Source organism: Urocitellus parryii, chromosome 15 (genome assembly GCF_045843805.1).
Source record: "Urocitellus parryii isolate mUroPar1 chromosome 15, mUroPar1.hap1, whole genome shotgun sequence".
NCBI lineage: Eukaryota > Metazoa > Chordata > Mammalia > Rodentia > Sciuridae > Urocitellus > Urocitellus parryii.
Window position 1 is genome coordinate 10,454,004 of NC_135545.1, and position 72,089 is coordinate 10,526,092.

General features: G+C 39.9%; 2 protein-coding genes across 4 annotated transcripts in view; both read left to right on the forward strand.

Moving 5' to 3' along the window:
• The first annotated feature begins 3,126 nt into the window (after positions 1-3,126).
• Positions 3,127-38,713, forward strand: Znf180 (zinc finger protein 180). Of its 2 annotated transcripts, XM_077792999.1 has the most exons (6): positions 3,127-3,365; positions 5,682-5,762; positions 14,276-14,350; positions 18,943-19,069; positions 29,743-29,823; positions 38,573-38,713. In XM_077792999.1, exons 2-5 carry the CDS (start codon positions 5,712-5,714, stop codon positions 29,778-29,780), a joined length of 291 nt encoding a protein of 96 aa, XP_077649125.1. In that variant the 5' UTR covers positions 3,127-3,365; positions 5,682-5,711; the 3' UTR covers positions 29,781-29,823; positions 38,573-38,713. The 2 variants fall into 2 exon arrangements, with proteins under 2 accessions (XP_077649125.1, XP_026259520.2); XM_026403735.2 differs by lacking the exons at positions 29,743-29,823; positions 38,573-38,713 and adding an exon at positions 20,655-24,323.
• Positions 38,714-49,896: 11,183 nt separating this feature from the next.
• The window catches only part of Znf112 (zinc finger protein 112), a 28,118-nt gene continuing 5,925 nt past the window's right edge, over positions 49,897-72,089 (forward strand). The window contains exons 1-9 of one of the 2 annotated variants that reach the window (XM_077793205.1): positions 49,897-49,937; positions 50,387-50,619; positions 52,755-52,823; positions 55,315-55,366; positions 55,793-55,887; positions 57,419-57,549; positions 62,383-62,430; positions 64,324-64,450; positions 67,525-67,620. In XM_077793205.1, coding sequence (XP_077649331.1) covers positions 62,416-62,430; positions 64,324-64,450; positions 67,525-67,620 — 238 coding nt within the window. In that variant the 5' untranslated portion in view covers positions 49,897-49,937; positions 50,387-50,619; positions 52,755-52,823; ... (2 more) ...; positions 57,419-57,549; positions 62,383-62,415. The remainder of the gene's footprint in view (positions 49,938-50,386; positions 50,620-52,754; positions 52,824-55,314; positions 55,367-55,792; positions 55,888-57,418; positions 57,550-62,382; positions 62,431-64,323; positions 64,451-67,524; positions 67,621-72,089) is intronic. The other variant, XM_026403727.2, reaches the window with a different exon arrangement.

Here is a 72,089-nt window from a genome sequence, read left to right on the forward strand (position 1 = left end):
TTTTCTTGATGTTTCTTTTAGTTAATTCTCTTGGGTCTTTGGGTACTAACATTTGCTAGCAATAGTAATTTCATATCCTCTGAACCCAATGGTTATGACATATATTTATTTTGTATTGAAGTTTTATTAAAAACAACAACTCTCTTTAGACATATACTGAATATTGAGGGCCAAAATGAAATGATGATCTAGGGTTTGCTTCAAAATCACTGTGGGATGAGGAGAGAGGAGGCTATGGTCTGAATTAATCAATACAAGTAATAAATTATAGGATATAGATTAAAAATATGGATAGTGAGTATAGCCATCACCATGGCTACTACTCCATCTTCATGGTTCCCATGGGAAACTCTTATATAAGCTATTTTTTTAAAAAAGAACTTAAAATTTGTTTTTCTGTGCCTCATGCATCTGTAATGGACTTGAACCCAGGATGTGGCCCCACAGCTGTGCTCGAACCCGGGACGCAGCTGTCTGCTCTGCTCACTGCTTTTCTCGGCCCCTGGACCCTGTTGCTTGCAATTCCCAGGTTCCTCAGGATGTGGTCTTCTTCCCTAAAGACTGGAACCACAGACAGCCTGGTGCGCTTCTATCAAGGCCTTTTGGGATGGCAGAAGCGTCCCTGGCCAGGAAAATATAGATAAAATAAAATTCTTTGATTTGTTCCAAATTCGGGCTTAGTGTGTTTTGGGAGCGGTCGCCTCATAACATGGAGACCACAGCCCAGGCGGGGCCCAGAGGAAGCGAGATTGAGTGGCAAATTATTTAAGCTGGATGACAGGCTGTGGGGTTTGTTAGACTCATCTCTACAGTTTTGTCTTGAAATCTGCAAGATAAAAAAGTTAAAAAACAGGCGCTGTTGTTTGGGTCTTAAGTATCCCTGGAAGGTTAAAGGCTCGGTCCCCGGAGTGGCAGTGGAGGGGTGCAGCGTTTCAGGGGTGTCCCGTGGGAGGTGGTGGTTTTTTTGATACTGACAGTGCAACCCAGGGGTGCTCTGCCACCAAGCCACATCCCCAGCCCTTTTTATTTTTTATTGTGAGACAGGGTCATGCTAAGTGGCTGAGGCTGTTTCAAACATGCGATCCTTCTGCCTCGGCCTCCAGAGCAGCTGGGATCACAGGCCTGAGCCGTGGTGCCTGGCCCTACTGGAGGTCTTCAGTATGTCGCTGGGAGTGAGCCGAAGGGGGATCATGGGATCTAGCCCTTTCCTCCTTTTCTCTTTTGCACCTGGGCCATGAGGTGAGCAGTTTTACTCTTACGTGCTCCTGCCAGGTTGTGGAGCTTTGCCACGGGCCCCCAAGCAAAGAAGCCGATTGATATGGATGAACCCTCCAAAGCTGCGATCCCCAAACAACCCTCTTCTCTGTATCAATCTCAGGTGTTTGTTCAAGTGATGGGACGCTAACACGGTAAGTGACTTACTTCAAGGCAAGAACCAACATCACGTTTAGCGGCCAACATTAGCAACCCTCCTGTTAAAAGGAGAACACATCTGAAAATAGCAGCCAACGCCATCCAACAAGAAAGAGAATATCCAGGTAAAAATACTGCTCAGGAAAAGAGAGACTCATTGCCTGCAGTTGCTTGTTTCACTTGAAAAGCCAAGAGAATCAACTGGAATTCCATAAGAATTAAGACATGCCAGGAGCCCGGGGTTGTGACTTAGTAGCAGAGTACGTGCCTAGAACATGTGAGGCACTGGTTTGATCCTCAGCACCACATAAAAATAAAATAAAATAAAGGTATTATGCCCATCTACAACTAAAAAGTAAAAAAATAAAAATAAAAATCCTAACAGTTTAACCAGACACAAAACAAATATATATGTATATATGTACACATGTATTTTTAAATAATCAATCACAATGACCAATATGAAGCTCTGCGTATCAGAGAATACATTTAAAATAGCCATAATTTTTTTGTTGTTAAATGTCAGAATTTAGGTGAAGTAAAATGCAGGAATGCTTTGAAAAGCATTTTAAAAACAAAACAAAATGGCATATCTTTATACAGGAGAGGTCCAGTTTTCACCTTTCTCCCCGTGGGCTGGAAGTGAGCACCACAGCGACCTCACAGGGTGAGGAGGTTGGTGAGATGTTACAGTGTGCAACACTGAGCCAGGGACCCTCATTCACTCAACAAATGTTTAATGATCATCTGTTACATGCCAGGTACCTTTTGTTGTTGTTTTTGATTTTTTGGGAATAGAGCAATGACATAGACCCAAATTTTTTTTTCCCAGAATTTTATTTTATTTATTTACTTTGCAAACACTCTACCACTGACTCCAGCCCAGATCCAAATCTTTTTCTTTAGAAAATTGACATTCCAGACAGATAAACAAAAGACCAAATAAATTCCTGAAATGTAGTGTTGGATAGTGAAAAGTTCTCTAGAGAAAAAAGAATAATAATAATAAAGATGAGGGAGAAAGCAGGAGCGTGAGGGACCCGAAGGATTTGATTGAAAATTTATAACGGGGGTCAGGCAATGCCTCCTAAGAGAAAGACTAGCACCTGAACACCAGGGTCGGAACCACGTGATCTCCGACAGAAACTGCCTGTCAGGCAGCAGCAATCTGTGCAAGGGCCCTGTGGTGGGAGTCTTCCTAAACTAATTGGAGAAGAAAGCGGCTTGGAAAACAGACTGGAGCCGAGGAATAGAGGAAAGTAGGGGGGGGGGAGAGGAAAGGGGAAACAAATCCTTAGGGTCTACAGCTAGAGAAAGACCTCAATTTAAGATACAATAAAAGGATTTTTATTTTACGAAGTACAAAAACATCACATTCTTGAAGGGTCCTCGACGGTTAAGTCTCCCAGCAGGGGCCCAGGAGGGTCCCCGCTGACGCCATCGGATGGGCGACTCCGCCGAGCGTTTAAGCCCGGCCCGTCAGCCACTAACCGCACGCCACTGCCCTGGCTCGGCCTCCGGGTCGGGTCCTCTCCGAGCCCCGCAAACGTTGCGGTTGGTGCAGACCCTGAACCCCTGCGCCGCGCTCCGGTTCCGCCAGGCCCCGCCCGCGTTCAGAGGAGCGGGAGCCCCGCCCGCCCGCCTGCCGCTGAGGCTTCTGGGACTTGTAGTTCCCGCTCTCCGCGGCGGTGCACTTCCGGGTTCGGCCAGAGCGCAGCCATTGTCCCGCGCGCGGACGCCTGTTTAAGGCCCCGCACTACAGCCCTTAGGAGTTAACTCGGAGCGGCCTTGTGGATGCTGACTAGGGGAGGGACCAGATTAGTTCAACCCGTCTCAGACGTGACACAGGACCGAGGCAGGGGGCTGCTTAACCCGAGAGCGTCCAGTCACAGAGCCGTGCGGGGCACTGAGACGGAGACTGGCCGGACCCGAGCAGCCGGCCCGGACCCCAGGTCGGTGGGGCGGGGGCGGGGCAGTGCTTGTCTGATACGCGCATGCGCAGGGCTTCGGCGGGAAACTGGAAGAAGTGATGAGTGAGGGTGGGCGTCTCCTAGTGGGTGGTGGTTTAGCCTCGTTCGCGGAGGTTGGTAGAGACTTTGAGGCTGATGCGACTGGAGTCAGCGCGCATGCGCAGATTAATCAGGCGGGGTTTTTATTTGGGTAGGTGGATTCCCAGGTGGGTGAGGACCAGGCAGGGATACGGGGGGATCTTGAGAAATCCAGCCATCCAATGCTATGCCTGTTTAGTGGCTGGCTTCCCGGTGCCCAGGTTGTTGAAGTACTGAATCGCAGATTCGGGTTCCTGGAGGGAGGGGCTGTGCCACTGTCCTTACACCCCTGAGCAGGGGATTCTGGGCAGGTAGCTCTGGGACCCTGGGCAGACACTGTTCTCGCAGGCTTGGGGACACCCGTGCTTGGTGGAGAGACCTTGTTGGAGTTGCGGGTTCTTCCCCAGGAGAAGCAACATTGTTCAAGGAGCTCTAATAGGCAGCAGAGTTCCAGGTTGAGGATACCAGGGGCAGGCTTTGGACAGAATGTTCCTGCACACACTGGGGTTATCTAATGGGAAGCAGGAATTGGACTGATGATCCTGGACCCGTATAGGATAGAGCAGAATTCTAGGACATTCAAGTTCTTGGAGATGCTTGGTTGTCGGTACAAAATCAGCCCAGGAAGGACTGAGCTGCAGCAGCTGCCATCAGATGGACAGCTGTGTGGGGAGAAAGCAGGATGCTACTAGTATGAAGTCGTTGTTGGCTTTGTTTGGGCCACTCTGCTTTCAGGCATGGAGAACGCCTAGGTTGGTAGAGGGACAGAGTCTAGTCTGCAGACATGGGTCTGGAAGGGACTGACTGCATGACAGTCAGGCTGTCATGTTTGGGCAGGAGGAGATGAAAGGATCCGGTTTCCATAAGAACATCTCTAGTTGGGCTTGAGAATCCCCAGGTGGCAAATGCCCAAGTCCTGGGACTGATTCTGGGGAGCAGTGCTCAAGCTACTGCTTAGATGTTCTAGTGTTTTGACTGCAGACAGGCAGTGGAGCAGGTGACCCCAGAACCTGTGGGGAGGCTGGTGAGTGTCTGAGGTATCCCAGGTACTTTGAGATGTAGAGTGAAGGATGCATGTTCTCAGCTCAGGAGCATGGACTTCACAAGACCCCACACTGGCAAAGGGCCTGGGTCTGGGTGAGAACCTGCACCATATACGTGTTGGTGTGCCATGGAAGCAAGGAGCCTAGGGGGTGGCCTCTGTGCAGTGGCTGCTGGGGTGGAGGCCTTGAGCGAGAATCTGGAGAGGTGAAGTGGTGTGTAAGGAGAGACGGAGCACGGGGGGATGGGGTACATTATGTGGGATTTGCCAGGGGCTCTCTAGTCTCAGATGCAAAGACATCCGATTGATACAAAGACAACTGAGTTACTGAGGTGCACTTTCTGGGCCTGGGAAGTGCTGCCCTTGACTGGCATGTGCTGGCATCTGCCAGAGGTTCCCAGTCCTAAGCAGACTCAGTTGCAGTTTCAGGCCCAAGAACACCCAAGTTGGCAGAGGAACCAGGTCAGAACTACAAATTCAGAGCCCAACAGGGTGTTGGGTGAGCAGCTGTGTAATGGATACTCTGGTAGACAATGGTGGGACCCTGACCTGGCTGCAGTTTGGACTCTGAACATATGCTTTGACATTTGAGCAGAAAAGGGAGGCCGTCTTCAAAGAGTTGCTGGAAGGCCAGGCCCGGCTGCTGGAAGGGTAGGCTAGGTGTTTGTTACTGAATCAATACCTGGGAGTGGTGGCGCTGTGTCACAAACTTCATGCATGTAGTCAGTGGGTGTGATTCTGGGACAGGAGAGCCAGAGCCCTGCTGCTGGTCCAAGACAGAGGACCTGGTTTGAGATTGCAGATTCAGGTCCGGAGGGCAGAAGGGTATGTACTTGGGGGTTCTCCAAGTGGTAGGTGTTGCCAGAACCCAGTGGAACAGGGGAGGAACTGATCTATGATGCAGATTTTGGTGGTAGGCAGGAAACCTGTTTGGGCATGAGGTGGGCTTACAGGTAGGTGGTAGTGGAGGAGCTGGGTTGGAGCCGCAGAGGCTTGGCCTGCAGGAGGACTGAGGGACTCTTGGGAGGAAACCTCTAGGAGCACATTTGACACGGGGAATGCATCCAGGGATTGGTGGCTAATCCAGGGGCCAGGTTGGTGTTGGGGACAGCAATGCCAGCAGATGTGCATGGGCATGCTGTATGATGCTGTACTCAGGCCTTGTCCTCTCAATGCAGTTCAGTACCCGGCCGTGCCTGGAGGACAGTATGGAAGGACAGGATGAGAAGCCCCCAGGACCCCTTAAGGCCTGCACACAGGTGAGTGGAGCCACTGTTCCCCCAAGAGTTCCAGAGCTTGCTCCTCCTCGGGCCCCACAGGCTCACCCTCTGGGTACTCCTTGTAGCATTTTAGGGGCTTTGGTGGCCAGGAAGCTTTTTTTTTTTTTTTTTAATTTAAATTTGTTTTAATTAGTTACATGACAGTAGGATGCGTTTATTTATGCACTTTGATATACATAGATGGGATATAATTTCTCATTTTTCTGAGTGTACATGTTGCAGAATCACTGGTCATGTAGTCACATATATACATGCATTAGTAATGTCTGTTTCATTCTACTATTTTTCCTATCCTCACATCCCCTCCCTTCCCCTCCTATCACTTCCCTCTACCTAGTGCCCCCTGCCTTATTGTGAATTAGCATCCACATATTAAAGAAAACATTCGGCCTTTGGTTTTGTGGGATTGGCTTATTTCGCTTAGCACGATATTCTCCAACTCCAACAATTTACTGGCAAATGTCATAATTTCACTCTGCTTTAAAGCTGAGTAATATTCCATTGAGTATATATACCACATTTTCTTTATCCATTCATCTCTTGAGGGACACCTAGGTAGATTCCATAGTCCAGCTATTGTGAATCAAGCTGCTATAAACATTGATGTGTCTGTGTCACTATAGAATGCTGATTTTAAGTCCTTTGGGTATAAGCCAAGGAGTGGGATAGCTGGATTAAATGGTGGTCCCATTCCCAGTTTTCTGAGGAATCTCCATACTGTTTTCCATAGTGGTTGCACCACTATGCGGTCCCACCAGTAGTGTATGAGTGTACCTTTTTTCACCACATCCTTCCCAACATTTATTGTTGTCTGTATTCTTGATGATTGCCATTCTGACAGGAGTGAGGTGTAGAGTAGTTTTGATTTGCATTTCTCTAATTGCTAGAGATGTTGAACACTTTTTCATACATTTGTTGATCAGTTGTATTTCTTCTTCTGTGAAGTGTCTGTTCAGTTCCTTAGCCCATTTATTGATTGGGTTATTTGTTTTTTTGGTGTTAAGTTTTTTGAGTTCTTTATATATCCTAGAGATTAATGCTTTCTCGGAGGTACATGTGGTAAAGATTTTTTCCCAATCTGTAGGCTTTCTCCTCATGTTAATAATTGTTTCTTTTGCTGAGAAGAAGCTTTTTGATTTGAATCCTTTCCATTTATTGATTCTTGATTTTATTTCTTGCGCTTTAGGAGTCTTGTTTAGGAAGTCAGATTCTAGGCTGACATGGTGAATATTTGGGCCTATTTTTCCTTCTTTTAGGCACAAGGTCTCTGTTCTAGTGCCTGAGTCTTTGATCCACTTTGAGTTGATTTTTGTGCAGAGAGATAGAGGTTTAATTTCATTTTGCTACATATTGATTTCCAGTTTTGCTAGCACCATTTGTTGAATAGATTATCTTTTCTCCAGTGAATGTTTTTTAGCATCCTTGTCTAGTATGAAAGAACCATATTTATGTGGTTTTATCTCTGTGTCCTCTATTCTGTACCATTGGTCTACAAGTCTATTTTGGTGCCAATACCATGCCACTTTTGTTACTATGTAGCTCTGTAGTATAGTTTAAGGTCTTGTATTGTGATGCCTCCTGCTTCAGTTTTCTTGCTAAGAATTGCTTTAGCTAATCTGGTTCTTTTATTTTTCCAAATAAATTTCATGATTGCTTTTTCTATTTCTATGGAGAATGCCATTGAGATTTTAATAGGAATTGCCTTAAATCTGTATAAAGCTGTGGTAGTATGGCTATTTTGACAGTATTAATTCTGCCTATCCAGGAGCATGGGAAATCTTTCCATTTTCTGAGGTTTTCTTCAATTTCTTTCTTTAGTGTTCTGTAGTTTTCATTGTAGAGGTCTTTCACTTCTTTTGTTAGATTGATTCCCAGGTATTTTATTTTTTTTTGAGGCTATTGTGAATGGAGTAGTTTTCCTAATTTCTCTTTCAGTGGATTTATCGCTGATGTATAGGAATGCATTTGATTTATTGGTGTTGATTTTATATCCTGCTACTTTGCTGAATTCGTTTATTAGTTCTAGACGTTTTCTGGTGGAATTTTTTGGATCTTTTAGATATAGAAACATGTCATCAGCAAAGAGTGATAGTTTGAGTTCTTCTTTACCCATTAGTATCCCTTTAATTTCTTTCTGTTGTCTAATGCTCTGGCTAAAGTTTCAAGGATGATGTTAAATAGAAGTGGTGAAAGAGGGACATCCTTGTTTTGTTCCAGTTTTTCGCGAGAATACTTTCAATTTTTCTCATTTAGAATGATTCTGGCCTTGGGTTTAGCATAGATAGCTTTTTCAATGTTGAGGTATATTCCTACTATCCCTAGTTTTTCTAGTGTTTTGAACATGAAGGTGTGCTGTATTTTGTCAAATGCTTTTTCTCCATCTATTGAGATGATCATATATTTGTTGATCAGTCTATTAATATGATGAATTACGTTTATTGATTTCTGTACGTTGAACCAACCCTGCATCCCTGGGATGAATCCCACTTGATTGTGGTGCACTTTCTTTTTAGTATGTTTTTGTATACAATTTGCCAGAATTTTATTGAGAATTTTTGCATCTATGTTCATCAGGGATATTGGTCTGAAGTTTTCTTTCCTTTGTGTGTCTTTGTCTGGCTTTGGCATCAGGGTGATACTAGCCTCATAGAATGAATTTAGAAAGGTTCTCTCCTTTTCTATTTCATGGAATACTTTGAGGAGTATTAGTGTTAATTCTTCTTTGAAAATATTGTAAACTTGGCTGATAATCCATCTGGTCCTGGGCTTTTCTTGGTTGGTAGGCTTTAGATGGTGTTTTCTGTTTCATTACTTGAAATTGATTTGTTTGAGTCATGCATGACCTCCTCATTCAGTTTGGGTAGGTGATATGTATCTAGAAATTTGTCGATGTCTTTGGTATTTTTTATTTTATTAGACTATAAATTTTCAAAATAGTTTCTAATTATCTTCTGTATTTCAGACATGTTTGTTGTGATATTTCCTTCTTCATCTTATATTTTAGTAATTTGAGTTTTTTCTCTTTTTCTCTTCACTAGCATGGCCAGGGGTTTATCTTTTTAATTTATTTTTTCAAAGAACCAACTTTTTGTTTTGTCAGTTTTTTCAGTTGTTTCTTTTGTTTTGATTCATTAATTTCAGCCCTGATTTTAATTATTTCCTATCTTCTACTGCTTTTGGTGTTGATTTGTTCTTCTTTTTCTAGGGCTTTGAGATGTAGTGTTAGGTGATTTATTTGTTGACTTTTTAATTCCTTTAATGAATGCACTCAAAGTAATAATCTTTCCTCTTAGTACCGCCTTCATAGTGTCCCAGAGATTTTGATATGTTGTATCAGTGTTCTCATTTACCTCTAAGAATTTTTTTCTTCATCCTTGATTTCTTCTACTATCCAGTTATCATTCAGTTGTGTATTATTTAGTCTCCGTTTGATACAGTGGCTCCTGTTTTTTATTTTATCATTGATTTCTAATTATTTCATTTCATTGTAGTCTGATAGAATGCAGGGTATTATCTCTGTTTTTTTGTATTTACTAATTTGCTAGAAAAGGAGCCATGTGCTGCTGAGAAGAAAGTATATTTGCTCGTTGATGGATGAAGTATCCTATATATGTCTGTTAAGTATAAATCATTGATTGTATTATTTAGTTCTGTAGTTTCCTTATTTAGTTTTTGTTTGGAAGATCTGTCCAGTAGTGTGAGAGGTATGTTAAAGTCACCCAGTATTATTGTACTGTGGTCTGTTTGACTCTTGACATTGAGAAGGGTTTGTTTGATGTACATAGATGCTCCATTGTTTGGGGCATAAATATTTATAATTGTTACATAACAATTATACACACACACACACACACACATATATATACATTGCTTATATATACTTCCCTTAGAAGTATGAAATGTCCTTCTTTGTCTCTTCTAATTAACTTTGGTTTGAAGTCTACTTTATCTGAGATGAGAATGGAAACCCCTGCTTGTTTATGTAATCCATATGCATGATAAATTTTTTCCCATCCTTTCACCTTCAGCCTGTGGATGTCTTTGCCATGAGGTGAGTCTCTTGAAGACAAGCATATTGTTGGGTCTTGTTTTTTAATTCAGTCTGCCAGTCTGTATCTTTTGATTGATGAGTTTAGACTGTTAACAAGGTTATTATTGAGATATGATTTGCATGACACACACACACACACACACACATTGGAAGTCAACCAGTACGCCCACAAAGAATGAGGTCGACCAGTTGTCCTAATTTCCTGTCATTTTGATTTATTTCTGGTTTTTGATTTGTCTTGGTTTCTCATTTGCTTAGAATGTCTCTTTAGTGTAGATCCTCCTTTTGCTGGTTTTCTCGTTTTTCTCTTGCCCCCCTTTTTGGGGACTTGAGGCCGGGAGCTGGGGAAGCCACCCGATGTCCAGAAAAAGGTATTCCATATCTGTGTGGTTATTTTGTGTCACTCCAAATTTACCTGAGTGACCTCGGTTCAGTAGCCCTTGCTGGCCAGGGCTGCAGTCGTCAGTCTCATTTATTTTCCCATTCTGTAAAGTATGCAAAGAAAAAGTGCCCTTTTATGACAGAAAGAGGTGATTGTTGAACAGAGAGGATCATTTTTAAATACTCTAGAGACACAGAAAGTGGGCTAAAGGCTTCTCATTCTGATTAGACTCTAATCCTATCAAGAATTCAGAGAACTTTTTTTGTGCTCTTCAAAAATATACAGTTCTTAGTATAAAATTCTTAGTATAAAATTCACAATCCATAGAGATATGGAAGTAATACCAGGGGACAACTTTACTGGTTCAGAAAGGGTCCAATCAAAACAGGAAAACATGAAGGGAAGAAGAGCTGAGCTCTGTGCTATCTGGGAACACTTCATGGAGGAGGTGGTGTTTGATCTGGGTTTTCAGTGAAGTTAGACTTTGAAGTGGGGCAGTGGAAAGGGGAGGGGTTGTATCACGCCATCAGCGGACCTAAATGAGTTTGCTAAACTCTTTTACCATTAATTTTTGCACTGGAAAAATAGACACATCACTCCTTCAGAAAAGTTTGGATGATTTTGTGGAAACTGGGATGTAAATGCAGGAGGCATTCCTAAAACACTCAGTAATTCAAAGTGGACAGAACCTAAGGGAAAGGTTGGTGATGAGTGTGTGTGTGTGTGTGTGTGTGTGTGCATGCACACTTATGTGACAAGCTGGCTTTGAGCATTGAGTTGGTTGTGAGGAGGTTCTGGAAGCTGATACATTGAATTTTCTGGGGAGAAAGGCACCAACAGAGGTTTCCTCTACTCAGGAGGGACTCGAGCTTAGCAGTAAGCTGGTACCTTCAGGGACCATGGAGACAAATGTGAAGGCTCAGGTAGCATTTCATGTCCTTTCTCTTGTACTCATTCTATAGCCAACACATTTACACCCAGCTCCTTTGCATCTACTATTAATTAAAACACACGAAACCAGGATGAACAGGACAGAGAACGTCTCAGCTCTCAGGAACTAGAGGAAGAGTTGGGTAAAAATAACTGGAAGAATATGTGTGATGCAAAGGGTCTTTGTTCCTGCCAAGTATCTGCTGAGCAGGAAACATTGTTTCTCAGTTATGTTTCTGAACATAACTGTGTGTGTTAACATAACTTTAGCTGTTCCTAAATACACACACACACACACACACACACACACACACAATTAACTGAAAGAGTGTGTAATGATTTAAAATACAAGCTAGTGTTTATAATTTTTCTTTTTTGAGTAACTTTTCTCATTTCCCAGGTAGAGTTAATTATCATGTGGCCACAAAATTGTTAGAATTCAACTTCAGCCACTTCGATAGCAAGAAAACACATGTTTGTTGTCGTCGCACTTTAGAAATGTTGATTTTCATGGAGGCCGTTTCCATGATGGATAGGGCAGGTCCAATAGCAGTTTGGGGTCAAAGCCTGTGGCTCTCTTAGATTATCTGTGGCTTTGTTGTGGTTTTGGCATTGTGAATTGTGTTCAGTTTTGCTCTTTGGTGTTTTAAGCCATTTTGTAATGGCCGTGTAACAACTTGAAGCAGTTCAGCCTCTCTGTCGGCTTGTGCTGTGGTGGTGTAAGTGGCTGGCTTAGCGCTCTTGGCACTGGGCCTTCTTCCTATTGCAGCAGCTCCTGCTCTTTGAATACTCATAGTTAACCTCAGGACCTGCCCAGGAAATAGACAGGGGCGTGTTTAGATTTGGAGAAATCCTTTCCTGCCTCTACGCACTAATACTAGCCATTTTATGTAATCCTCCCCACTGTATTAGTGAAACTATTTCTAGATGGTTAGGGTATTATGGTTTGGGTATAAGGTGTTATCCACCCAAACTCCTGTGTGAATACAGGAATATTCAACAGTGAAATGATTAGATTATGGGAGCTGTAACCTAATCAGTCCATCCTAGTTTGAATGGGCTGACTGGGTGGTAACTGGGCAGTTGGGGCATGGTTGGAGGAGGTGGGTCACTGGGGTGGTTTTCCCTGAGAGATGCATCTTTTCTGTGGCTGCTTGCCCTCTGCTTCCTGGCTGTTATGAGTTGAGCAGTGCTCCTCCATCCCCTGCTTCCACCATGATGCTGCACCTCAGGCCCAGAGCAATGGAATCAGCTGACCATTGACTGAACCTCTGAACCATGGGCCCACAAACGCTTCCTCCTTTAAGTTTTTTTTCTCAGATACTTTGGTCACCAGGTACTGAAAAGCTGACTAACACAAGGGGAAATAACAGGCACACCTCTGGGAAAATACAGCAGTTTGTTTCCTTTCAGTTTCTAATTCAAGAATCAATAGCACTTGCTTCCAGTGTCAGAAGATTTGAGAAAGAGAAAATATACATGAATGGACTGCCACTTGACAGGTCCAGCTATTGCACCCTATAGAGAGAAACTTGAGGAAGCTACAAAGGAATGGTCTTGTTTCAAGGTGATTTTTCAAGAGAGAAACACTTTTGCTGTTTTCTGGGTATTTAATGAAAGAATAAATGCTTTTGAAAAACAATGATACAGTTTGAAATGCACAGTGGCCCTCTCCTCTGTATGACTCCTTCAAATAATAGCTACTTTAAAAAAATTTAGTTGTAGATGGACACAATACTTATTTAGTTATTTATTTTTAATGTGGTGTTGAGGATCGAACCCAGTGCCTCACACATGCTAGGCAAGTGTTCTACCACTGAGCTGCAACTCTAGCCCAAATAGCTGATTTTAATGCTTTGAAGAATGTTCTTTTTGATAATTGCTCAAAAAGTTTCCTCACTGCAATAATGAAATTATTTACCCAGAAATAATTTCACTATTGCAGTGGGAAGGAAGTGAAAGTAGCTAGCATAATGTACATAAAGGCGGGAAAGGATTCTCCACATCTAAACACACCTCTGAATATCTACTGCACTTACTGAAGTTAACAATGAATATTCAAAGAGCAGCATATTTATATTTTATAAAATTCTATTTATCTTATATATATTGTTAACTTTTCACTCAGTGCTATATTATAGACATCTTTCTTTTTTTTTAAAGAGAGAGAATTTTTTAATATTTATTTTTCAGTTTTTCCGTGGACACAACATCTTTATTTTATTTTTTTATGTGGTGCTGAGGATCGAACCCAGTGCCCCGCACATGCCAGGCAAGCACGCTACCGCTTGAGCCACATCTCAGTCCTGTAGACATCTTTCTATCATTTATTACATGTAAACATGTTGGATGCTAAATAGCATTTGGTTATCTGGATGAGCATAATTTATTTACTAGCTATATACTAATGGATATTTAATCCTCTCCCATTTTTGCTATGATAATGTATACCCTTTAGTGAGCACTCTCATACTGCATCTGAATATGTTTTCTGTTATTTCCCAAGAATACTTACAACTAGATTTAAAGATATTGATATAGTTAAGCATATGTATAATATATATGTGTATAAAACAAAATGTATAAGCGTATGTAAGCAATATACGTGTGTGTGTGTGTGTGTGTGTGTAATTTTTTCACCAGATAATTTTATTTCTTCTTGGTTGAATTGCAAGCATGTTTTCTTTTGTCCATTTTCCTAATGAGGCTACCATTTTCTTAATATTTTGAAGAAATATACACATACATACATACACATACAAATATACACACATATATTCTGTAGTCCATTTTATTTCTTTATAATTTCATGATGCAGGAATTCAGGCAGGGCTCAGCTGGAAGTGCTTTTGTTCTGAGTAGTACCTGGGGTCACTTCTGCATTTAACCGCCAGCAGGGCTAGCCTGGAAGACGCACAGAGATCTCATGCTCACTGGGGTCTCAGTGTTCCTCCAGGTATCCCTTCTCTCCACAGGTTAGCTTGAGAGTACCTGTGGGAGGGAGCAGACATTGGTAGGTGGGACATGTTGAGACACACGGTATGTCAAGTCCTAGTGACTCAGAGTGGGAGCTCTAAACTGTGACTCAGTTCTCTGTTTTCCTTTTTCTTATTTGTTTTGACTTCTCAGGACTCTCTCCTTCCTCAAGAGATTATCATCAAGGTTGAGGGAGAAGATGCTGGGTCACTGGCCATCCCATCCCAGGTGAGGTAACAAAGGCCTTTCTTTACACTGAGAAAGGTAACTGGTGGGTGGTCAAGGCCAAACTGAAGCAGGCTGGGAAGTGAGTGGAACGAAGTGGAGACAAGAATGGGCATCCTTTCCAAGAAATTTGGTTGTTTTCTGAAAGTAAAAGCTGCACAAATACTTGAGATTGAAAGATTTTGTTTATTTTTGAAGGATTGAAATGATTTGGCTCTACTTAAATGGTTACAGTGGAGAAAAAGAAATGTAACAATCAGGAGACAGGAGATGAACTATAATGCAGAGTCTTTGGGCAGTGCTAGAGGAATGAATTTGGTAAATCTGAGTAAATTGGCCCCATATAGGGAGAAGGATTTACACAGGAGGAATGAGGTTGGGGGATTCTCTAAGGCTCATATTTTTCTCTGTGAGAGATCAGATGAGCATGGGGACAGGAATTGGAGTGGAGAGATGTCTGACAAGCATGGCAAAGTCTTAAAATAGTAATTTTGGATTATGACAGAAAAGGGGGCCCTAGTAGGTCTAATAGAATTTCTGCTCAATGGGAAAGGATTGCACAGAGGCAGTGACTATTGTGATACTCTAGCCAGCTGCTTTGGTGGCTTTTTCCTCTGGTATTTTAAACCTCCTTTCTCTAGATCGGAGATTGACATTCAGATTCATTGTTTGTAACTAAATTCAGTGGACCATTTAGTGAAAACTCCACAGGTCAAGGGAACATTTGAAAGAGAATTAAAAAAAATATATCAAAGAGAAAGATTAAAATGACTCTAAAGGGAATAATTAAGATGGAAAAGATAAAGAGGGCCCTGGTTAGAGAGGAACAGAATAAGGACTGGCAGGTGCCATAGCAGACATTTCAGTGGAGGAATTGGTCTCACATCATCAAATAACAAGATTAAAGGGGGAAATGGAGCCAGTAGAGAGGAGCAGTCTGCTGTATTGCATGGCTGCAGTAGGTGTTGTTGGAAAACCCTCAGACCTGGTGTATCAGCTTAGGAGTGAGCTACTGAAAAGCAGTTCCAGGATCAGAGAGCTGGGCTAACCATAGGAACTGATGACTGACGTGACAGTCCCTGTGTCATGCCAGCTTGAGGTTGCATCCCAGCTACCAACCTTAGGCACAAATATGCATGTCTCTTAACTTTCTTGATCTTCATATGAAAAATGGTGCTGCTAATGGTATTTTCTCACAGGAGCCTAGTGAGAATTAAATGTGACCTGTTAAGACACCACCTGACACCACATCTGGGGGGGGGTTCACGAGGTTGCTAGGACAAAGCTCCAGGGAGTGAGGTAAATGGCATGATTTCCCCTGTAACCAGGAAGACACATCCTCCTCTTTGTGCCTACATTCCTGGGAGCAGGACCATCTCTGCTGCTCGACCAGCATGCTAGCTTCATACTAGAGGTTCTAAACATAGAAGTTAACTAGTGAGATCAAAATAAAGACACATAAACTCAATTTACCTTTTTCTTTCCCAGCTAAGAGATGGCCCTTCCCAGCTCCTGCCTCGAGCCACCTGGCGATAGCAAGGTTTACACAAGAGACCAGCAAGAGAGAGGAAGGAGCACGCCAGAGAGTGGGCTTTTATTGGGAAACAAAAAATTCAGGGGAAAATTCCATCCAATGAAGGTCGAGGGGGACAGCATTCTAAGGTCAGGGTCAGTGTTTGTTTTTAGGGTCAATGGTCAGTCACACCCCCACATGGACAGGCTCTCAGACCTAAAAAGGGTGGGGATAAGCTCTGACACAGTTGGCCTGAGCGTCTCACACCCTGTCAGGGAGGTACCCAATCACATGTGAGAACGGCTTCCCACAACCATCCTTAGTTTTTGAGGCCTCTGGAGGAGGGGATGGATGGGGAATTATTGGTAAAGAGATTGCAGCTGCAGGAGTTTATTGTTACAGAATTCTGAGGGCACAGTTGAAGAGTGGGAGAAGTTTTGAGGAGCAGGAAGTTTGGGTAGGTGAAACAGTTAAGTGGAAGCCAGGTGTGGTGGTGTGCACCTGTAATCCCAGCAGCTTAGGAGGCCAAGGCAGGAGCAAAAGCCTCAGCTAAGCAACTCAGTGAGACCTTATCTCTAAATAAATACAAAAAATAGGCCAGGGATGTGGCTCAGTGGTTGAGTGCCTCTGAATTCAAACCTTAGTCACCCCCCATACACACACACACACACACAAAAGAATTAAGTGGAGTGGCAGTATAGAAAAGCCATATTTAATATTGATGGACTTGTTCAGATGGGTATGTGATACATCTTCTGTGATTCAGGTGAGAAACGAGGACTTAAATCAGAATTTGGGTGAGAGTTATTCGGAGATATTAGAAAACATTTTATACCATTGATTTATTGCAATAACTTAGTACATTAGATTTAGTATATTTAATATCTACTGTACATTAACACTATTGTTAATCACTGGAATCACATTTGCAAACTGTAAGTACCTTCTTCTTGTCTTCATGGATCATGGCCTAGTGACATAAATGTCTGTTTTGCAAATGATGAGAAATTGTGGTGGGTCTTAAAGGTGGAAGTCCATAGACCTTTGAGAATGGATAGCTAGTATGTAGAGAGAGGGGTACTAATTCAGTCTACTTTTATTTATTTAATACTTGAAAAATCTTAATACAAATGGTACATATGCTAAACTGCAAAGGGGAATGTTAGTTAAAAGGAAGCATGGATTGATTGATTGTGAAACAGGAACTTAAAAGATCAATTTTGTTGACTTTTGTGTCCTGTAAGGAAAATCAAAGGAGACACAGAGACAAGACGCAGAGGCAGGAAAGGGAAAGAAAGAGTGGCTCCCCTCCAAGCAGCTGGGTTTATTTGTATCAAAAGTAACCCAGCTTGTTAGTGCCATGACTACATTATTATTTAGTATTCCTTTAATCCCAGGTGCTGGATACCCGAGGTCAAAGTCCAGGCTAATTACAACACAGAGCCCTTTTCTCCAAGGATATTACCTTAGAAATTAGAAATTAGAAAGAGTTATCTTACTAGCTTCAAGGAGAAATTGTGGGGCATTCCATGCATGGGAAACAGAGTGCCAGTTCTCCCCCCCACTCCAGAGTTGCTCACCAGAGGAACCTTCCCTGTACATTCCATGGTCAGAATACCTACAGTGGGCCCTGACTTAGAAAAATGCTTATACAGCAGCATTTTGCATATAGTTTCATGGTATTCAGGACCATGTATCTTATTCATGAACCACAGCTTAAGAACACAGTGGTTAGTCAAATGTCCTTGGGTAAGGACAGGTCACCCTCAGCACTTTTTTTTGGATCAAAATTTCTGCCCAGTAGTCTTGGAAACAGGCTCTTTCTTGCTTAGAAGAGGCAGCCCAAGAGACTCCATTTATATGACAGTAATACAGTGACATCTCCTAACTGAAAATCTTGCCCATAGAAATAGAAGTGTAACCTGAAGACTAAGGTCTCATGATAAAAAGTCACATTGGCTGTCTTTTAATCTTTCAAAGTTCTCAGACTGAAGAATCATAATAGTAACTGCAAGCCTTTGCTGTTTGTTTAGTAAATTTTGCTTATGATTTTTCATATAGCAGTACAATTAATTCTTTCAGCAAACCAATGGTTTGGGTATAATTATGCTTAATAGAGACGGAATAAATTCACCATTAAAAGAGATTGTGAGGGGCTGGGTGTAGTGATGCAGGCCTGTAATCCTAGTGTGTTGGGAGTCTGAGGCAGGAGGATTGCGAGTTCAGAGCCAGCCTCATCAACTTAGTGGGGCCCTAAGCAACTTAGGGAGACCCTGTCTCTAAATAAAACATTAAAAGAGCTGTGGATGTGGTCCAGTGGTTAAGTACCCCTGCGTTCAATCCCTGGTAAACCCCCACCTCAAAAAAAAAAAAAGATTACAAAATGACCAAAAACTATATATATATAAATATATATATATACCTAGTAAAACTTCTCAGAATTCAGAATTCTAGTTCAGATTTATACTTTATAGATGAGAAAACCTAAGTCTCTTTTCTTCTGAATTCAGTGCTATTAAACCTGAACATACTGCTTTTCGTTAAGATTTATATTTCATTCTCTGTGTCTCAGGCATTAGCAAAGTCCAGCTTGTGGGCAATTCTGGCCCACTGCCTGATTTTGTAAATAAAGTTTTATTGTGATAGTTAACACTCACTTGTGTATTTTTTGTAATTGCTTTCGGTTGAATAGTTGTGATAGAAACTGTGTAACTTCCATAGCCTAAGATGTTTACTATCTGGCCTTTGACAGAAAAAACATTTTTTTTAGGATTTGGAAGGAATTCATAAGTGGGAATTCACCATACAAAATTCAGAATTAATGTTGTTTTATAAGGTGGAAAGAGAAAATAATTTTTGTTGGTTCTTATCTGGAATTCCTTTTCGGGGTTGTAAAAACAGATCCAGCATCCAAAACCCAAAGGCATCCATACACCTTGACTATAATCCTTTGACGCTGACAATCTTAGGACAACTGCCAGGTCATCAGATTTTCCTACTAACATCTGTCAAACATTTCCTTCTCCATGAACATTGAAAGGAAATGATGCCCAGCTGAGCAGGAATGTGTGTCCTGTTTTAGGAAGAAGTGAACTTCAATATTGTAACTGTGGACTTTACTCATGAGGAACAGGGTACTTTGAACCCTGCTTATAGGATCCCAGACAGAAGTGTGATCCTGGAGAACCACAGGAACCTGGTCTCTTGGGGTAAGTGTATCATCTTCCTTAATGAAGCTGTGTCTCTTTAAATGTTTTCACATCCCTGTTAAGAGCTGTGGGTTCAGCAGCCAGAATGATTTTTGTCCACACATACGTTGTGTTTGTGCTCTTAATTTTTAAAGAAGATGAAATTTGATTTGTAGGGTAGAAAAGGTACAGTTTCTTGGGCTTGAGCTTGTTCAGTCTTAGTGATTCCTAAAGTCCAAAGCCTGGGACCAAATTCTTCAGTGATTCTGTTTTGTCCCAAGCCTGGAGACCCAAAGTCCCATATATCTTTCCTCAACAGCTTTTCAAACCAGACACAATGTTCTAGTTTGAGTGAGGAAAAGAGTATAAAAAGAACTTTCTCATACACATGTCCATTTGAGATCCAAACATGTAGAGGTCCTTGTAGGTGTAGAAGGTTTGTTTGAAAAATCCCTGTAGGAGATGCCACATTTTCCCCACTCTCCTAGTGGACTGTGCACATGATCATTCTTTCTAGGTGTACTGTTCATTGCATTATCTAATAACCACCAAGGCCTCTGTTTTTGAGCATCCTTTCTTGGTTGGAATCACAGGAATCCATGGGCCATATTATAAGATATTTAGGGAACTGGGATAATAGTGCCTCATTCCTTTTTCTGGGTTCATAAATGTAGTTTACATATAGTCTATGGTAGCAGGTTTCACGCCTCCAGTAATTCCTAGTAATGTAGCTTCTAACCTGTTCTGGTGAATATATGCCTTGAACGAATGAGTGTGGGAACGACCCTCTGTTTCTTTGCTAAGGATTGCAAGATGAGGCTGAGATTCTGTGTAGAAAGCCACTCCTAAGTTATTTAGCATCTTCACTTGGCCTTGAGCCAAGGAGATTTCGGTCTGGCATTGCATGCTACTTTGTGGCCCCTCTCACTTATTGGATTATGCAATGCATATGACTTCAGTCTTTGCTGGGCTAGGAAGGCTGCTCTCGTACTTCGGAATTTGGTGTGACCCATTGAGCCTGGACAGCCTACCTCCTGCCTTATTTGGTGAAGAACATTCAATGGATAACCTTTGAAGTTTCCTCAGGTATAATAAAGCAAACACAGGCTCCTGCTCTCTCTCTCTTCCCAGTGTGGAAACTGGACCTCTAAGGTTGTAGAGACCCCCTCCCCACTGCTTTCCAAAATTACTTTCTGTGTAGTGTGGTTTGTTCAATGCTTCTTTTTCTTAGTTCAATTTTATAGCCATCCCACCTCACACAGGTAAGACCCAAATTCCATTGCCCTCGTGGGACATGGGTGAGAATTCTGTATGTTCTGCATAGGTGATCTTATTTTGGAATTGGCAGACACTTGGTATTCAAAGTCTTGCTCACCTAGACAAAAGTAAGATTAAAAATAGTTACATTTGAATGCTCTGTTTTACTATTGGACTGTGGGAATTTGGTACTTAACTGCTTATTTCCATCCTTTTGCTTTTTCAACCCAGGTTTTAGGTCCATAGCTGATAACAAATCCAGTTTTTCCAGTTTTTTCTTATCAGCTTTATTTCTCTATTTGAGCTCTAACATTTTTTGTCTAGGATGTCTTATTTTGCTTTCTTTCAGACTTGGCAACTGCACTTGGAAGGAGAGAATCAACTTCAAAACAGAGCATTTTTGATGTGGAATCATCACCTGGAGTAAAGATAGAAAGGTTGACAAGAGATGATCCTTGGCTATCTTCATGTGAAGAAGTTCATGATCATAAGGATCAGTTGAAGAAGCAACAGGAAAAGCAAGAGAGACTTTTTCAGGAAATGGCAGTCACTCAAAAGAAAGCTATTATTCATGAGAAGGTTTGCAAAAGTGATGAACTTGAGAAGAGTGATCTAAATCCCAGCCTTCTTTCACTCCCAGTGATACCCATAAGAAACCATTTTCATAAACATTTGTCACATGTTAAAAAATCTCATTATAATTCTGTTGTAAACAGTCATCAGAAGATTAATGACAGTGAGAAATTATGTGAAAATAATGAATGTGGAAAACTCCCTCAGAGCATCCACCTTATTCAGTTTACAAGAACTCAAAAAAGAGATAAGTCCTATGAATTTAGTGACACTATTCAACCTTTTAGCCACAGAGCATCCCTAAATAGACATGAAAAAATTGATGAAGAAGGTAAGACCTTTGATTTTAAGGAATGTGGGCAAGTTTTGAACCATGACATATCCTTTAATGAACAGCAGAAAATTCCTGTTGAAGAGAGTCAGTATAAATGTAGTAAAACTTCTCAGAATTCATCCCGTGCTCAAAATATGAGAAATAATTCTGAAGAAAAACCTTTTGAATGTAATCAATGTGGGAAAGCCTTTAGCTGGAGCTCACATCTTGTTGCACATCAAAGAACTCACACAGGGGAGAAACCTTATGAATGTAATGAATGTGGAAAATCCTTCAGCCGGAGCTCCCACCTCGTTTCCCATCAAAGAACCCATACAGGAGAGAAACCTTATAGATGTAATCAGTGTGGGAAATCCTTTAGCCAGAGCTACGTGCTTGTGGTACACCAGAGAACTCATACTGGAGAGAAGCCTTATGAGTGCAACCAATGTGGAAAGTCATTCAGGCAGAGCTACAAACTAATTGCACATCAAAGAACACATACTGGAGAGAAGCCCTATGAATGCAGTCAGTGTGGGAAATCATTTATCCAGAGTTATAAGCTTATTGCACATCAAAGAATTCACACTGGAGAAAAACCCTATGAATGCAATCAGTGTGGAAAATCCTTTAGTCAAAGTTATAAACTTGTTGCACATCAGAGAACTCACACAGGGGAAAAACCTTTTGAATGTAATCAGTGTGGAAAATCTTTCAGCTGGAGCTCTCAGCTAGTGGCACATCAAAGAACTCACACTGGAGAGAAACCCTATGAATGTAATGAATGTGGAAAATCTTTTAACCGCAGTTCTCACCTTATTATGCATCAGAGAACTCATACCGGGGAAAAACCCTATGAATGTAATCAGTGTGGGAAATCCTTCAGCCAGAGTTATGTTCTTGTTGTGCATCAGAGAACTCATACTGGAGAAAAGCCCTATGAATGCAGTCAGTGTGGGAAATCCTTCAGGCAGAGTTCATGTCTCACTCAACACCAGAGAACTCATACTGGAGAGAAACCCTATGAATGTAATCAGTGTGGGAAAACATTTAGTTTGAGTGCTCGACTTATTGTACATCAAAGAACTCACACTGGAGAGAAACCATTTACATGTAATCAGTGTGGGAAAGCTTTCATTAATAGCTCTAAACTTATTAGGCATCAGGCAACTCATAATGAAGAGAAATCCTATGAATATAACTAGTTTGGAAACTTATTCCATTTGTTTTTTAAAATTTATTTTAAGAAAGTGCATTTGGTGGGAAGGACTAGTATAAAATGATGCATGTGGAAAAACTTTTAGTTAATCTTCTTTTATTGTATATCTGGAAATCCATTTTCAAGAAAGGGAGAAAGCTGTGAACTACATATTTTAACTTAGCAATTCCATGAGCAGTGTCAGACTTGGCCCTTATGTACATCCTACAGATGTAATAAATACTGACCCTTTTCCTTGCAGATAACACTCAGATCTGAATCTGAGAGAGAAAACCAGTTAGGTAGACCTTTCTCCCCTCATAGAGTAAATGAAATGCTTGTTGTAGAGAAGATTGAAAGTGTTGTAGTTCGTAAAACTTAGGCTGGAAAACAGTTTTTCAGAGTGTCATTCTACTACTTAAGTTCTCCATTAGATAGTTTGGGATCTGTTTTGTATGGTGCTTTGTTACAAGTGAAGATTTTATAAACATTAGGAAACTGGCCATGATATGAAATGAAAAACAGGACAAAAATACAGAAATTTTCTTTTCTAGAACCATTATGATGTTTATGTATAGATTATAATTGAAAGGGATAATGGGTACATCTAATTGATATTATGTTTAATGTCAGGTTTTCTTTGTTTTCTGGAATTTATGCTGTTTTGCAACAAGAAATGTTATAACGAGTACAAGTTAGTTAAAAACAACAAAAGGCACAAAAATTACCATCTTGTTTGACCATTTAGGAAACACTAAACAGCCAGATAGCAAAGATCCCTCAGGGTTCTGAAATTCCCATTTCATTTACCATGAGTAGGCTGCTCCTTAGGACTTGGATTCCCAGGAATGTTCTTTGTTGAAAATAATTCCTTGGGAGTAATGCATAATTGGAATTTAGACCAGAAAGGGTCTGTATGAGCAGTTGAGAACATGTGGGCAGTACAGGGAGTGAATGAGCTTATTTTCATATATTCAAAGCAGTATAAAGGAGCACTGTTTCTAAGTGGGGTTTTTCCTCCCCATGTTTGGTATTATTATTTTTTCTCTGGAATGTGTTCCTAATGTGAGGGTCCCCTGAGTGTGCATGCGTGTGTGTGTGTGTGTGTGTGTGTGTGTGGTGCTACTCTGGCTGAGTGCTCTTCATTTAAATTAAGCCTGCAAGAGTGCTTTCTAGTCAAGCAAATTTTATAGGTACTCTTCAGTTTTTAAGATTTGTTTCATATACCTTCATGACCCTTGTCCCTGAATCATAAGTTCTGATCCTGTAGGTAATCGTGTGCCTAAAGCCTCTGTTCTTAAGTAATAACAAAATAAATGGAGAGATGAACTGAGAGCAGAAAATAGAGGTAAATTCTTTGGAGAAAAGGAAGAAAACCTAAAGTGATATCTGGTAGGGGTAATTAGTAACATTCTGTCCCCATGAAATGACCCTTGGGAACCATCTCTTTGAGGAATAAGCCAGAGCATGTGCCAAACCTGACAATGACAGAAAGTCTCAGGGGACAGTTGTTGATGGCGAGAAACCTTGCTTCTATCCCAGGAGAATCAACTCTTAGTTCCATTCATTGACTTTTGGAAAGGACATGGAATTGTGGAAAATCTTAGTTTAACAACGAAAACTAAATAGTCTCTTCCCCCAATTATAAAGGCAAAGATCTCTGATTGTATAAATTAATATAAATACAGATGGGTTAAAAATTAGGGCTCTGAAGATTTCAAGTTTTGGAAGTGATTTATTCCAAAGAAATTTCTTCAGTAAATGAAATATTTCATCAACAATGTGAAATTTGTAAAACTGTAAAAACATTTGAAATGAGTATTTGTGTGAGTGGTTGTGTGTGTGTGTGTGTGTGTGTGTGTTTTCTGGCTACCTGGCAAGGTTGAATATGTGTGTCATGTTTGTGTCATAAATGTATCAGTTCTTAGGTGGTGATTTATGGTTGCCAAGTGTTTGAAGTAAAATAGATTTTAATAATTAAAAAAATTGGAATAATTTTCTGTCATTTATTCAATAATTTTCCTTTGCAAGAAAGGTGTGATAATTCCAAAATGATCAATCAAAAATAAAGAGAAGTATCAACATACCAAAAATATGAGTTAAATTTCTTAGCCTAAAGTTTAGGGCTAAGAAAGGGTATTCAATAGCTTGATTTTAATTACACACACATGACTGTGTATACATTCACACACAGACTGAGCATCTCTAATCTGAAAATCTGAAATCTTAAATGCTCCCAAGTCCAAAACACTTTGAGTGCCAAAATGATGCCACAAATGGAAAATCCCACTTGTGGGATTTGTGTGACAAGTTACAGTAAAAGTGCAGGCATACTTAAATTACCTAAGTTATAGTGTAAATTGTAAAATTGTCAAGTGTCTGTGAAACAAATGAATTTCATGTCTAGAGTTGGGTCCCATCCCCAAATACCTCAGTATGCCTATGTGAATATTCTAAAATCTGCAATTCAAAGTACTTCTGGTCCCAAGTAATTTGGATAAAAAATATTGGAACTCTGTACATGTTTTACAGGCCAGATTTCATTTCTTTCATTTTACTTAGTATAATTGGAAATAAAAGTGATGGAAGTGTTTTTAATATCTGGATGTTAAGAAATCCTCTTCTAGAACTAATTTTTCAAAGAGTAATTCAAAACTGAATTTAAAACTGCCTAAGAATTATCTACAACCATACTGCACTAATAAAACATGTGTAAAGAAAAAACTGCCCAGGAAGCAGGAAGGTGACTCCACCGACCAGAAGCTTTTCCTTTGGTTCTGTATTTGGTTAGTTCACATTTTTTCTTCACCACGACTTTCCTTTTGAGAGGACAAAGAACATATTGACTCCTGCAACACACTTTATGGCAGTGTGAAACCCTAAGGATGTTAATTTCTGAACTTTCTGCATTGTTGAAAAATGTCAAGGATATGCCATTAACCTGAATTACTAGTTTATTTAAAAGTGACAATAATATGTACAGGTGATCATAAGTGGATCTGTTGAAATTTTAATAGTTGAGGAAAAGATTAAATAGAACAATGTCTACAAAAAGGCCAGAAGTTTTTTCATGATGAAATTTCAAATTCATTTATCTAGTGTTATCATTCTCTAATAGTTGTATGAACATTCCATTATTGATACTCGGTATATGTATTATTATGTTGCTCAAGGGTAGAGGGAGTTGCAATCTTTTAAAATAATCTCATGCTTTAATTAGATGCAAGTTCAGTTTGCTGATTGTATTGACCATCTAGATTTGTATGTAACACATCAGTTCCAAGATGTGTTCCCAAGAAGTAGAGCACTCAAGTCACCACAGCTTCCCCCATGTGGTGCAGCCTCAACCTGTGTCCCACTAAGGAAGATAGGATGACGGGGTGGGAAGACAGCATGACACTGGGGTATTGTTCTCTGCACTGGATAAAATCCAGTTGTACGTTTTGTTTTTTATTTAAAAGGAAGACTAATGTTTTTGACTTTAAATGAAACTAAATTGTGGCTTTTTGTGATTATGTATGAGACACTCAAATTGTTTAGAAAACATTGAATTTAAAAACTTTTTAAAGTAAAATATGGTGACTAGGTTACAGCTCAAGTTAAACTGTAAACAGCAACCCTTACAGGCTGAGCAGCCTCTCCGGTCACGTCTTAACCTGTGGACCTATCTATTGTGCAGCAGGTGATCTGGAGCCAGGGCTCTTTGGTGAACAGCTTACCTTAAGGCCGAAAAATTAAAATGGACTTAACATTTATGGCCAATAAGTAACACTCTCAGAGACATCTGTGTCATGTTTTATAGGCCACAGGGGCCTCTGACTCAAGCAGAGCCACCCAGGCAGGAACGCTGATCTTTGAGAAAGCCTTAGTTACGGACACATAGGTCAGGCTAGGTCTGCAGGATCAAGAGTGATAAAGTGCAAACTGGGATTCTGATAGTTCTCACAAAAGACGTTTAATATTGATCAACCCAAAGTGTCCTGCATGAAAGTTGTTAGCAGTTATTGTTATATAGTCTCTGTAGGAAATGGAACCTTCTCCAGGCTGATTGCAAACTGTGGGTGTTTTCACACATTGAAAGGAGCACCTAAAGGTATAGATTATCGCCCCTTATTATCTGGTACTCAAGTTGACCTCTTCATTACTTGTCTTTAGTGGGTAGGTGTGTGGGCTGCATGAGGATATAGATGTGATTAATAAACGGACTCAACCCCCTTGGAATATGTGGTCATGGTTATCATTGAAGAGATGGGTAAAATGTTAACAGGGTCATCCTTTGCTCTTTGTTAAAACGTAGGAAGAAAACAAGGATGAAAAAAAAATTTTTTTTTAAAGAATTTTTTTAGGGGCTGGGGATGTGGCTCAAGCGGTAGCGCGCTCGCCTAGTGTGCGTGCGGCCCGGGTTCGATCCTCAGCACCACATACAAAAAACGAAGATGTTGTGTCCGCCGAGAACTAGGAAAAATAAATAAATGTTAAAAATTCTCTCTCTCTCTCTGTCCCTCACTTTCTCTTTAAAAAAAAAAAAAGAATTTTTTTAATATTTATTTTTTTAGTTTTCGGTGGACACAACATCTCTGTTTGTATGTGGTGCCGAGGATCAAACCCGGGCCGCACGCATGCCAGGCGAGTGCACTACCGCTTGAGCCACATCCCCATCCCTGAAAAAAATTTTTTAATGAATATAGCTCATCCCAGCACAGGGGGGTAGGTAGGGGGAAGACAAACATAAATTCCTCATTCAGGAGACAAACCTTAAGGGGAAGAAATATAGATAACAGATGTAAAGTAGTAGATGGCCAAGGGAAGATTAGGGACTCAATGTTTTTAAAATGTCAAATATAATTATTCCTGCTTCCTGCTCCTCTTCACCCCTGGTCCAAATCCTTGCTCATGAGGTTCTCAAATATTTAGAACACAAAGAGTCATATGCCATATAATGACACTTCAGTCAATGACAGGCCACATATACAATGGTGGTCCCTTGAGATACCTCCTAGTGACATCGTGTAACTACACTCTGATGTTGGCAAAAGGGCAGAATCACCTAACAATGCATTTCTCAGGACATACACTGATTTTTAAGCATCACATGACTCTGGGGAATAACAAGGAGTCGGCATTAAAATAACAGATAATTTAGTTCAGTGTGAGGTAGGATAGAGGGTATGAGGATGGATAGAAAGGAGACTAACAGGCAAGATAAAAGAAAGTGATCTTAAATCCTAGAAGCTCCATGAGCACTCCCACCTTTATTCCCCAAGCCGGTTTCCTCCAGATCAAAATTCTTAAAAAGCCCTGAATCTTAGAGTATCATGAGTCTAGGTAGTTGATACCTACATACATTGCCAGCTTTCTTAAGATTAAATAAAGCAGAGGGAAATTATTGTGAGACTTATGCAGAGCCATAAGATATGGGTATATATCAAACATTATCAACTGAATGACATCAGCTCTTGATCCTGAAAGAATCAGACCATTGTGACCAGTCCTGTACACCATGAGAATTGAGCTCCCCAGCTGACATCACTCGCCCCCACATACTTCTAAGGCTCACTATTTACAAAATTCCCTTTAAAAAGAAGAACCCACGATCACCAAAGTGTGGAGTGCCCTCAATCCTTCTCACTTTGGGTGTGTATCCTGCTCTATTTCTTGCTTTCTGGAACAAATCTTGCTTTCCTAAGTGAATCTTTGTTCATGCCTCTTTTGACACACTCTGAAATGCCTTTCTGTGGCATAAGTCAAGAACCTGCCAGGGCCACTGAATTTGGTACATGCTTATAATCCCAGTAGCTGGAGAGGCTGAGGCAGAGGATCTCAAGTTCAAAGTCAGCCTCAGCAACTTAGTGAGGCCCCGAGCAACTCAGCAAGATCCTGTCTTAAAACAAAATGGGCTGGGGATGTGACTCAGTGGTTAAGCGCTTCTGGGTTCAACCCCTGCCCCCCACCCCCAATCCCTGCCAGGGCTAAGTTGAGATCCCCTTCTCCCAACAAACCTTTTCATTTTCATGGAGGGTTCTTAAACCTTGCCACGCATCCAAATAGAGGAAGGGAACCTCCTTTTACAGAGATTTTTTTGCATCCCTGGGGCTCAAGGAAATTCACAATGACTCTCCTGATCCTAGAACTACAGCATGAGAACCATAGCAGCAGTTGGTTTTAAGTGTTTGAGAGTGGAATTAATTTACATTAACTTGCTTTTTCTTAATGTTAACGAAGTTGAATGTAGTTATTAGTCATCTGCAGGTACTCTTTGGAGAAATGCCTGCTCATGTGTTTTTGCCCATTTTCTAATTTCTGATTGGATTGTTTAGTTTTGTACCATTGAGTTATTTGTATATTCCAGACACTAGCCCTTTATTTAACATATGATTTTTTGGAAACATTAATTGCTTGGAAACCAATTTATTTAGGTTGTGAATTCATAAAGAATGTGCCCCTGTGGTGTTCATGGTGGGATGTGTGGTTTGTAATTTTTTTCTTCCAGCGTGTAATTTGTCACTCCACCCTCTTTATAGCATTTTTCTGTTGGACCCTGAGGATCCGCGCACCGCAGAGGGTTGTGGGAAATGTAGTCCGGGCCCTTCAGAGGCGCGCACTTCCGTTTCCGGCCAGCACAGCAGGGCGGTTTCTTAAGTTCTGGCGAGTCTAGGTGGAGACGTGCGTCTGTCTCCCTGTGTTATGGAGGGGTGGCGGTGGTGTTTGTCTCTCAGGGACGGTCTGGTCTCTAGCAGTTGGGGGAAGAGGCGGCCTATGCGGGAAGGTCGGAGCCAGGCGGTTTCGAAGAGCGGGGGCTGAGGAACAAGCGTTGGAGGAGGCGGCACTCGGACCCCACACTTGGAAAGGGCACTTTGAGGTCGCTCTGCACCTCGGCTTTGAGACCGGCGTCTCTCAATTAGGAGACTCTGAGCACAACAGTGGGGTGTTGATGCTGCCTTCCGTTCTTTCAGTGGGGCACAAGTTGATTTCTCCTATTCTTTTCAAAGTCATTATGCCTTGTGCATGTTGTAGGCGATGCTTGGCCCGTCTGGTTGCTGGCTCTGGTGTTTGTAGTTCAGTGCAGCGCCCAGGTTGGATTCCGCTATCAATCGTCACACAGCACGGGAGAGCCCAGCTCAGAATTCAGATCTTGAGACTTGATTCTCATTCTCTCCCGAAAGTCACAGTGAGTGCAGTCCTGTAGGCAGTGCAGTGTCATGGACCTTTCTCTCTGGGTCTTGTAGGGCCCTTGAAAGAAGTAGTAGGGACAGATTATAGGAAGGGGTAGATTACATCCATCTAGCACCTGAGGTTTCCCCCTGTGCTGGGAATTGTGATTAAGTCATCTTACGGTTCATTTTTGTTCCACAGCGTGTCTTCTTGGGACTGTTCCCAGAGAACTGCATTGAGGAGGAAGAAATAACCATTGGACTCTTGATATTAGAGCTCCAAGTGAGTAGAACTGTAGTTTCTTGTTGTTTTGTGGCAATGCCAGCTCTTGCCAAAGGGTAACCAGCTTTCCTGACCTCATTCTTCATCCCATGGTTTTTGCAAAAGCCCTTCTAAGCCCCTTGGCTGCTTTCCCCCCAGAAGTGGGTTTCTTCTAGGGGTGGAGAAATTTCTAGAATCTGTATTTAGTGTATTCTCTCCATGGCTCCTTCTGGTGCTTCATTTGATCAGTAAGTCACTCATGGTTACTTTCAGGGTTGTGTTAGGGAAGAAGTGATGACAGTGACCGCAGTGGTATGCATTAGCTGAGGGCTTATTATGTGCCAGGTATTATGCTAAGGCTGTCACTGCTGTACCCCTTGTTTCTAGAACAGCCTATAGCATATAGTAGACCATTAGTAAATATTTGAATGAATACATACATATCTATTTAATTTGCTGAGCAGCTTTGTAAGTTAAGCATCCTTAGGCTCATGTGACAGATGAGAGTGCCGAGGCTTATAAAACGATAAGAAACTTAGTATGACCTGAACAGAAATCAGGGGGTTTGCATTTGCACTTCCTTCTGTACGCATCTCATCTCATATCTTTGCACAGCTGATTTATTTTCATGCAGTCTTAGAGTCTACCTTTGACACCTGATTTAATGTTCCCTTTCTCATCCTGCCACCTGTGTTCCATCTGACAGAATATACATTCTGATCAGTAAACAGGAGTCAATCATGTTCGTTTTATTTTCTTTATTACTCCTTTTTTGATCAAAGGTGTCCTTACCTGCAGACTCATTTCTCACCAGCTGCCTGCACTGATGAGATGAGCTGGATTCAGAAGAGTTGGTTGCAACATTAAGCTAAGAAAACATCAAGAAACCACGCAACACATGGACATGAGTTTCTCAGATTAAGGGCAGGATGGCTCTGCAACCTTAAGGCGTCAGCTTTCATGCTGGACAGCGCTAGAAAGAGAGCGTGCACCTGGAATCTTTATTTTTATAGGAGGGACACACACAAAAGAGCTTAGATGGAGTGTTCTTCACCCAATAAGGCAGAGGGTAATGTTTCAGAGGTGGAGTCTTGCTTTGTGATGTCTTGTGGTCAGCAGATTGATTGACATCTTGGCAAGTCACACCCATCTCAGGTGCTGTGTGGGATCACAGGCAGAGGGAGAGGAAAGGCGCAATTGTATTGCACAGCTCCATCAGCGTGCAATGCCAGACCTGTCCCCTCATATAGCTCTAATGTACATAGCTCACACACACAGTCCATGGATGGCTCGAGACTCTCATTAACAGAATACAAGCACCATGAGTGCTATTACCCTATACATCTTATTTAATTACCCTATTCATCTTATTTACTGCAGTATCCCCAGTGTTTCCTGTGGTGTCCAAGATTTAGCAAAGCACTGAATGTATGTTTGTTAAATGAGTGAATGCTTATATTCTTAGGTTAGTGCTGGGTTGGATGAATAACAGGATAATCATTTATTGAGGATTTTTCTATGTGCCAAGTACTAGACTGTGTGCCCTGTTCACATTTGTGTGTGTGTGTGTTTCCATGTGTGTGAGAGAGAATTCTTTCAACTCTGCAACAAGAATCATTACTTCATTTAACAGAAGAACAAACTATTAGAGGTTTATGTCACTCTTCCAGTGTTGAAATAAACTAACTATAAAGTGACTGAGCCAGAATTTGAATCCAGGCTTTTAACAGCTCCAGTATTGAGAGACAAGAACTTTAGCTTTCAAAATCCTATTTCTTCTTTCACTATATTGATTAATAACTTCATAATTTACCTGTTTCTCTCAAACTTCAACTCCAGACTCATATTTGATTTCTCCTATTCATCTCATGTAGTTATTCATCTAGTCTTGTTATTTCTACCTTTGCAATGACTCTTGCTCCAGTTACCTCTCTACCCCACTGCCTCTGTTACCAGTTATTTCTTTTTCTTTTCTTTGGTACCAGGTATTGAACCCAGGGACACTTAACAACTGAGCCACATCCCCAGGCCTTTTTGTTTATATATATATTTTTTAAGACAAGTTCTCACTAAATGCTGAGTTTTTTTAGGGTCTTGCTAAGTTGCTGAGGCTTGCCTCGAACTTGGGATCCTTCTGCCTCAGCCTCCTGAGTTGCTGAGATTACAGGTGTGCACCCAGCTCACCCCAGTTTATTTCCTCTTTTTGGCCATGTTTTGAGTTTCACACGATCAAGGACTATATCTTTCTTGATATCCAAAGCATCTGATACATTGAGTGTCAGCACACATGTGTGTCTTCCCAACTAGAATGTTTGCTATATAAGCACAGAGTCCTTTTCCTATTCCCCATTGTATTGCAAACACATTCAGCATAGTACTTAGCATGTGCTTTACTAAATAAACAAACTGGGGAATAAAATCTATTTTATTCTAAAAGTGCTATCAAAAGGATCCAGGTATCAGCAGACTGAGTTCAGGTTATTTCCATTCTCCCATTTAGATATATTGAATACCTGATATTTTCCAGGAGCAGACTAAATCTCAGCTTTCATAGAACTCACATTCTAGTGAGTACAGAAAGATAGTGAGCCAAAAAATAGTTGGCACATTAGATGAGTTTCGTGGAGAAAAAGGAAACAGAGACTGGGTTTTGGGAGTGCTGGCAGAGGGACCTGCAATGTTAAGTGAGAAAATCAGGAATGAATTTCACTTAAGCAGGTGGTCCTTGGACAGGGATCCACAAGAGGTGAAGGCCTATGGACATCTGGGCAAAGAGTTGTAGGTGAGGGAACAGTAGTGAAGGCACAGAAGTGGGTGCACAACTGGTCTATTAAAAGAACAGTCAGACTGGGCATGGTGGCACATGCCTGTAATTCCAGCAGCTTAGGAGGCTGAGACAGGAGGATTGCAAGTTCAAAGCCAGCTTCAACAGTGGCGAGGTGCTTAGCAGTTCAGTGAGACCTTGTCTCTAAATAAAATACAAAATAGGGCTGGGAATGTGGCTCAGTGACTGAGTGCCCCTGAGTTCAATCCCTGGCACCCTCCTACCCCCCAAAAAAAAGAACAGTCAAGGGCTGTAATTGTTACCCAGCAGTAGAGCACTCATCTAGTATGTGTGAGGCACTGGGTTTGATCCTCAACACCACATAAAATTAAATAAATAAAGATATTGTGTTCAACCCAACTAAAGAAAATTTATATATATATAAACAGTCAGAGGCCACAGGGGCCTTAGTGGAGTGAGAAAGAAGAAGAATAAACAGGAACTCGATTTTTGGGAGGCCAGACAGTGTAGGGTTTTTTGGCCATTGTAAGGTCTTTGGTGAAAGATTTTTGAGAGAAGTAAAGGCTTTGGCTGGAGAAGTAACATGACTTCAAAAATGACTGACTACTGTGTAGGCAGTGGACTGTGAGGGGCCAGCAGCAGAAGCAGATAGACCAAGTAGCAGGCCAGCGGGGTCATTCAGGCAAGGGAGGGTGGTGATTTTGTAGATGGTCATAAAAGAATGTCAGATTCTGGTTCTGATTTGAAGGTATTTGGTGATTAATTGAATGTGAAGTGTGAGACAGAGACATCAAGGATCACTCCAGATTATTGGCCTGCTCATTTGAAAGGGAGAAGTACCTCTAGAAGCAACTCTGGAGATTGGTTTTAGACATGTTAAGTTTGAGGTGCCATTTAGATACACAGGTGGGCATTGAGACACCTACCTGTAGATGATATTTGAAGCCATGAGGCGAGATGTGATTACCTCAAGAGTGAATGCACACAGATGGAGAAAATTTCAACTCAATCTTGAGGCAGTCCTGACTAGTAGAGATCACAGATATGAAGAAAAATCACAAGGAGATTTTTGGGAGCTTCAGGGAACCATGAAAATTAATCAGTCATAGGAAGCTGGCTCAACTTAGCAATTGCTACTTGAAAATATGGTCTCTGGGCCAGCTGTGTCAACATCACCCTGGAAACTTGTTAGAAATTCAGATTTTGGGGCTCCGTGCAGGGCCACCAAATCAGAATCTTTGCAGTTGAATTCCTGCAATCTGTTATTTGTAATCATGGTGATTTTTAAGCATGTGAAGTTTATAAAGCGCAGTCCTACAGGTTCCTGAGTATGTGAGTTTCAGTGACATTGGCATGGAGGTCCTGTTGTAGATCTGGACTATGCTCTTCCCTTTGTCCTCTGTGGAGGAAGGAAGGTAGCCGTTGCTCAGTATTCCATACTTGCTTCTGAACAATTCCTGGAAATATGTCAGAGCATGATCAATCAGAAAGGTGCTCCTTAAAGTAGGCTGAGCGAAGGCCTGATACAGATGGTTAGAGTAAAGGTGAGGTTTGAGCTCCTGAAGTGGTCAAATTCAGGGAGTCTCTTAGAGTGGACAGCCCAAATATGTGGATCTGTTCATCTGAACTTGTCCTTGAGGTTTGAATTTTGAGAGAAAACAGGTCAGGCAAAGAGGTAAGGGAGGGCCCTCATGCTCAGTGTCTGCATTGCAAACTGGCCAGCCCCAAGCTGGTTCTAAAAGTTCTGTTGACCTCCATGTCATATCCTGTGGATGGAATTGCTTAAGTGAATTCAACATGACAGACCCATGCAAGGGAGAGAAGGCAAATAAAGCAAGACAATCCAATCCCCTGGATAATAAAATACTTAAAAGGAGTGGCTAAGTGGAAAGTGATAACCATCAATTTAAACAAGGTGTTACTAGATCCCAGAGTGACAGTTGATTCTGGTGGTGTCAGGAGATATTTCACTTGGAAAAGGAGTTGTTGAACTGAAGTCCATGGGTATATAACTCAATGTGTTCATGAATTTGAGCAGGAAAAGAAGATACATGGTCTAACTGAAGATTATTTTTTCTTTAATTATGATTGCAGGCAATAAACTACATAGTATTAGCAATACCTGTGATTTTGTTAACCATCTAAATCATAAAGATAATATTCATATCATTCTCTAGTTTCAAATATTTTAAACTATTGTTCAGACTCATTACTTTTGAAATTAATTTGTTCTTCATATTTAATGTGCTGATGAAGCAATACTTGGTGCTTTAATACTTTTGAAGGTTGTATTTCAATATTAGCTTTTTAAAGAATTCTATGTATTTCATTTTATGCATTTAAAACATTTTTTTCTGAGAAGTACATGAGTATCACCAGACTGCCAAAGGGATCATGGTACCAAAAAGGTTTAAGACTCCAGTTTAGAAGGCAGTGACTAATCTGTTTCCTGAATTTTAGGATCCTTTTGAGGATCAGGGTGTATTTTATTTTTTATAAGCCCCACAATATTGCATTAATAAAGCTTTTACATTCCCAGTTTTTCTTCAAAGGACATGGGTTCCATATGTTCGCAGGATCTCCCAGCCTTATGATGGGGCCCTAGGCCTCACAGTTGCTAGACCTTCCCAGTGACATATTTGGAACTATCCTCAGCCGTCTGCAGCATTCTGGGCCCCTTGGACTATGAGCCACTGCTCCCCGCCCCAGCAGATGTCCTGGAGCCTACTGAGGTGCCCTACTGGGGAGCCTAAGCTTTGGGGCCCAGAGGAAAGGACTCAGACAAGGTATAAAATTCCCTCTTGAGCCCACAGGTCCCCAGAGCCTGGGGACCAGTCAGGTACCCTGCCTTCAAATGTCTGCCGGACCAGCTTGGTCAGAGTTTGGAGAAACCCAGGAATGAACAAGGCCTGGGTCTTCTGTTTCCCCAGTTTAGGAAGATGAGAGAATAAATAAAATTATTGCTGCTCCGAGAAAACCTAGGAAAAGAGACCATGGAGATTTTGACCTCCTGCCATGAGGAAAAGGGTGAGAAAAAATTAAGGGGTGGGGAAGGGAGAATTCCAGTGGGTGTGGAGGGAAAATTGGGTGAATGGGGAGTCTCCTGGGTTGGGAAGAAGCCAGCCTGTGAAGTGGCACCTCCCCAGGTGCCTGTGGAGTCTGAGAGGTTGAGGCAGACACCAGCCTGCTCGTGGCTTCCCTCTCTTCCTGCAGCTCTTCCTTCTCAAGCCCCAGCCCTTTCCCAAGACAGCAAGGACCAGAGCAAGTTCCAGGTGGGTTGAGTTTTCTCTTCTTTCAGGAATACCCTCAGGCATCAGAAAGTAAACCTATCTCCCTCTCTTGGTTAAAGGAAAAAGAAAAAATTATTGGGTGAGTACACCTCATTTCTCATTGCATTTGTCCACAAGCAACTATGTGAGACGGTATGCTCCTGTTTTAGAGATGAAGAAATGAGTGGTGAATCTTGGAACAATTGAACCCAGGTTAGAATGACTCCAGCATCTGCCTCTGAACTACAATAATAGTTTCATGTGGGGCCTGAGAGGCAACTCTCCAAATAACAGGTCCTCCTTCTCTGCCTGGGTTCTTCTCTCTGGGATGTTTCTCTTATTCATTTATAGATATAATAATCTCCATGGGTTTTAGACAGCTTTTGCTTTGCTGTGATCAGAATACCTGGCAAGAACAACTTAGAGGAGGGAAAGTTTATTTAGGCCTCACAGTTTCAGAGGTCTTAATCCATAGATGGATGACTCCATTGCTCTGGGCCCAAGGTGAGCCAGCACATCATGGGGGAAGGGGCCAGCAGAGGAAAGCTGCTCAGATCATGGCAGGTTCAGGAAGCAGAAAGAGGGTGCTACAGGGATTGGGTGGCAGGAAGAACAACCTTCTCCTCCAGCCATTCCCTACCTGTCTGCAGTTGCCAACAGTCAGTCCATTCAAAGTAGGATGGATGATTAGGCTACAGTTCTGATAATGTGATCATCTTACCTCTAAATTATATCTGCATTAACAGGAATAATTTAGGTGTCCCCTTGAGGGGGACACCTCATATCTAAACCATAGCACCATGTAATATCTGCTACCAAAAAATACCCCATGAACAGTTAAAAGACAACATATTGGGGCAAAAAATATTTCATCTACAACAAGGTTTTAATATTCTCATTTTTAAAAGATGGGTAAAAATAAACACCTAAGCATTTTTGTTTAGGAATGAAGAAAAAGAGAAAAACAAATGATCAATAATCATGAAGATATGATCAGCTCTCATTAATTAGAGTGATGCCAGATTGAAGCGAGGTGTGATTCTTTTCCTAGCAGGTGGCCTAAGATTTGAAAGACCAGTCTTCACTGTGTGGAGTGTGGAGAAACAGGTGCATCTGCACAATAGCTGGGTCATTTCAGCCTTTCTCTAGTCCAGATTTCCCATTTTAAGAATTTGTTTTAAAGAGTGATTGCTGAAGCATTCTTTATAACAGATTTTAAAAAAACTTGGTAGGAGGGACTCTGTGTTCATGCATTGTATTGATGGTGCATTATGGTTTTATTCATCTGTCACCTAGATCCTAAGCTGCTGTCAAGGGAGGTAAAGTAGATGAAAATATTAGGATGTGGAAATATGCTTTATTCTGGTCAGTTTTTCCAGAAAGTTCTTTTGTGTTTATGCTTGGCTGTGTGTCATTTTCATGGATCACACTCTTATTTCATTTGCTCTGTTTTCTTCTGTTAATAAGTTCTTTTTCTGCCTAGATGTCTATTATTACTATTTTACTTATTCACTTCTCTTTAAACTCCCATTAAATAGATAACATAACTTCTGGATCTATCTTACCTGTTCTTTAACATTTTTTTGCAATTTTCTATTGTGTTCTAGGAGCCCAGGAGCCTACCCTGCTTCCCCCCACCCCCCCCCCCGCTTTTTTTTTTTTTTTTGTCCCAGTGATTGAACTCAGGGGCATTTGACCACTGAGCCATATCCCAGCCCTACTTTTTATTTTATTTAGAGACAGGGTCTCACTGAGTTGCTTAGCAACTCACCGTTGCTGAGGCTGGCTTTGAACTTGTGATCCTCCTGCTTCAAACTCCTGAGCCACTGGGATTACAGGTGTGGAGCACCACACAGGGCCGTGCTTTCCATTTCATTGGCTTGGTGTTCATTCATTCTGCTGTTTAGTTCATCTCTTGAGTTTTTTACCCCATTCATAGCAGAATCTTTAAAAAATATTTTATTATACATGAACACAATATCTTTATTTATTTATTCAGTTTTATTCATGGCAGAAGAGCATGGCGAGGAAGGCAGCTCTGGAGATGGTGACCAAGAAGCAGAGAAAGTGAGGGGGGAGCCAGGAGAATAAGATATTATCCCCAAGGACAGGCCCCCATGATTTACTCTCCACCTGCCCACAGTTACCACCCAGAAGTCCATTCAAATTAGCACAGACTGATTAGATCACATCTCATTATCTGATCATTTTACCTCTGAATATTAGCACAGGAGTTTTTTGGGGGGGCAACTCATATCCAAATCACAACACAATTCATGTTCTTCCTATTTTCAATTCCAAGGATGTCTCAGTACTAAACACTTTGGCCGATATGATTGAAGAGGGTGTGTGGCTGAGATCTATTGTATTTCACAGTTCCCTGGATAGTAAGTGTGATAAGCACCTTGTCATGTTTATTGGCAGGTCTGTATCTGTATTTTCTCTTCTCTGATATCTATTGAAATGCTTTTGCTCATTTTTTACTTATTCATTATCACAGTTTCAGTGGCTCTTTCAATAGCAGGGTTGATAACAAACGTATCAAAAATGAAAAGTTGTTTATTAGGTTGTAATTGAAATTATTGGCACCAAACATTAATAAACTTGATTTGACTTGCCAAATTGAACAAGTTTCTGTTTTCTTGTCTCCTTGGTGATCCCAAATTTATCTCTGTATAGTGAATGTTTGTGTTCATGATGCTTCTTCATATTTTAGGAGCCCTTGACCCTCAAGGATGTGGCTGTGGTCTTCACCGAGGAGGAGCTGGGGCTGTTGGACTCCGCCCAGAGGAAGCTGTACCAAGATGTGATGCTGGAGAACTTCAGGAACCTGGTGTCTGTGGGTGAGGGGAAGTTCTGTGGGTAATTGACACTGAGTTTATTGCTGTGTTCTTATTCCCCAGAAGGAAGATGTTTATGGTCTTTAAATCCTTTTTAAAATAAAACTTAGTTTGGGCCTGTAACAAACTGCTGTAAGACTGGGTGACTTATAAACAGTAGACACTTACTGCTCACAGTTCTGGAGTCTGGAGTCTGGGATCAGGATGCCTGGTTCGGCTTTGGGTGAGGGTCCTCTTCCATGTTGCAAAGTGCCAAGTCCTCATAGTATTTTCACATGACAAAAAGGGGTAAGGGAGTTTTCTGGATCTTTCTGAGGGCACTTAGTTCTATTTATGAAGGTTCCACCTTTACACCCCCAAGCTCACCTCCTAATGCCATCCCACTGGGGTTTAGGATTTCAGTGTGAGCTTTAGAAAGACAAAGACATTTAGTCCACTGCACTGTTACAAAGCAGTTTAAAAAAATTTTTTTTGTAGTTATAGATGGACAGCATGCCTTTATTTTATTTATTTTTTATGTGGTGCTGAGGACTGAACCTAGTTCCTCACACGTGCAAGGCAAGCACTCTGCCACTGAGCTACAGCCCCAGCCCCATAAAACAGTTTTATTTGGCCAGTCCAGTCCCGAATATTTCCCTTGTTTACCCTTCAGAGGCCTGAAGGTCATGGGATTAGGATTGCATTTTCAGATTATTGTTTGCTTCGCCAAAATGTACCTAAAATCTGAGAAATTATCACATGTGAACAAGACAGAGAGACCTGGGCAATGGATAGAGAGACTCCAAGAGATGCATATTTAGGTGAGAACAAGAAGCCTAGAGCTCTTGGATATAGCATGCTGGCTAGGCTGTGGGTGGGCAAGCAGGTGATGGCCCTATGGCTTCACTTATCCTACTCACTTCCTCTCCTCAGGGAATGGCAGCTCAGAGTGGATCAACAATCTCTGGACTTTCTTGACTCTGATAGAAACAGCCAGTCATTATAAGGCAAGTCAGAGGCAGAAAGACCATTATAAAATATTGAGAGTTCTCTGATGTATTTCTCATTTGATTCTAGTACTCTACAAGTCCCTGGTTATAAAATTCTTGTTACCTGAACCCTAAAAGATTTTTAAAAAATAATGTCAGAAAACATGGGCAAATTTTTAAAATCACCTGGGACTGTTTGGTAAATATGACAGTCAGATAGCTCACATGCAATAACAGGCACATGTTGAGTATTTTGTGTCTTTGTGCCCTGATGGTAGTGTGTGGAGTCCTTATTAGCCTACTCAGAGGGTGTGTGGCTGGTGCACTTTGCAAGATTTAGTGCTTTGTTCCCTCCCCAGTTTCACTCACATGACTAAATTTAGAGTTACCCCCAGGAGGCAGTGTAGGGAGAACCCCTAGTGAGGCTCTGAAGCCATACTTCCAGTACCATCTCCATCACTTCCCCAAACTATGGTGGAGTCATGTGCTAGGCTATGAACCCTTTCTTTGCTGGGTGTTGGCTTCCTCATCTGTAAAAGCAAGATCATATGGGTTCCTAGTTTGTGTTCTTGGGAGGATTCAGTAAGTCAATGCATAATGATGAGCAAGTTTTTCAGCTAACACCTTAAATGCAATAGAAATTTAACTAGGTGTCCTGCAATTAGGCAATACATTTTTTAAAGGTGTTTTTAGTTGTTAATGGACCTTTATTTTATTTATTTATTTATATGTGGTGCTGAGAATCGAACCCAGTGCCTCACACATAGGCAAGCACTCTACCACTGAGCCATAACCCCAGCCCCAGTCAATAAAATTTATCGAATAAAACTAACACTGAAGCAAGCAACAACTTATAGGAGACCAACAGTGTTGATTGTCAAAAGCAAATTGATCCAGGCTTCTCAGTACTGAATGATAATGGGTTTTTAGAGGACACTCTTTTATGTTAGCGTCCTTTCAAAATTGTGATTTACTTCAGGGTTATTTGAATATGGATTGGAATAAACTATGTATTTTTCAATAAATGGGAATTTAAGTTAGATACAGATTAGATAAAACCAAGGTTTTAATTTGGTTTCAAGGTAATGAGGGTTTTATGTTTAGGTAGGAAAATAATTGGGAATTTTTGTTTGTTTGTTTTTGTAGTACTGGGGACTGAACCTAAAGACATATCTCTGGCCCTTCTTTTTTTTTAACACATACAAATTTTATTTTAAATAAACTTTAGAATCAGAATTAAATTGATAAATGAAGTCATTTGTTGTAAAAGTGTTATTTTTACATCCATCTTGGAGAAATATTATTTCAAACTAAAAAAGTAGAAGCATATCATTTGCCAGTATTTTAAAAAACATGTTAATATACAAATTAGTTTTAAAGTTCTTGAAAAGTAAGGAGAAAGCAAATAATTCATTTTTCTCCATTTTGTACTATTACTACAACAACCTTTAAAGACACAATATTAGTGAATTTTGGACAATAAAATCTACAAAGCCAGACTGCTGGCAGAGGAAACAACAAACTGTAAGTTAAAAGATTCATAAACAAGCATTTATTCAGGAAATACAATTACTAGAGTCCTTGATATTTCAATGATCATTCCACATTATAAAATATTCACAACACATATTCTTTTAAGTCTACACCAAGTCATGCTGACATTCTTTCGAGATAAACCGTAACTGTTTCTTCTACTAAATGCTATAATATCCATTTTAGTTGTAAACAAAGTACTTGAGTCAAACTACTTAAGTACTTGAATAAGAAAAAATTAAAAATAAAATTAAAAATAAAAAACCTAAAAATTTAGAAGAGGAGGAAAATGATAAAACAAACAAACAAACCCCACTCCACGTATCTGAAACAGCAAACTTTTAATGAGCCCACTGTAATCTAGTATTACAGTAAAGGATAAAGTGACCATATTAAAACAGCATGTAATTATCAATGACATTACTTCTCATCTGTAATTTTTAAGTATGCGTTTTCAAATAATAAACACTATTTTTGTAGTTTTAAAGGCAAATGGGGAAGAAAGATAAAATATTAAAAGTTAAACTACTAGACTTTTTTTTTAGAGAGAGAATTTTAATATTTATTTTTTTAGTTTTCGGCGGACACAACATCTTTGTTTGTATGTGGTGCTGAGGATCGAACCCAGGCCGCACGCATGCCAGCACGCTACCGCTTGAGCCACATCCCCAGCCCCACTACTAGACTTTTTAAAAAGGAAAAAATTACTTTCCAATTAAGAAATGCCAAGTACTTTTTATTCCTAACGAAATTACTAAGAAATTAATCAATCATCAAGTAGCTACAAATTGAAGTATTCTATTCTGATACTTGCAAACAAAACTATTGGTTCTCAACCCTGGATGTCCAGTAGAGCCCTCTGGAATGTGTTTTTAAAATGAGTGATCCTGATTTAATTGTTATGGGAGGGGACCCAGGCATCAATATTTTTTGAGCTTTGTAGGATATTTTAATATGCAACTAAGGTTGAGAATCAGAGTCAACTCATTTTGAATTAATAAGAAAATTAAAGGAAAAAATGGAGGGGGATGGTTAACATTTGCAATTTATAAATCAAGCACTAATTATATACTTACTATCTGCCTAGCTTCATTCACATACCATCCGTTTATAAGATGAAAATTCCCTTCATTTCCTCATCATACTAGACCATCTTTGTACATCTTTGCTACTGAATGAACTATTCTATGGTCAAGATTTAAAATTCTGAAATATACTATGAAAACTACATTAATGAAAACAAACTATTGTACTCATGCTCAGTAATACCAAGCAAAACCACTGTATTTGGCTCCTTAAGCAGTCTTTATTGTAAAAATTACAAATAGGTGCCAGCCCACACAAAGAACAGATTGTGGATTACTGCAAAAGAAAAAAAAATCCAGCTTACTTAATTTACTGAGCTTCAACACTTAAAAAGATTTAGCTTGGCTGAAAGTTCTGAAAGAGCTGAGACATTGAACCAGGAAGCTAAAATTTATAAGGAAATGTTGATGTATCCTAAAAGCTATTGTAGCTGTATTAAAATAAGATTTCTTCTGGGTTTATTTACCCTGTAATGCAAGAATACAAGCTTAGCAATAATTTTACTGTTTTTATATGCACCAATACTTCTCTTTAATATATAAAGCTTTATAAACAAATACCTCTAATAATTTTACAATTAAATTAAGTCTATAATTCTTCTATCCTATTTTGGTCCCAAACTTTAAAAACACATCAGTTAATTTTGAAAATAATTAATTTTGATAAATAATAATGCTGATTGACTTATATTCTGAAAAAAATCACTGAAAACTGGCATAATCTTTTAAGACTCACATTGCTCACAAACATGCAAAAAAAGGTAAATAAATTTCTACTCTTCCTAAAGGAAAGAATTATAACGCCCCTTTTTAAATATCAGATCAATAATTATGCCAAATTCTTATTTCTTCCAATCCATTATCTTCTTTATAGCATGTCATTCACAGGTTTTGAAAAGTACAAATGTTCTTATGAGTTGTGACTGCAAATGAACTATTTAATTTCAGCTTTTATGAAGACCTCAGTCACAGGCATATACTAATAGTTGCCATTTAGTAAAATAGTAACATCCAGGGAACAAATGACATAAAGTAACTGTTGGGGCACCCTGAACAGGAATTACGCACACATCTTTAATTCCTGAGCAAGGAGGTACTGGACCGGCACTGCACCCATTGCAATGCATGTGGACTTGCCTTTGCTGGGATACAAGGGTGCAACTTTGGGACTGGGCATCACCCAATGGGGTTGAATTACACCCCCCTGTTTGTTGTTTGGCTAGAATGTTCCATGGAATAGCTCCTCTCTCTCACCAGCCTCCAGTTTTCTCTCACCCCCTCCCCTTTCTCTCGCTCTTCCTTGGGGAGCTTGTGGCTGGAGGTGGGAAGCATCCCGATGCCCAGAAAAAGGCATTTTCTGGATCTGCATGGTCATTTTGTGTCACCCCACATTCACCCAAGTGACCCCACTTCAGTAGCCCATGCTGGATGGGGCTACAAGTAACTTTAAAAGTTTCCATTAATCCAACCATTTTAATATGAATGAATTCCTACTCATTTTGACAATCTACACATTCGTAACAAGTCACTTCATAGTTTTTACAGATCTTAAACATCCTCTTTTTCCTATTTAACACTGATTCTTTAAACTGACCTAGTAAGATGTATAACTTGAGACTCTTGTGTTTAAAGGTATTACTTTTTCTTCTTTGTTTCTGCTACTTTCCACCATAAATTAACTGGCTCATCTCTAGGCATGGAAAGACCAAACCATGAGAAATGTGTTTAAATAAAAACGAATAGATAGCCTTTAAAAAATTTGCAAGATGAAATCTGAACCTGTTTTGCATTTATACTTTTTGATATATTGTTGAATACAAATAGAAGGGAATATAATCATTAATGCTAATAATCAAATCACATCCTTTTGCCTCACTGCTCAAATATTATGAAATATATATTTTAGCAATGATTGTTTCAGTGTTTAAAAACTCATTTTTATAAATCAGTATAAATGAATATACATTATATATGCTCAAATAAAAGTAAAAAATTTCCAATAGTTGTGTTATTACTTACCATTGATTACATATATTATGTGTATATTCAAAGTACAGAGTGCAGTGTGATGAATTGCTGTAGGTGAGATGGCCATGTTTAATTTCTTGGAAATTTGGCATAATTATTGATCTGTAAAGGAATTTCAGAGGTTAAAAAAATAGTAAGCAGAAAGGATTGGAGAACTATTAATTTTAAATAAGTGGCCAAATGAAGAAAACATTATTCTTAAAAAAGGATTAAGAATGTAAAATTTGAATATTAGAAAAGCATTTTTAAAAATCTGTAACAATTTATGACAAAAAATTGCATTTAAAAAAGGAAGACAGAATTGTCCGCAGCACTTTTTTTCTTGTCAGAAAAAAGCATATGCATCTCTAGAACCATAAAGGATGTTAAAATAGGCATTTATACAATGTCAAGGAGGATTTCACGGGAAGTTTGTATGTTTTTATTATTATTATTTTACAATCATCAGCATTGTGGCCATCAGTAGTTCACAAGTAAAACTTCTTTAGTTAAAAAGCAAAATGGAAAATAAAGTTTTAAATGCATTGGGTCCGTTGCCTGCATTTGCAGGTCTCTTTTTTTCAAAGCGTGACTCCATTTCTCCTAAGACCATGGGTGTTCACTGCACTACTCCCTTAACCTTTCCTTGGGCTGCTTTCAGCAATTCTTCAGCTTTTTCATGACATTCTCCTTCCATGCTCACTCCATGAACAGAAAGGAGCTGATCTCTTCGTTTGTGGCCACCATGCCTTTCCGCTCTTCCACCTGGAATTTTTCGAGGTACATAGATTGGACTGTTTTGTTCCTTGTCTCTCATAATATTGAACCCAAGGCCCTCTTCTGTTTTGTGTAGCTCAACAACTCTAGGATGTGAATATCCTTCACTGACCGCACAGGCAGTGACAGGAGCCTCTGCAGTTGCCTTAGCTCTCACTCCAGGACAGCCACTGATATCCACAGTCTCACAGACATGTTCATAAGCCTCAGGACTGCTAAGTTGTGGAGACTGGCCTTGAACTCATGATCCTTCTGCTTCAGCTTCCCAAATAGCTGAGATTATAGGCATGCACCACTGTACCCTGCAAAAAAAGTTTTTTTTTTATGTGATACATATAGTATTTGAAAGGAAATAACAGTGCCAGAGACTTGATCTTAAATAGTTGAACAAAAAGTGATAGAGGAGCCCAGAGTGGCAAAATGTTAAGTCATACCCTCTTTCTAGATCTTTCTGTGTTTTACCCTGACTTTTTATCAGTTTCTACAATTCATTGATCTGATTGATTCCCTTAGTCTCCTCATATCCTATGCCAGTGTTTCCCTGTCTTTCATAGAAGAAGCCTTATGTTTATGTCTCATTGCTCAGAATTGTGTTCCATGACAACCTGTGGATTTGCAGAATACTAAGAATGTATTCCCCCCATCCACCGCCAGGATTAGAGAAGAGCCACTCAGGGCAAAGGGGTTGTGACTGACTGCTCCATGAGCCGGCCAGTAGCATCTGCTTACATGTGTTTTCTGGCCCAGGAGCTCTAAATCCTTCTCCTGTTCTTGAAATCAAAATGCAGAAAAGGGAAGAATGTTCCCATTATGTGAAAAATATTGAATTTACTTTTTTTTTCTTGTAATTATAGATGGACAGAATGCCTTTGTTTATTTTTATGTGGTGCTGAGAATGGAACCCAGTGTGTCACACATGCTAGGCAAGTGCTCTGCCTCTGAGCCTGAGCCCCAACCCCAGCCTCAGCCTGAGTTTACTCTGTTTTTAAATAACCACCAGATTTGGTATTGAACAGTTGTTACAAAATAATTTGTGAGATGCTCCATCATGGTTCATGATTTTGGCTTGGAAGCACTATTTTAGAGGTACAGTGAATATTTAGAGCTACAGAATATTTCACTCTTCTGTGTATGTTTAAAATGTTTCATAGTGGGCTGGGGATGTGGCTCAAGCGGTAGCGCGCTCGCCTGGCATGCGTGCGGCCCGGGTTCGATCCTCAGCACCACATACCAACAAAGATGTTGTGTCCGCTGAGAACTAAAAAATAAATATTAAAAATTCTCTCTCTCTCTCTTTAAAAAAAATAAAATAAAATGTTTCATAGTAAAAGGTATGAAAAATTTTATTGTCCAGAAGAAAAATCAAAAGCAGAACATGTTTTTATTTGCTGGTTGATTCCAACCTTCACCAAATCATCTGATAAAAATCCTGGTCTCACTGCTTTCCATATACCTAAAACAGTTGTTTTTTCTGATATCAAGAAGAGGGTAATAGGTGATGGAATACTTGAACAAAATGATTTCAGAGTTTTATACATTTCTTTTACATATAATAATTCCTTGACCTTAACACAGTTCCTTTCACAGGCCTGGTGACCTATAGTTCATAAGAAGAAATTCAAGTCAAGGAACAGCTGAAAGCTTTTGATGATTCTGCTCTATAACTTAAAGTTCGGGATGGGCGTGCCCAGGGTTGTGGCTCAGTGGTAGAGCCCTTGTCTACCATGTTTGATCCTCAGCACTACATATAAATAAGCAAAATAAACGTATGGAAGAAACCCTTAAAGCTTGAGTTGCTTTTTTGTGGATTCATGCATTTGGAATGGATGCCAGGTAATACTGTCAAGAGTTCTTGATGTATCGGAGCAGTGGTGCACGCCTGTAATCCCAGTGGCTCGGGAGGCTGAGCAGGGAGGATCAAGAGTTCAAAGCCAGCCTCAGCAACTTAGCAAGGCCCTGTCTCTAATATAAAAAGGCTGAGGAGGTAGCTCAGTGGTTAAGCACCCCTGGGTTTTATCCCCACTACCAAAAACAAGAGTTCTAGATGCATCCAATACCTATTGAATTAAGTGGAAAATCCAGTCAAAGTTGGGTTGAGTTTTCAAGTTCTCCATTTCTAACCCACACATATCTTCCCCTTTTTAACCTGTTCTTCATTTTCTTTTCACTTTTCAAGCTGTGTTCTTCTCTACCGAAGGGATTTTTTTTTTTTTTTTACATTTGCCAGGCAAGCGCTCTACCACTGAGCCACAACCCCAGTCACTGATACTCTGTAATATTCCTTGTTCAGAAGTCTACTGTGTAAAATAACCACTAAAATAACCACTCTTAATTAATCCTACTTCTTGTGTAATATGTCCTTTTCCACTTTCTTACCTTTACTGTTTTAAAGTGAATTTCATATAGAAAACATATATGAAATCTGACAGTCTCTTGAGGATAAGGATGCTGCACTTTTTAAAAAAATATAAATTGGCATGCCTAGGCCATTTATACTTAATGTAATTATTAATATTAATGGAATACAGTCTGTCACGTAGCTATTATTTCCCACTTGGCCCATGTGCATTTTCTTTTTTCCGTATTTCAGATTTCTTTTAGGTTGATTATTTTATGGTTCCACTTTAACTCTAATATTGGTTCATTACTTATACTTATTTTTAACTTTTGGTGGTTTCCTCAAGCTCTTTTAATTGATCAGTTTCCTATAAGTATATTTTTTAACATTATACTTCCAACTTCTCTTATCTGTTGTGCTACTATTCTCACACATTTTTTTCTTACTGTGGATAGACATTTTACTTTCTTGGGAGCTGATAAAAGCATGTCTATAAAGCTGTTTGTTGTCATCACCTGACATAGAGGAGCTTGAAGTATAGAGGGCAGGCAATTGTGAAGGAAGATGGATGTGTAGTAGGGAAAACAAAAAAGAAGTGGCCCCAAATGCATGACTCCCCCAACATTTTCTGAATGTCGGCCAGCTAATATTGTATTATCTTTTTGTCTTTTGATGATATTTTTAAGAAAATTGTCCATATTTCACCTGCCAGATTTTTGTTACAAATTATTACTGGAAGTATACAAAACTTTTATTTCTGTCCACTGTATTTTTAAGATTTTCTGCCATTTTTTCCAAAAAAAAAAAAGTTATTAGGAGACTTATCTTCATTAATATATAAATCATAATTAAATTTTAAGACACTTCCTTTTGCAGGGGTTGTCAAATGACGAATCATATGATCCAATTTCTGAGAACAGTTACCTTCTTTTAAACTATTGAGCAGTTTCACATAATGGCTGTTGTGTTTTTTTACTTTCAGTCTAATGTGAGAGTATCTGCCCAACATTTGAGATTTTCTAGTTAAAAAAAAAAAAAAAAAAACTCAAGTTTCAAGAGGCTAAGTGCCAGATCAAGGAATCCATCAGACAAATCCATAGCATAAGGAATCTTACTTGACAAATTACTTCAGCAGGTCAAGGGCATGCAAAAGTGGAAGGGGAGCTGTTTTTCATTACAAGAAATTCAAGACACACCATCAAATACAATTGCTGTATTAGCATAAAGGATGGATATATATTTATTTATTTATTTTTGCCCAGAAGAAAGTGAGCACTTAAGCCTTTCCGTTTTACTTTTCTGGATGAGTCATTTCCTCATTCACTCTCCTTTTCTGAATCACCGTGTTCTCCACAACTTACAGTATTTATGACAGATAGCAAGAGCAGGGTGAAAATAGGTGATAATAGAAACTCAAAAATCTCAAGATTTAATAAAGGATTTGTCTTTTAAATCACTTTAGTAAGGGATTTACCACTTTTTATCAATTCCATTGGCCTTTTGACCCTCATTTCCTAATCATCAGTTAAAACCTTTTCAAGAAACCGTGTGAAACATTTCTCTTTACACTTTGCAGCCTCATCAACAGTTGCCTTGGGGTATTGTTTCTTTTGTTTCTTGGGATCTACATCCATCATGGAGGCTCTAGGAAAGACCACCTTGTCAGCAGGTAGTAGCAGAACGGTCAATTTTGTAGATCATCAAAGCTCCAGAATTAAAAAAGGCAATCCAGTCAAAGTAAGGTTGACATCCTGTTTTCCTTCAAGTCAGCTCCCTGGGCAGGTCAGCCCAATTTTCTTTCATTATCTCCATTTTTAGCTCACACACCACTTCCTTTTTATACCTTTTTCCTTCTTTCTAGGATGCATTTCAAGTTTGCTCATTATTTTCCTGGAACTCGTACGTAGAGGTAGGCAGAGTTTGCTTTGGTTGAATTTGGGTATCGCGTTTGAAAGGAAAACAGTTCAAGGAAAAAAAAAAAAAGGGCGGAGTGGGTTGGGGACAACCGAGCCGGACCGGAGCTCCAGCCTTGAGTCAGACCGACTCCCCAACGAGCAGACCCACCACCCGAAGGCAGCCCGCCGCGCGGGAGGTTGCCATGCCGGAGACGCCGGGAGTCCTCGTCCCGAAGGTCCACACGGTGGTAAACGACCGCTGTGGGAAAGGCGTCTCTACTTCACCGCCTGCCGGAGCAACCAGCAGCACCAGCCCATCAGCCTTCTCCGCGTTTGGGAGAGTCTGGCTCCCAGAAAGCGGAGCCCCGGAATTCGACCGTACAAGCCGGGCGCCAAAACCAACACACGGCCTCCGGCGCGGCCCGCACTTCCGGCGTGGGAAGGCGAGGGGCGGCCTGGGGATTCTGGGAAGTGCAGTTCGGGGACCCGGGGCGATGGGATAACTTCCGCTGCAGCCGGCTGCGGCCGCGTCCTGCTCCCGTCGGGAATTCTGGGAAGCGTAGTCCAGACGGGCTCTGCAGGCAGAGACGCTTCCGGCCCAGGTATGCGCGGCCGCGGCCTTCGCTGCTCTCAGAAAGGTGAGCCCTCCCCTCGGCGCGTCCCCTCCCGGCGCCCGCGAACAGCCCTCCGCGTTTCGCTCCGGGCCAGTGGCGACCTGGCAGTCGACCTGCGGGAAGAGTCCGCCTACGGCGAAGGGCTGGGTTTGCGTTCCCTCCAAAGAGCCTTCTCGAGTGGCCGGCGGTTGGCGTATCCCGCGCGTTGGGCCCGCGCCGGGGTCGTGGGTCCTTGGGGGTCGCGGGTCTCCTCGGTTCTGCACCCCCCACTCCAGCCCTTTTCCTGGCCACAGCCAGCTGTGCCACCTCCCAGAGGTGTATTTGGCGAGTATCTAATCTCTGCCTCCGTTTCCCCTTCTTTAAAATAAGTGGTTTTAAGAGTTGAATAAAAAGACTGACAACAGACCTGGCACGGGCAGGAGACGTGCATCATTGATAACATTTGTTGTTGGACTTCTTTTTAACTTTTCCAGAAACACAGTTCGCTGAAAGCTCCAGGGAACCTAGGAAGGGGTCAGAGCTCCAGTTGTAGTGTCCCTGGCTCCTCTCGGATCCCAGAAGGAACCCTGCTCTACCCGAATGCCTAGGAATCTCCCCCCACCCGGCCCCCCACCCCTGGCTGTTGTCTGGGATGTCCACTGGAAGTTATGGGGAGTTCTGATTTCTCCCAGCCTCCTTTCCTTCCTCAACCTAGACTTAACAAAAGGTGAGGGGAAAAGTCGGGAATGATCCTTTGGCCTGGCAGAGTCTCACCTGAGTAGAATTTAGCATCCTTCCTTCTCCCGAGTTCGCTCTTCTCATGGGAGAAGGGATTTCCTTTGGCAAATCTACAGAACAGCTCTAATATTTGTTGAATACATGCAGAAAGGGGTGGTGGGTTTCAGTTATAAAGATAGCATAAACATGTAGTGCTAAATATCATTCTAAGAGTTTTACATGAATCAACACATTTAATCCTCACAGCCCTATGTGGGGCAGGAGGGCTGTCATTATCATTGAGACACAGCTTAAGTTGTTAATTCTGGTTCCTAGCTAGCAAGAGACTGAGCTGGGATTTGAATTTAGATAGTTTCAATTCTTTTCCTTAGTTCTTGATTGTATTTTCCTATCAGACTGAGAAGGTGCATTTGGATTTTTGTAGAGGGTCACAAAAGCTATGTCAATGAGCTATGACTTTTTTTAAATATTTATTTTTTAGCTGTAGATGGAAGCAATACCTTTATTTATTTTTATGTGGTGCTAACTATCGAATCCAGTGCCTCACGCATGCTAGGTGAGCTCTCTACCTCTGAGCCACAACTCCAGCTCAAGCTATGTCTTTTTGATGTGATTATTTTAGTTATCTGCAATTTAATTATATTTTATATGAAACCTTTATAGTTCACATTCTGATTATAGAAGCACTGTAGTTTGTCTTTTTGAGAATGTTATATGTATGAACTAATACTTATATGCTTGAATCTGGATTCTTTTAGCAAATCACCTTTGACATGTATCCAAATTATTCTGTGTATGAATACTTCATTTTTATTCATTGCTGTATTTTGTGGATATACCACAGTTTATTCTTTTACCTTTTCATTGGTATTTTTTATTCAGTTTTAAGCACTTACGAATAGATACGCTGTAAACATTCATGTACAGGTTTCTGTGCTTATTTCTCTGAGGTATATATATTTAGGAGTGGAGTTACTGGGTCATATGGAAAGTGTATATTTAACTTTATAAGAAGCTACCTCACTTCAGAATATCTGTACTATTTTGCCTTCCCATTAGTAAGATATGGGAGTTCTAGTTATTCCACATATTCACCAACACTTAATATTGTCTTTAAATCTTAGCCATTCTAATAGTTGTGTATCGTTATTGCATTGTGATTTTAATTACATTATGACTTTCTCTGATGGTTAATGATCAGCAGATCTATCTTTTCCTTTGCTTGTTTGCCATTTTTATATCTTCTTTGCTAAAGTGTTTATCCATATATTGTTTCCATTTTAAATTGAGTTGTGTTTTCTTTATACATGAATAACTAACTATCCAACACCATTTGTTTGGTTTGTTTTTGTACTTCCTTTAGATTGATCTGTATGTCCCTTCAATATTTCCAAGCTATCTTAATTATTATAGCTAGATAGTAGGTCTCAAAAATGGATAGTTTAATTCCTCAGTTTTTCCAGTGAAAATCATTTTATCTATTCTGGTTTCTTTGCCTTCCTGTGTATGCTTTAGAATAGCTTGCCTATATCTACAAAAAAATTCATCTGGTATTTGATTGGTGCTGAATTAAAATACAAATTTTTCATATCAGCATTTCATGTTTTTTCTGCATAAGAAGCCTAAGCATGTTTTGTTTAGACTTATTCCTAAGTATATTATGAATTCTTTTGGAGTTACTATAAGTTGTATTGTTATTAAATTTTGGTTTTCAGTGGCACATTGTTAGTGTAAGAAATGTGATTTTTGCATCTACCTTGTATTCTTAGACTTTGCTAAACACACCAGAAGGTTTTCTTCTTGTTGTTGTTGTTGTTGTTGTTCTTCTTCTTCTTCTTCTTATTATTATTATTGGTAAATGGGGATCTTCCACTTAGATAATCATGTTGTATATGAATAGGATTAGTTTTCTTTCATGCTTTGTAATCTATATGCGTTGGCTGGTTTTTAGAACCGTGTTGATGAGTAGGAGTGGTTTGAATGGACACCACATCTTGGTCATAGTAAAGGCATTTTTAGAAATTCCCTTATGGTTTTAGTTTTGTGAAAGTTTTGTCACAAATGAATGTTGTATTTTCTCGTGCCTTTTCTGCATCAACTGATAACATTGTTCTTCTTCCTTAGACTGTTTGATTAGGTTGATGAATTTCCAAACATTGAAGGAGTTTTTCATTTCTGGGATAAATCCCACCTGTAAGTGTTTTTTAAAAATTCTTTTTATATTAATTTTATTTGTTAATATTTTGTTGAGGATTTTTGCAATTATGTTCTTTTTTTATACTGTATAATTCTGGAATTATAAAATGAGTTTGGAAGTTTTTCCTCCTCTTCTATTTTCAGGAAGAGATTATGTACAATAAGTGATATTTCTTTTAAAAATGTTTGGTAGAATTTAGCAGTGAAACTATTTGGCTTAGATATTATATGTTTGAAAGATTTTTTAACAGTGAATTCAGTTTTATAACTTTATGTTATTTCACCTTAACATATGTTTTGATAGTTTGTAATTTTCAAGAAATGTTCCCATTTCATCTAAATTCTAGAATTTGTACCCATAGAATTGTTCATGGTGTTCCCATTATATTACTTTAATGTCCACTGGCCAGTAATTGCTATCCACCTTTTCATTTCTGATATTGGTAATTTTGTTATCTCTTGTTTTCTGCCAGTATTGTGATAAGTGTATCAGTGTTATTGATTGTAAAACAACAGATAATTTTTGCTTTCTTTACATCTGTTTTCAATTTCACCTATTTATACTCATCCCTTTGATTTTTTTTTCATTTATTTGGGTTTATTTCACTGTTTTTTTCCCCCTGTGGTATCTTAAGGTTAACCTTATACATTTCTTTTAAGAAGTTGAGCAAATTCCAAACAGGACAGTTCAAGGAAGTCCAGATTCAGGCTACTAATCCATATGTGCTGGCTAGTTTTTAGAGCCGTGTTGATGAGTAAGAGTGGTTTGAATGGACACCACTGTCTTGGTCATAAGAAAGGCATTTTTAGAAATTCCCTTATGTTTTTAGTTTTGTGAAAGCTTTGTTACAAATAAATGTTGTGTTTTCTCAAGTGCCTTTTCTGCATCTGATAACATTTTTCTTTTTCCTTAGAATGTTTGATTAGGTTGATGAATGATGAGCACACTTTCTACTACTGAGCTAAACCCCCAAACCTGTTCTTTTATTCTTGATTTTGGTAATTGGTGTCTTTTCTTTTTTATTCTTTGTCAGCATGGCTAGATTTTTAATTTTTATTGTTTTTTTTTCTCCCAAAGAACTCCCTGTGGGTTTAATTGATTTTATCTGGGGTTCAACAGAATTTTTCTTCAAAGTCTGAGATTATAAATGTTTTAGCTTTTCCAGTCAATTGGCAAAATCAATGCTTTATTTAGAGATAAATCTTAAGCTAGTGTGGTGGCACATGCCTGTAATCTCAGTGGCTTGGGAGGCTGAGGCAGGAGGATTGCAAGTTCAAAGCCAGCTTCAACAAAAAAGGTGAAGTGCTAAGGAACTCATTGAGACCCTTGTCTCTAAAATAAAATATAAAATAGGGCTGAGGTTGTGACTCAGTGGTCGAGTCCCCATGCATTCAATCTCTGGTACAAAAAAATAAATAAATAAAAGAGAAATCTTTTATTGCCAAAATTTAAAATAAAATGATGAAGTACAGTTTGTTTCTAATATAGACACACTAACTGGAACAGTGGAATTCTTTTTGGAGAGATAACATTTCACCTAATTTAAGTTCATTAATATTATTAAAATTAACTGCAAAATTTCATCTGTTAATGCTGATATGTAATGAGATTTTATGTATTTTTTTGAAAATGACTTTTTAAAATAAGAATTGTTTAGTTGTTGATAGATCTTTATTTTATTCATTTATTTATATGTGGTACTGAGAATTATTGCGGCCCAAAATGTCCACATCCTAATCCCCAGAGCCTATGAATTTTACTTTACATTGTTTAGAGATTTGCAGATGTGATTAAGCTAAGGCCCTTGAGGTGGGTAAATTATCCTAGATTATCTGATTGGACTCAGTGTAACCATGTGGGTCCTTATAAGAGAAAAGCACAAAAGTTAGGAGAAGGTGATGTGGTAATGGAAGCAGAGACCGGAGTGATGTGGCCATAAGCCAAGGCATCCCAGCTGCCTCTAGAAGGTGGAAACAACACAGGAATGGATTCTCAGAAGGAATAGGCCTGCCGACACCTCGACTAGCCCAGTAACTGATTTTGGATTTCTGACCTCCATAACTAAAAAAGAATAAAGTGTATTGTTTAAAACCATCAGGTCCTAGAAGTCTGTGCATCTCAGCCTTTTTCTGCTTCAACATCATATTTTGACCACAATCAATTTTAACACATTTTAGCATATTATACTGCTTTGGGTTATACTGGATTGGTATTTTTTTCAACTTTGAAAATATTTCACCTGTAGTTCTTCTATGAAGACTGTTCCTAGAGGCTAATTATTGAGTCACTTCAAAGTTGGCATTGATAACAAATAAACAACAACTAAGCAGTATCAGTAATGACTGGAATCATCAGGAGCCAAGTGTAATTTATTGAAATTATTTTCCTTGTATTTTAAGGGACTATAATGTTGTTCTTATTTTTTCTTAATTCAGAGTGTTGTTCTTGCCTCAAGTCTAATAACTTTAAGCAAATTTATTTATCTAGACTCAATTGCTTTCCTGCTATAGTCAGACGTGATTTGATGAGCTCATCAGTGGTAAGTTACTTTTCTTGCTTGGGTTAAAAATATAAGCTGTGTATATGAATAGCCAAATCTTACTTTGATTGCAGCTTTATTTACATCACTTGTTTTGTGAAGAAAGTCTGCTCTGATGAGATATTTCAACTTGAATTTTCTAATTTTTCTGACCATTACTTTAGTGTGAATTGAGAATATTTGTGATGGGTGCTTATTCTGACAGTGTTGACTTATGTTGTGTTCTCTTAACATAGCTATATTCTCAGTGCATAATAAGCAAAAGGCTTTGCCATCTAATTCAATAACAATATTTCACCTCTATTGTCCCTTAACGAAGTCTGTTTTTGTGTTCTTATTTTTTGGGGTAGGGGGCTACTGGAGATTGAACTCAGGGGCACTCAACCACTGAGCCATATGCCCAGCCCTATTTTGTATTTTATTTAGAGACAGGGTCTCACTGAGTTGCTTAGTGCCTCATGGTTGCTGAGGTTGGCTTTGAACTCTCGATCCTCCTGCCTCGTGAACCGCTGGGATTACAGGTATGTGCCACTGTGCCTGCTCTTTTCTTCTTTGATGTGATGAAAATACACTGGTACATTGTGTACAACCAGAAACATGAAAAATTATGCTCTATTTGTGTACTCTGAACTGAAATGTATTCTGTTGTCATATATAACAAATTAGAATAAATAAATAAATAAATTTAAAAAAAGAAAAGAAAAGAACTGGTAATTTTAAAATTAAAATATTATGCTATAGAAATAGATGTAACTCAAAATGTTGTTTAGTTAGCAACATTTAACCCAATTGAATCAGCTGGGTCCTATAGTTTGCATTGTGCTTAACAACAATACAAAGAAGTGCAGGTGGCACATGTGGCCTCTGCTGCAGCCATATGGCTCTGCTTCTGTGATGCAAGAGCAGCCTGAGGCAGTTCAGAAGCACTGAAATTTGAATATTATATAGTGACCCATCATGAAATAATATTCTTTTGATTTTTCTTCAGACATTTAAAAATGTGAGCACAATTCTTAACTCACAGCTTGTGCAAAAACAAGCAGGGGGCTGGACTGGGCCCATGGGTCCTACTTTTGTCTAGTGTCTGATTTTGTCTAGTGTCTTTGTGTTTTCAATTACATTGATTTCTGTTTTATGGTTATCATTTCCTTTTCTGCTTTTGCTTTTGGATTAATTACCCTTTGATTTAAGATCTCTCTTCTAATTTATGCATCATTGGTGTACAGTGCTTTATAACATGTTTTAGCTGCATCTCATGCATTTTGATATGTCGCATCTTGGTTTTGATTCCATTCTAAATAATGCTCTAATTTCTTTTGTGACTAATTTCATTGGTTGCTTAAAAATATGCTGTTCATTTCCAAATGCTTGGATATTGTCCATATATCTTTTTGTTGTTGATTTCTAGCTTAATTTTATTACATTTAGAGAAAATACTTTGAGTGATTTAGATTTATGAAAAATGCAATATCTGAAGAGCCAGATTTATTTGAGGGGTTCAGTAGCAGACTGGAGATTACAGAGGAAGGAATCAGTCATCTTGAATATAGATAAATATGGTAATCTGAGCAGCAGAGGGAAAATACCAAAAAAAAAAAAAACCCAAAAAAACAGAGCCTTAGGAATTTATGGAATGTATCAAAAGTCTAATATTCATGTCATTGGAGTCTCAGAAGAGGGAGAAAGAAATATTTGTGTGGAAATACTGGCCCCAAACTGCCAATATCTGGTGAGTGATATAAAGGTACAGATTCAAGAAGCTCAGTGAATACCAATATATAAAATTAAAAAAAAAAAACTCATTGTAAGTCACTTCTGGATGTGCCAGAATCAAACTCCTGACAAAGATAAGCAAGGATTCTTGAGTAGAGTTAGTGAAAGTGACATGTTGTGTCTGGTAGAACAACGACTTAGATGTCTGCAGAGTTCTCTTGGGGAAATACGGAGGCCAGAGATGTTGGAACAACATTGTGAAGATGCTTTAAAGAAGGAGTTGTCGATCTAGGCTTTATGAAAGGAGTTGTTTTTATAAGCAAAGAAAATTTCTTTCAGGGATGAAGGGGAAAAAATGTCACACCTGTGCTGAAAGAAGTGCTAAAGGAAGTTCTTTAGGCTGAACGGAAATGATACCACATGGAAGCTGAGAACTTCAGAAATGAAGAAGGAGCACCAGAAATAGTAAGGTATTTTGTTTTGTTTTGTAAATATGAAATGCTGTTTAATGCATCTTTGTGTCTTAAAATATACATAACTGTTTAAGGTAGAAAATTATAACTTTCTTGGCTAGAGTTTTTATTGCCCATAGAAGATTACACACGGCCGAAACATAAAGGGGAGGGTGTAGGGAACTGCCTGGTGGCAAGACTTCTGCATTTACAGTAGCAGTAAAACAGTAACACACAGTGCCCTGTGAAGAGTGGACATGGGCATCGTTACCCCAGAGCAGTCACTAGAGAATGAGAAACAAAAACAGGAGGTCCAGCCTCAAGCTAAGAGCTAAATGAAAAAGAGTTAAATAGTTAAAAAAAATGAACCCAAAAGAAGACAGAAAAGGAATAATGGAGTAATAGGGGAACAAAATCAGGGAGGCCAAATGGGAAAAAAATAATAAAATGGTAAATGGAAATCCAGCCATGCCAATAATTACATGAAATGCTAATAACACTGAATATTCATCAGTTAAAAGAGATTATAGTTTAGGTAAAAAGCAAGAATCGAATGTATGCTGTCTAACAGAACCCTATTTTAGCTCTTAGGACAGAGATAGGCTAACAATTTAAAAACATTTTTAAAGGGTGTGCCATAGAGGCCATGTTCACATCAGACACAGAGACTTCAGACCAAGACTGTTACCAGGGATGGCAAGCAACACGACACCAGGGGCAGTCAACCGAGTAGATGTGACCGTCCTTCGTGTGTAATCACTAAGCCACGGTTATATGAAGAAAACCAAATAGAACTGAAAGAAGAAACAGAGCAATCTGCAGTCATATGGGAAAATCTCAATGCTCTTTTCTAGTGATGAGTTGAACAAGGAGACTGAAAAGCAGTAAGTATGCAGAACCTGGACTGACGCCAGCTCACCTCATTGACATTTCTTCAAAAACAACAGGACGCCCATTACTTTCCTGGGCCTCAGTGTTGATCATTTCTGTTGACCTGAGCTGACTGATGTTCCTGCTGCTTTTCTCTGATCCATCTCCCAGCTCCAGATTTGTAGGTATCAGGGACTGTGCCAAGTTCTCTGAGTGCTTCTTGCCAAGCACCGGGATTGGTAGAGATTTGGCTGGTGCAGCTTTTCAACAAGTAGTAGGAAATAGACCTTCAACTTAGGTCATGTTCAGATTTTCTGAAAAGGAGTGTGAGAAGAATAGACAACTTAAATTCTGCCCTTTATCTCTAATTGGTTTTGTTGGGAGTGGAAGCCACCATTTTTTTTTACACTGTTCAAAGGGTGATGTCTACTTGTTGGAAATTACTGACCTAGGATAAATAGCCTAAGGAACAAATGAAGCCAACGTGTGGGCTCTGTTTCTTCCACAGTGACAATAAATGAGGATGGTACCAACAATAGCTAACTTTTACTGGGTGTTTGTTATAAATCATACCAACTTTCTAATGCTTTGATGCATTCAACTCATTTAGTCCTTTTAACAACTCTGCCTTTATCTACATTTTCCAGATAAAGAAATAGAGGCACTGAGAGGTTAATTAATTTGCAGAAATTGACTCTGCCTGTTAGTGGCTGAGTCAGGACTGAGCTCAGCAGCTTGGTTCTATGCCTTGGGCTGTTGGCCAAGCACTGTGCCTTCATAGGCTGGCAAGGTGGGCTGGCACACTAAGCAGGCCACAGCCAAACCTGTTTCAAAATGTCCTGGAGCAGGGGACATGGAAACTGAGTGTTCGAGGCCCTGAAGGCTCAGACTAGGGTAGGCATGTTATTACCCATGATTTCTTTCTTTATGTCCCTTCCCAACTAAGAATGGTTTTACATTTAAAGGGTTTTTAAAAGAATAAGTAGTATTCACAAGAAGACAACATGTGAACCAAAAAATTTTCACTCACCCTTCGCACACGCACGCGCGCGAGCGCGCGCACGCACACACACACACACACACACACACACTGATGATCTTAGACCCTGATACCTAGAAAGTGCAAGAGGTTATAGGGGAGAGGGTTTGGAGAGAACGAGCAGAAGGCCATGGGAGGTTCCTCTGTGTGGCCTGCTGAAAATCTAGACTTTATCCTCAAGGCAGTTGGCATACAGGCACGAGTTTTAACCAAGAAGGAACATACCCAGACTTTAACTGTATTTAATAGATGAACAAACGAGAACATTTTGTAGAGCTACCACTATTTAAATACTTATTTAAAAAGAATTGCCTTTTATTTATGATTTTGGTGGTGTTGGGAATAGAACCTGGGCCCTCTCATACCTGGCACACACACTACCACTGAACCATGCCCCTGTCCTGCCTTTTATGTTTAATTCTAAGAATCTCCTGGGCAGTTGGTGAGTCCTTGCTTGAGCTAATGAGGTTGGTTGAGTCTGGAAGCCTTCTTCATGCTGAGCGAGTGCTTGCAAAGGCATCTGCAGCACAGGTAAACTGCTGTTTTCTTAGTGACAGTTCCAAGAGCTTCTTAAAGTAGATAGGTAGCTGGGAATCAGGAGTTCTGGGTCCCAGACCCTGCTCTGCTCCTGGCTTGTGTCCTCTGGCAGCTCCCTCCAGAGGCTACAGGCCCAGTGGTTAATTGCTTGCCAGCTGCCACCATTCATCTCGCAGTCTGTGGTTTGCAACTTTCTGTGAACTGTGGTCACCTGTGGGAATTTCATTAAAGCTCTTCTTCCACAGACCCTCATTTTTAAAACCAGGACTGGGACTTGGGCATTAGCATTATTTTCTTGGACTCACCACTGATTCCAGTGACCTGGCAGCTTGCGTGTCAGCATCATAGGAATTGATAACACAGACTCTGAGCTCATAATCCTGGCTACTCTGTTGGCCAAATGGAGAAAGCAACTAAGAATCTTGATGCCTCGTATTTTCCATGGTGAAGGAAGTCACGAGCGTCCCTGCATCTTGGGTGGCGTGAGGATTCATGAGGTAGTTTCTCTAAAGCACATGGCTTGGCTCTTTTCACCACTTTTTCTGATTCCTTTTTTTGCCCTGGTGCCCTCTAACTCCTTGTTACAGGTCTTTGGCAAGCGCCTGTCTTTGAGGGCAGATACAACTCAGTCATCCTCCAGGGCTGAGATCAGGCCTCCTTTTCTCTACTGAGCCCATCCCTCCCTTTCCCTCCCAAAGTCTAGGTTTTGGGCCCCTTCCATGTTCTAAAAGGATACCACACAGCCTGTCGTTTATCTAGGAACTGTATCACTTTTCAAAGGTGAATACTGGACATGTAAAAAAAAAAAACTCAATTCTTTCATTGCTGGTTGCACAGCCAGATTAATACTCATCCTAGGTAGTTGTGTGTGCGTTCTGTGGACTCTACAGCAATGGCCTTGTAGGCAGGGACTCCCAAGGAGGTAGGTATCACCATCTAACTGAGCTGGTGACCTGTGCTGGGTTCACAAATTCTGACTACTTCAATAACCACGCAACACACAGAAGTACCTTTTCAAAATCCCAGGATGGTTCTTTCCATTGGAAAGAGAGAGAGAGCCATTGGAATTCTTTATTCTTATATAGGGGACACACTAGGGGAGGTTCCATGGAACATTGTATCCATAACAGGTCAGGGGTAGTATTACAAAGGAACAAGAAGGCAGCCCACTCCTTTGGGTAACACCCACTCCCAAAGCTTTGCTCCTTTGCCGAGTGGAGATGGGGATCCACCTTCTTCCTGGTCAGGGAAGCCAGTCTCCACATTTCCATTGCTCAAAGCTAGTGGGTGCTCAGCTCCTATGTGGCAGCTCCTGACAGATAGGACCCTACTGAAGTAGCCTCCCTCCAGGTGGTACTGACAGGCTCTGCCTTACACAGTCCTTGCTTTTTTTTTTTTTTTCCCTCTTCTACAGATGGCCTTGAAGTTGCCTGAGAACAGTAAAAAAATAACAGATCTTGGGGAAGGACCCAGGAAATTAAACTTATGGTGTCTAAATTCACAAGCTGTGAGCTGCTTTGCACAGATGAGCACACCTTACCCCACAAACGGCCCTGCTAACTAGTTAGGGGTTCTGATCAACAGTCAAAACAGGCAGAGTCACGTTTTTTGGTTGTTGTTTAACATCAGAAGAATCATAGCACACAGTTTTCATTAATTTTTTTGTTTCCATGAGAGAAAGGAATGTACATTGAACCTCTTCTGAATTTAGGAAGAATATTAATTAGCCACTATACATTTTTTCTAAGGGCAGTCTCAGTTTCTAACCAGTGATATTACCGGGGAAACAAATAAAATAAGAAGCCAGAGTTGGACATTCCAGGACTGAAGGGTGACTTTCCCTGGACAGAACAATAATCTCTGCATCCAAATATCTTCCCAAATATATTTACAAAGACAGTTTTATGATGCAAAATGGTGTCTACTTCTTTAGCTGTGAGGAAATAAAGAATCTTGGAATAGTTAGAATAGCTTTCTATTACCCCCTCATGTAATCCTGACTATCCTATAATGTTGGCACTCTAACCATTGCAGTTTTGCAGATGACAGAATCAAATCATGTGGAAGGTCAATAAACAACTGTGATTATTCAGCACCTGGTTTTGAACCTAGGTATTTTGTCCCCGGAGCCCACTTTGAACCAGTACATTCACTGCCTCTCCTTTTCTCCATTTCCCAGGATCAGAATGAACACCCTGCGAGAGCAAGGTGTGAGGGCTGCTGGGTCCAGCTGCGCAGCCTGTGCCAGGGTGGGGTGGGGCTGGAATCCAGCCCACACTGCCCACCACTTACCAGATGTGTGTGGCTGCACCTGCTAGGGAAGGAGACCTTTCTGTACTTTGCACAAGGAAACATTTCCCTTTCTCTCCGAGCTGCTTTCATATTATCCTCTTATGCCTTCTCAGGTCTCTGCCTTTCCCTAAAAAAAGGAGGAGAAAATGACCAAATTCCAGGTGAGTTGGTTTTCATTTCCGTTATTGGACAGGTTGCCCTCATTTCTCAGAGAGGACATACTTTTTTCCCTTCTTAACCAAAATTAAAGAAAAACAACAGGAATTTAATACCATTTGTGTGTCAGGCTCTTGTGTACATTTTTGTCTTTTTGAAGAATTTCTTAGTTTTTAATTTGATTTATTATCATTTCTATTTCACAAATAATAGTGTAAAAGAGAATAGAAATTAAAAATCACACATTGTATTACCATACTTGAAAATCACCTGGTTTTTCTATTGGTCATTTAAGAATATGCTTTCCTAATTACATTTGCAATAACAGAAGTTTAAATAGTTTTTTCTTCTTAATAGTGGAAAAAAATTCAACTTAATAGTAGGGGCTGGGGTTGTGGCTCAGTGGTAGAGCATTTGCCTAGCATGTGTGAGGCACAGGGTTCAGTCCTCGGCACCACATAAAAATAAATAAATAAATAAAGGTATTGTGTCCGTGTACAACTAAAAAGTATTAATAAATAAAATACCTAATAATATCAGGTACCCACTCACTACCTTTTCTTTAAATTATTTCTCACTACAAGCTTTTAAGTTCCTGAGGATTCTTGAAGTTTTACATTGTAATATCAATTTTCTTGGATATAATCTTTACTCCAAAAGCAATTCTGAGAGTATTTTACTATTGTTTGTCTTTAATATTCTGGGGACTCAAAACTGAAAAAAAAAAAAAAACCTAAGCAGTACCTCAGGGACTTTTAAAAAGAATACTTAAAATACACTTTTTTTTCCTAACAGGATCATATTAAAGCTAAACTTGAAAAAAATTAGATGTTTTCACATAAGAAAAACTAAGTTATTTCACACCAGTACTTGAAGCTTTCTGTGCTTCATTATCATGTACTAATATATTGTGATTCCAAAACTTTAATATTGTTATTCTACAACACAGCAATTTCTACTTTTTTGATGTTTCTTTTGAAGAGACAATCAACAAAATTCCAGGAACTAAAAATATATATATAAAAGTGTGTATATATATATATATATATATAATCAACACTATTTATAATAGGTAATCTAAAACAAAGTGTGTATAAATTGAATCAGGTCACTATATTTTAAATCATCAGTTCCTTGAATTACTATGCAGCCCTTAAATTTTTTGAAAGATGTGATGACAACATTGGTAACAATAGCAGCATTTACTGGGCACTTCCTGTGTACCAGGCACTGCTTCTAAATGTTTTACATAGCCACTCATTTTATTATTGGGACCCTGTGGTATAATTATCAGCATAAAAATGAGAGAAGAAACTTGTGGAAGACCATACAGCTAGGATAGGGTCAAGCATCCAGATGTGAACACAAGCACTCAGTCTCCAGAGCTGTGCCCATAACCTCAGCAGCTATAAAAGCTACAGTTCAAGATGTGGCACAGAGGATGGGAACATACTTAAGCAATAAGAGCAATGATATCTTGTAAATTTGGTAAATTAGTGTAGCATGCACACGGAAGTAGAGATACAGACACCACCCTACACTGTTGGAACTAAAGCTTTTCTGGTGCAAATGGCTTTATTAATAAAATTTAAAACATTAATAGCCCAGATGCAACAGAGTTCTGGGTACCTGTAGGAGTACCAAGAAAAGGAAGTAATATAAAGTATAAGGATTTTTTTCCCCTCCAGCCCCTTTGGTTGATGGAACCAACATTATAGAAGGCAGACAGAGACAGCTACTGAAATTAGACTTGAGTACAACTATAAGGCACCAACCAAAAAAAGTGAAAAAAAATTTGACTTGAATCCTTCAGAATCCAGAACAGCTCCCCACCATTTATACTTTATCAGTGCTGCCCCTCTCCCATAAACATAGTCTTGGTGTGTTTGGTATTCTAGGAAATGGTGACGTTCAAGGACGTGGCTGTGCTCTTCAGTGAGGAGGAGCTGGGGCTGCTGGACTCTGCTCAGAGGAAGCTGTACCGAGATGTGATGCTGGAGAACTTCAGGAACCTGCTCTCAGTGGGTGAGGACAGGCACCTGTGTATTGGCAGCCTCTTGGGTGTCTCTGTGGGCTCAGCAATTGGAAGCTTTGGGACTTCTGGAATCATTCTCTGTGCTTGGGTGCTTGAGAGTCAAAGTGTGTTTATTAACTTTTCATCACTGTGACCAAAATACCTGAAAAGAACTACTCAAGAGAAGGAAAAGCTTATTTTGGCTTAGGGTTCCACAGGTCCAAGGTTGGCCAGTGCCATTGCTCTGGGTATAGCAGAACTTCACTGTAAGAGTTGTAGCAGAGGAAAGCTGCTCACCTCAAGGAAGGCAGAAAGCAGAGAAAGTCTTTGCAAGGCTCCAGGGACAAAATCTGAACTCCTTAAGCATGTCCCCAGGGACCTCTTTCTCTAGCCACCCCCCACCTGGCCACAGTTCCCACCCAGTTAGTCCCTTTAAATTATTAATCCATCCCTGGTTATCTCACTGATGAAGCTATAGCTCTTGTACTCTGACTACTCCTGCATTCACACAGGAGCTTTTGGGAGACACCTCATACCCAAACCATAACAGCTAGCAATCTCTGTAGAACAGACACAGTGTTTCCCATGGTTCCCTCCAAGCAAAAGTCTGTCTTTTGATCTGTACACAGGCAAATTTAGGTCCTCTTCACTAGGACCCCAATCAATTTAGTAAGTCATTTCAGTTTTTACTTTTGTTGTTGTTTTTTAGGACACCAGTAATTATTTATTAACTTGGTTTGTGGGAAGTATTTTTTTTAATTTAACAGTGTATTTGTAAATAACTTCAGGTTTGTGGGAAATTTGAACAAGTCAAAGAATAAGAACACTCATATAACTTTTATCTAGATTGACATTTTACCTCATTAGCTTCAAAATTTGTGCTCATGTTCTTTCTTTTTCCATTATATAAACATATATGAAAATATATGAATGTTTATAATATCTTTTCTGAACCACCTGAAGATAATTTACATATACCATGGCCCTTTTTCTCTAAATATTTCAATGTATATGCAGAGTTTGAGAATTACTAAGATCACCTTCACTTCTGATAGTAGCTGCTAATTTGGAGGTCCTTGAGACAGATCACCTCCAGACCCCATAATTCACTGAAGGACTCTCAGAACTCACTGAACGCTGTTATCATCACAGTTTTTGATTTATTATACAGAAAGGAAACCGATTGAAATCAACCAAAGAAAGATGCTTACAGGGCACTGTCCAGGAGTGTTTCAAGCTTGAAGCTTCTGGTTGTCTCCCTGTGGAGCTGTGCACAGTGTTGACTCTTCCCAGAAGTGCTGAGTATCAGGGTGCATGGGTTGTCGCAAGCAAGGAGGCTTGTTGGAGCCTTGGCATCAAGAAGTTTTATTGGGGTTCAGTCATGTTACATATGGCTGACCATCAGATTCCAACCCTTCCAGAGGCTAAGCTGATAACACTCAAAGCCCAAACCATAAATTACATTGTTTAATGTCTGGCATGGCCCAGGGCATCTGGCTGAACAAGAGACTTTTCTCAGGTTGGAAATTCCAAGTATTTAGATCCTCCCAGGAGCCAAGTGCAAAGGTCAGACCTCTCTTTGGAGAAGATGAATCCTTTACTGGATTCTGTCTGTAGAATTCTACTTTTAGAAATAGGAATATTCTCTCACATATCCCTGGTACAGATATACAACTTTGATCTAATCTGTTATGTATGCTCTAATTTTATCCATAAAGCTGATTGTGATCTGCAAATGTATTTTTCTCCCTCCAGACCAGGGTCTAGTCTGAGTCTTACCTAGTCATCATGTCTCTTTAGCCTTGTTTAATTTGGAACATTTTCACAGCATTTCTCTTTTATGGCAGTGACATTTTTGAAAAATACATTTACCCCTCCCCTTTTGAAAACAGACCATTCCCAAATTTTCCTCATAATTAGATTTACATGTTCCATTCAGTTGGGAACACTGTATATAGATGGAGTGTGTTCTTTTGAAGGTGTTGTATCTGGAGGCACATAATATTCTCTCACAAATGAAGCTCATTTTGATTCTGTTGGTCAGCACAAGTAATTCCCTATGGATTTATCATCCAGTGATGAGTCTTGCCGTATCTTTACCATGGTGGTTACACAATGATGATTTCTCTGACTTTAGTATTTCCTTTACATTTAACAGATTTGGTATTCTGCAGTAAGAGCCTCCTCCCAGCTTTAATTTATTTGTTATTTGTAGGGGTTTTTGAATTTTTAAATAATTTATAATTTATTGTTAAAATTACTTTGTTGTCATTGTTCCAAATTTGGCTCCTTTAGACTGACTCCTGTACCTCTGTAACATGCCCTAATACTATTTTTAACACTTCTTTTATGGCACAGCCTGATGTCCTATGATCATCTTTTGCTTTGTCCCAGATATGGAGGCATCCATACCCTTTTGGGGAAATCATATTTAACTCCAAGGTCTGGAGGTTGCATATGGTCATCCACCACTGTGGTATCTTTGTTTCTTGGTCTCAGGACAGAGCTAGGAAGTGTGTGCACACACATGTATGTACATATACACATAGACATATACTTACATATACACAAACATACATGTAAGTGTGTATACAGGTGAATAGATGTTCAGTTTCATTCAAAATAAATGTTAGTTAAAGTTATACTACATATAATTTCTCACCCATGAGATTGGTGAAAATTTTAAAGCTATACTTTTTTTTTTTTCTTATATAGCTATGGGAAATAAAGCACTCTTATTCATTGAAAGTAAGAATGCAAAATCATGTTATCCCTAATGAGAGCAACCCCAGACAACATCTAACAAAACTCTGTACTTAACCTTTCCCAGCAGTCTATTTCCATCTATATTTTTTCCATAAATATAACCAAGTGCAAAAGAGCATTAACAGTACATTGCAATTTGTGTAAGAAAGAGGAACCCAGGTAAAGGTTATGTGTATCTGCTTATCTTTATAAGAAGAAACACTGGAGGGAAGGATTAGTGAAAAAGAGGGAGCCATACTTGAGTATACCTTTTAATCTAGTTTTAACAAAATAGACGTCATCAAACTTAAATATTTTGCCCTACTTGTCTTTCTTATAGCACATCAGCCCTTCAAACCAGACCTGATAGCCCAGTTGGAGAGAGAAGAAAAGCTTTTAATAGTGGAGGCAAAAATCCAAAGAGATGGATATTCAGGTGAGACTTGTTCAACAGGGACTAGTAGCCAGTGAGCCCCTCTGGAACACAAGGCAGGAAATGTCAGTTCTGTGCTTAAACTCTGCAGTGGTCCCCATTTCAGAGATAGTAAATTTAAAGCACTTACAGTGGCCCACTAGGACCTATAGTATCTGCCTTTTACCTCCTTGGTTTTGACCATTCTTGTCAGTTTTAGCTACATCACCCTGTTGCTTCCCACCAGACCTATAATCTGTTTCTCCATCAGGTTCTGTGACTTACTTTTCTTGCTGTCCTAATTTATAAATTGATTAACAGATGCATGGTCCTTGCTGTCTTCAGTCTACCCTGGGACAGCTAATAGATATAGACTAAATCAGGGTAATTGAAGAATGCTCTAGAATGTTGATTGTATCTGATAACTACATTATTGGGGGGAAGATGGCCAGCGTCTCATTAAGCGGTCCTTCTTCCTGCCCAGGATAATCCAAGTCACCCTAAGACTTACAATCTGAAATAATTGGTAAATAACAAAGCATAAATACTCAGAAATATTTACAGAAAGTGAAGCCTCTGATAGAGGCTAGTCCACACGGGTTCTGGAACTAGATGAAAGACAAAATGGCTCATTTAAGGGGGTATATCAAAGACAGGGATAAGGTTTTATGGGTGGAGTCTTGCTTTGTGATGTCTTGCAGTCAGCAGGTTGACATCTTGGCAGGTCACACCCATCTCAGGTGCTGTGTGGGTTACAGCAGAGCAGGAAAGAGATTCACATTGTCCCTGGGCAGTTGACCAGAGGAAATGACCATTGGTCATTCCCAGACACCAGATGTCTCTATCCATGAAACTTCCATGTGTGGTGACCCACATGCAACCCATGGACGGCTCCTGACACTGCATGTCCTGTTTAGCTGTCTTTGGGTAGTCATAAATAGGTAACCATTATTCCTAGAAGACAAGAATAGCCAATCAACTAAAGTAAGTACCCAAATGATCAGTGCCAACATTGTACTTGACCTTTCTCATGCAGCAATTTCAAGTGAGACACTCTTGAGTTCATATGCCTATTCTGTTCTCTTCTCTCGCCTAAACAGTCTCTTCCACATAACATCAGTCTTGAGGTAGAATTTCAAGTTGGACATTTACATGAGTTCAAACATTTAATGTTTCTTGAATCCTCGAGACTAACATCAAAAGCCACTGTCACAACTGTGTAGTAATGGATTCTCCTGGGTAGAAAAAAAAAGAAAATTTAAAAATGAATTTATTCATTTCTATAATTTTTGTTTCCATGTCAGTTAAGGTTCAGGGTTACACATGGTGCAGTGCCTTCTTGAGAGCAGGGTTTGACAAATATTTTCTCCAGAGGTCCAGATAGTAAATATTAGGCTTTGCTGGTCATATATAATCTGTGTGGCATATTATTTGCTTTTTTACATTATTTAAAAAACAAGAACTAGCCAGGTGCAGTGGCATTGTCTGAGTCTTTGCACTTAGGAGGCTGAGGCAGGAGGATCACTTGAATCCAGGAATTCAAGAGTAGCCTGGGCAGCACAGTGAAACAGTCTCAAAAAGAAGGAATGAAGAAAGGAAAGAAGGGAGGTGTTTTAGTCATGTTTTTGTCACTGTGAACAGTTTATTTGGGACTCATGGTTTCAGAGCTCTCAGTCCATAGATGGTCATCTCCATTGCTTTGGGCTCAAGGTAAGGCCGAACACCATGGCAGAAGGTGTGGAGGAAGAAGACAACTCAGGACATGACAATCAGGAAGCAGAGAGACTCTACTCACCAGGAGTGCCCAAAGGCATGCTCCCAATGACCCACCTCCTACAGCCACACCGTGCCTGGCCAAGGTTACCACTCAGTTAACCCCTATAAGTGGATTAATGCACTGATTAGGTTATAACTCTCGTAACCCTCTCACTTCACCTCTGAGCCTTCTAGTGTTGTTTCACACGTGAGTTTTTGGGGACACCTCTTATCTAAACCATAACAGGAAGTAAGAAGTGAGACAGAGTAATGAGCTCAGAAAAAAAATGATACAGTATGAAGTATCATTACTCCATCAGGAGGCATGTTGGGAGATTTTTCTCTCTGCTCAACTACGGACAGAAACTTCTACATGCTTATTAACCAGGATCAACTTGGATGTGCACGGCCTCTGTACACACATATTCTGATAGCCCTTCTGGTATCCTGAGGGAGCCTGAGGCTGCTACCATTTGGGCACCTTTTAGGAACCCAGCAGAGGAACTTCCTATTCAGTTAGGACCAAAGCATTTTCAGCCACATGTATGAAGGTCTTTCAGCATCGAAGCTTTTTAAATTGTGGATGGACAGAATGCCTTTATTTGTTTATTTTTATGTGGTGCTAAGGATCAAACCCAGTGCCTGACACATGCTAGGCAAGTGCTCTGCCACTGAGCTTTAGTCCCAGCCCCAGCATTGAAGCTTTTTTAGATTGGATAACACTAATCCATTTTTCATAGACGCCATGAGACAGATTTCTCCTGTCTCACAGATTCTTTCTTCTAGTCTGTTCTCCTTATCTTTCCAAGCAAAAAGAGGAACAGGGAAGTAGAAAATATAACCTCTAAGAATTCCTTTGATTCTGCATCTGTTAGCATCTTTTATCTGGTGTGGAACAAAGGACCTTTCCATTTCTATCAGATAATTGTCATCAATTGTTGTCTTCATTAATTTTAATTCCTTTATTACTTAATTCAAATATAAAATACCACCATGTTAATAGTTGCTGCAATTTTTAATTTTATATGTTAACATTAACTAAACTTTAACTTTTGAAAAAATGAGTTATTTTATTTTTTATTTTGTGGTACTAGGAATGGAACCCAGGGCCTTGCACTTTTAAGGCAAATACTGTACCACTGGACTACATCCCCAGCCCTTCTCTTTAACTTTAACTCAACCTTTCATAAATATTTTGTGATGTCTTAGATATGTCACTCAGATGTTGACCTAGCATTAATAATTCTTTGACATAATTTCCTTTTTAATAAAAAATGCTCTACATTTGCATTAACTAAATTCAAATAGAAAGAAGTTATGGATAAAATGGCATGTTGCTAATGAAATATGATAAATCTGTTAAATTACATGTTTGAACAGTTTTTCTTATAATTTGTTGTGCCTTTTTCGATCATCTGCATTGACAGTGGTTCTGACATCTAATCCCTGGCTGTGGTAGGCAGGCCAAATTTATGTTATAATATCAAGGGAGTCTGTTTTCTGCACTTCACTCTCTCTGCCTCTCCCCACACAAGCCTGTTCTTGTTTTAAATATTATATATTTCTCTCTGTAGACTGTTAAAACTGTGGAAAGTTACATGTTGGAACCATTGTTAATGTCGATGATCAGGAAGATAGAACTTGCTCAATTCTGTCTACATGGAGGGCAAGAAGTGGAGGGAGCCCAGAGTCTTGCCGTTAAATACACTCAGGTCGAGAGGTGGAGGTGAGCCTGGTGTGGTTGAGCATAGCCAGCACAGCAGCGTCAGGGCTGCTCTGTGGTCACACATCATTGCTGTGTCTTGTACTGCCCACAGAATGCCTTAGTTCCTCTTGCTGTCTGAAGGTTTCATCAGAATGTCGGGTGATATCCGGCTGGTTGTCCATGCTGTTGAGTAGCTTCTAATAGAAGTGAAAAAGAAAACATAACCAAAATTTGTTTGTTTCAGTTCATTATGGTTATCATATTTAAAGGAATTGTTTATATTTATTTATGATAGAATTGCTTTGTTATTCAATTGATTGACTTAAGATGCTGGAATGATTGGCTTTTTCAAACTTAAGTGCAAAAGCAGAATTACTATGAAATAAATTCTCAACCATTTTACCTTAGATGAGGTCTTTCAGTGCTCTCTTGAACTTATTTTCTCCATCACATAAAATTCATTTATAAAGTTAGCATAGTTTCTCATCAGCACCCTGCCATTGATAAAATAGAACTTAAAATGTTGAGACATGGAAAGAAAGTGACAAAGTGCTTTGGTCTGCACTGCTGGTCAGAGGAAATTCAAGTTAGTGTTGTTGAAGGTGTGGTGTTTTCCATGAGCAGTGAATGAAAGCACCTTTTTTCCTTTTTCTCTTTTTTGAGGGTGGGGGGAATGCCAGTTATTGAATTCAGGGGCTCTTGACCACTGAGCCACATCCCCAGCCCTATTTTGTATTTTATTTAGAGACAGGGTCTCATCGAGTTTCTTAGGACCTTGTTCTTTTGCTGAAACTGGCTTTGAACTCACCATCCTCCTGCCTCAGCCTCCCGAGCCATTGCGATTACAGGCATGCACCATCTTGCCCAGCCCCTTCCTCTTTTTAACATTGTAAAAACCACTGATCAAAAAGAAACTTTAATCTCTTATATTTTCTGAGAGATTATTGTCATAAACTATGTACTAATTTGTATTGAAATAGATGCTTTGTAAGACATTAGACTGTTGAGCTGCTTTTTATGTTCTAAGACATGT

Excerpts from the sequence above, each read along its gene's own strand:
- Znf180 (XM_026403735.2), top strand. The coding sequence starts at position 5,712 with ATGGAAGGACAGGATGAGAAGCCCCCAGGACCCCTTAAGGCCTGCACA. Across the intron at positions 5,763-14,275 it reads CCCTTAAGGCCTGCACACAG|GACTCTCTCCTTCCTCAAGA; the intron begins GTGAGTGGAGCC and ends TTGACTTCTCAG. Across the intron at positions 19,070-20,654 it reads CAGGAACCTGGTCTCTTGGG|ACTTGGCAACTGCACTTGGA; the intron begins GTAAGTGTATCA and ends GCTTTCTTTCAG.